Source organism: Scaptodrosophila lebanonensis, unplaced genomic scaffold, assembly GCF_003285725.1.
Source record: "Scaptodrosophila lebanonensis strain 11010-0011.00,11010-0021.00 unplaced genomic scaffold, SlebRS2 tig00001410-arrow-pilon, whole genome shotgun sequence".
Classification (NCBI taxonomy): Eukaryota; Metazoa; Arthropoda; class Insecta; order Diptera; family Drosophilidae; genus Scaptodrosophila; species Scaptodrosophila lebanonensis.
Window position 1 is genome coordinate 1800013 of NW_022060738.1, and position 68638 is coordinate 1868650.

Sequence of the window (68638 nt, forward strand, 5' to 3'; positions counted from 1 at the left end):
GGAACGTAACCCCCGCCTTAAGCGAGGGCTAGGTGTATTTTGGTATTTCCCTCTCTCCCCCCTCTTCCCAGCAATTAGTAATTTTCCATAATTGCCAAGTTTCATAATGATAGGTCAATTCTGAAGAAGTTATAGCCATAAATAAAATCGCTGCTCATGCGCTGCCTGCAGTTCTGCCGGCAGCGCTGCCCGCAGCTGTTGTTGTTGTTGCTGCTTTGGGTCAACTTTGTGCTGCGTACATACACGCATATAAACACGCATAGGCACGTGATGTAAAAGTATGCTGTTAAAACTGAACATAAACATGTCTTATAATTTAATTTAATTAATTAATTCCATTTTTTTTAATAAATTAATTTTTTTTTTAATTTTAATTTTTTGTGGAGAGTACAGGCTATTTTACTGTCGGGCTTCCTCGACTGTAGCATTCTCTCTTGTTTACACAGGTGTGTAAACTATGTGTGTACACAGTACGAGTTTATTTCATTATTTTAATGCTAATGATATCAATTGTTGCTGCATTGACTAGAGTATTTCAGACAGAGTATTTCACTACTCCACTTATGTAGTGGCGATTAACAGAACTGAACAATTTGAAACTCTTAGCTTGCCACATAAGCGGATTATTCATGACATTGATAAGTGTAGAATGTTAGGCAATAAAATTAATGAACAAAACTATCAATTATGTTAACGCTGGATTCTTAGCTTTAGTTATTTATTGAAGCTAAGGTTTCGATTTAGTGCTTTACAGAATGTTGTGCGGTCACCAACAAAAAAGAAAGGATCGGAAAATGTTCATAAAATTAAGTCTTTGGATGTTATACATAGTCGGTCGTTTATTATTCATTATCGATATCGAATATGACGCGACTACAGAACGTTTTCAAGAGATCAATAAACGCGGGATTAACAAACGTGCATCAAAATATATAAAAGTGTTGGTACTTCTTTGTTCAATTTTTTCGGTAATGTTTCTAATATATATTATTTATTGTGCGAAGAAAATGAGAGTTTTCATATTTCCTCCAACATTTTTGTCGACCCAGTTAAATGTTATTTATGAGATCTGCGGTTGTATTCAAATACCCCTAAAAATGTTGGACTGTCGCTTCCAGAAACAGGTGTTAAGTGTCATTAATAAATTTCTTGACATACATGACTCTTTTTCCGAGGAATTCCATGTTAGATATGGCTGTAACAAATTATTCTTAATGGCGCTCATGTTGAATATATACTTGATTGGACAACAAATATATACAGATGTCAGTAGCAACAACTTTTTTTTCCTCGTTTTTTACATTGGTATTCTGGAATACTTTTATTTGGCCTATGTTACTTGTCAAATAGTCTTGACCTCCTGGTACAAGAACTTTGTTGATATCCTCGACATATTCATTGCCAAAAGCAACAAATTTGAACGCATTAGGCGAGTGGATCATGAAAAATTAAAGTTTTACTTCCATTTGAGTGAAGCTGTGGAGAAAACCAATGATTGTGTCTGTAAGCTGTGGCAGCCGTTGGCAGCGCGAGTTTCTAATTTATGTAATCAATCCATTCTGGCCGGTTTTCTTATAATATATTGCATAATTTTTGATAACCATACAATTGGAGAAAAAGTTCTGCTCGTGAGGAACTCGGATGTTAGGGAAGCTCTGTTGCCTCCATTAAAAATATTACTATTGGGTTATCTGACTGACAAACGAAGAACTCTACAAAAATATCTGCGCTATAAACTCATACACATAAATGCGCTCTATCTTCAGAATAAAGCTCAAGTTCGATTTCTCAAGGAATTTCGATATTTGGTAAGGCATATGCATACATACATATAAGTATGTATGATCTATACTTGTAACTAATTTTTTTTTTTTTCAGTCCCTGTCAATGGAAATGCATGAGCTTTATCAATGCACTTCTACTCCCAACACCCACAATTGCAGTCAATTCGATAGACACTATGCTATGATTTTTGCAATACAAATCCTTAACTCGATATGGGTGATGATGGAATTAGCAGTTGGCGATGAAAGGAGCGGCATTTGTTATAATATGAACAAAATACGTTAATAAAAATATTATTGTTTCGACGCGAATGAGTATATGACATCTCATCAACGCGACGCAAAAAGGCATTCAATAAAATAATATACATACATACAGTGGGCGCAGTTCGCTTAGACGAATGTTATTTATTGTTTATTTTCGATATCTTTTGTATAACAGTTCTTTAGCCGAATAAGAAAACAAGGAAGGAATGCTAAATTCGAGCGAGCTTAACTCTTAAATACCCTGTACTTACCACCAAAAAAGAAAAACAACAACAACAGCGGCGGGCAGAGCATGGACAGCGATTTTATTAATGGCTATACATTTCTTCAGAACTTACCTATCATGATGGGCACGGACACATAAGCACTAACTGGAAGTAACTACTAAAATTGATTTCAAAATTCCAAGAATTACGGAAGTTATAAGAAAAAACACGAATTGCGGGGGAGTGGGGGGGGGCTTGTATCAAAATAATAAAAAAAAAAACAAACCTGGATACCAAGTTTGGTAATTCTAACTCTTGTACCTTCTGAGATCCTTGCGCTCATACAGACGGATGGACAGACGGACGGACGGACATGGCTATATCGACTCGGCTTGTCACCCTAATACTTTGTGGGGTCTGCCACGCCTCCTTCTGTGTGTTACATAAAAAACTAGTATATCCTTTCACCCTTTGGGTACAGTTTATAAAAACAAACTTAACCTGCCTAGGGCACCTGGATACCAAGTTTGGTAATTCTAGCTCTTATACCTTCTGAGATCCTTGCGCTTGTCCAGGCAAGACGGACAGGCGGACATGGTTATTTCGACACCGCTATATACGCTTTGTGGGGTCTACCACGCCTCCTTATGCCTGTTACATACATTCTCATAAAACTAGTATACCCTTTCACCCTTTGCGTACAGGGTATAAAAAGTGTGGTAAATAAAATTGTGCCTGCAATTAACAGTAAGTATTGGACTTGTTAATTGAATAGCGCTATTTGGAAGGTTTTTGGCTTTTATATAATTAACAAGTAAAAAAGCTAAAGTCGGGTGTCCCGACTTTGAAATACTCTGTACATATGTTTACAATAATTATAGAAAATAAAAAAATTAAAAAAAAATTTTTTGATCGATTTGACCTTTCTCGGTATTCGAACTCACGTAAAGGGTGTATAATTGCACATTTACATAGCAATTGCGTCTGTGTGAGTGTATCTATGCGCATCTTTTCGTGTCTGTGTTAACATGTGTGCAGTTAACCAAAGCACCAGCATCATCAACAGCCGCGGGCAGCGCTTGAGCGGACAGACGGACAGACAGACAGACAGGGCTAAATCGACTCGTCTTGTCACGCTGATCAAGAATATATATACTTTGTGGGGTCTGCCACGCCTCCTTCTGCCTGTTACATTTTTCAGCTCCCTCAAACCTAATATACTTCTGTACATTTCATGTACAGAGTATAAACAGTTTGTCATGACTGACTGACTGATTGGTAAAATCTAGGAAGCTGAAAGTATCCTTTCATAGTGTAGGTGCCCACTAAGAAGATTTTGGAAAATTCGAGCTCCAATGGGGGAAAACAGGCTCCAACGTTTCAATGAAAAATCTACAATTTTCATCTGATCAACTTCAAACTTAGCTTGTATACTCTCAGAAAAATTCCAAGAAACTCTGCATACTTTGTTGGAAATTGGAAATTTGTCTTGGGGCCTGAAATGTGGAAGTTTTGCTGTAAAAACAATGTTGGGGCACCGCGCGAACAGCCCACAGCCCAAACAGTAAAAGCTAGAAAGCTGACATCTGGGCTCACGTATCCTATTATAGCGAAGGTGTGCACTAAAAAGGGACTTTTGAAAAGGCTCGAAAATTACTATATGTGTCTGTATGCCAAGTTTTATCATGATAGGTCAATTCTGAAGCAAGTTATAGCCATAAATAAATAAATGCTTGTAGCTCTTCCCGCAGCGCTGCCCGCAGCTGTTGTTGTTGTTGCTACTTTGGTTCAACTTTGTGCTGCATAGATACACGCATATAAACACGCAGAGACACGATTCTGATGTAAATGTATGCTGTTGTAACTGTACATGAACATATCTCCACTATCGTATATACATATGTATGTATGGAATAATGTAATTTAATTAAATAATTAGAAAAATATACTTTTTTTAATTAATTAAAAAAATTCACTTTTTTCTTTTTTGTGGGAGGTACAGGTTATTTAAAAGTTGAGCTCGCTTGACTTTAGCATTCCTTTGAATAGCATTTTTTTGCCAGGTCATATGGAAAGGGAGCTGTTGATGGGGTCGGAGAAGTTATTAAAAGGGAAATCTAGGAGAAATACATTCAATACTTGTCAACTTAAAAGCATTACTAAGCCCTTTTCATATATATTTTTTTTTTGCTTTAGAAAATGTAAAAAAAAAAAAAAAAAATTGGGTAGAATGAAAACCATTTTGAAGCACATCAATTGTACATTGGGCCAGGCGGCCGATTTTTTTGGCATAAATTCGAAACATGAAGTTAGAGACTTGAAATTTGGTACAGGTGCTTGTAATGACATGTACCGCCCATATTAGTATTATACTAAATAACACTTATATTTATGATGAATTGTTCTTTAACTTACAAATAATTCAACAAATTGAAGGAAAACCAACCATTGCAAAACTCATGCCAAACTTTAAGTATTGCCATTTCTCATAAATTATTTTGTGCTCGCCCCACAGATAGGTCACAATTAATATGATTTTGTATTTGTCAAAACGATAGAGATCATGTGTAAGAAGCAGTATGATTTAACACAAAACATTTTCAAAATCATCTAGGAGTTTTAGGGTTATTATAGTTATTAATTTGGCATTATTACTTTTTCGCACAAAGTTGCAGAAAGTATGTTTTCAATCTACAATAGACGGGCACTTTGTTTAAGTTTTATGCAAATATGAACAACACAAAAAACAAATAGGAAAAAATTTTGTTTCTATATACGTTTTATACATACATACCCAGGCCTTTCATTTACATTATTAACATTTACTTATTTTTCAAAATTAAGAAATTAATAAGAAAAGAAAACTTCGCACCATTTTTACCAAAACGCCTTGCAGATCGAACAACTGACTTTGAAGGGTTATCAATATTACAGTGTTGCATAAAGATCAAAAATATTTATGTTTTTGTTGTAGTTAGGGTATGCGTTTTAAGAAAGTAATATCAAAATAATAATTTGTTTCCATGAAATGTTTGAATTTATGCCAAAAAATCGGCCGTCTGCCCCAATGTGCAATGTGTGTTTAACTTGAGCTCCATTCTAAAGATAGAGCGCATTTATGTGTATGAGTTTATGGCGCAGATATTTTTGTAGGGTTCTTCGTTTGTTAGTCAGATAACCTAAGAGTAATATTTTTAATGGAGGCAACAGAGCTTTCATAACGACCGATATCCTCACGAAAAGAACCTTCTCTCCAAGTGTATGGTTATCAAAAATAATGCAAGAATAGATTGCATATTTAGTTTGAAAAAGTTCTGGTACCAGAAGGTCAAGACTATTTGACAAGTAACATAGGCCAAATAAAAGTATTCCAGAATACCAATGTAAAAAACGAGGAAAAAAAGTTGTTGCTACTGACATCTGTATATATTTGTTGTCCAATCAAGTATATATTCCACATGAGCGCCATTAAGAATACTTTGTTACAGCAATATCTAATATGGAATTCCTCGGAAAAAGAGTCATGTATGTCAAGAAATTTATTAATGACACCTAACAACTGTTTCTGGAAGCGACCGTCCAGCATTTTCAGAAGTATTTGAATACAATCGTATATCTTAAAAATAAAATTGAACTGGGTCAACAAAAATGCAGGGTGAAATATGAACATTCTCTTATTTTTCACAATATAAACAATATATACTAGGATAATTACCGAAAAAAATATACAAATAAGTAATAACACTTTTAAATGTTTCGATGCCTGTTTGTTAATCCCGCGTATGTTGATCTCTTGGAAACGTTCTGTAGCTGCATCATATTCGATATCGTGAATGAATAATAAACGACCGATTATGTATAACTCAACTTTTGAACATTTTTCGATCCTTTCCTTTTTGTTGCTGTCCTCTCAACTTTCTGCAAAGCACTGAATCACAATTATTAGCCTCCACAAACAACCAAAGTTGAGAATCAAGCGTTAACAATTTTGATAAATTTGTTCATTAGCTTTATTGCCTAACATATTCCCTTTAGTCATGTCATGAATAATCCGCTTGTAAGTATAATAAGCTAATAAAGAAAAATTTCAAAATGTTTAATAAATAAATGAAAATGATAGATAAATAAATAAAACGAATAAAATTTTATTTAAGTAATATTAATTTTATTATTTTATATTTTTTTGGGCTTAGGCTTTAAATTTTAGATATTCGAGATCCTTTTTCATAATTTCTGAAACACGAAAATTGGTTTTAGTCAATATAAAAAATGAAATTCAATAAACACTAAAAACTATTTACTTAAAAAGAAATACTTTATTTTTCAAACATCAAATGCTTGAAAATCCGTATACGATCCTTAAACGTTTTAAAATAAAGCAAAATATTTTATACCGATGAATGATTATTAAATGATGATCTAATTTGAATGTTAATAATAGAAACACGATTATCTCAAAGAAAGCATCATAAAACCAAACTTCGGCAAACCAAAAATTCGAATGTTTTCAAACCGATTTGCCATTTGTATAACATCTTTAATGATTTTAATGATGATGATGCTCTTTAAAAGTAAGCTTTATTCTGAGGATCAGAATTTGCCGAATTATCTTAACTAGTGGACCAATGATGCAAGCACTAACCATTAAGAAAACGGGATTGTATATAGCTTCTTATTAATATTTAATTGTACTTTAACAGCGTTGCAGCTGTCTACAATTTTAAATAAAGTGACCACAAAATAAAATGGAACAGGTAGCTTATTAAGCGGAGGGGATAAATATGTTGCTTTAGATGTGTTAATAGTAAGTTGTAATCTATGCACACGTGATTTGCAAACATAATTTATGCTCAAAGGATAGGCCGACAGAGGGAATACGCATTCATAATTTGCACAGAACTCTAAGTCTAAATGTAAATTAAGCTTAAATATTAAACGCTCTCCATATAGACTTCTTCCTCGGCAGCAAAGTCATCGTCACCGCAAACCTCCTCCTCGCAGCCCACTTCCATGTCACAAAAGTCGTCTGGCATATCGAAATACATATCGCTATTATCCACCAGTTCATCGGGATTAGCTTTAACATTAGTAATTAATTCGTCATCGATATCTATCCCATTTTCTGCCTCAACATTGTTCGGTTGCTCTTCTTCGTCATCCTCATCCTCCTCAATCTCTTCATCTTCTCCCGCAGAATCTATGGCCGGCGGTCGCTGCATTATCGGCAACTGCTGTGAATTCATTTGCTGCATCACCAGCTGCATCCGTTGCATATAGGCTTGCTGTTGTGCCTGCCGTTCCGCAGCGCTGCATTTGCCAACTGGGGCTAGAGCTGGCGGCATTGAGACCTGCTTCATGTTGTCCAAAAGCGCTGAATGGTCTCGGGTTACATGAAGCGCCAGATCTGTAGCATCGGCATGTAAAGAACCGCAGACAATGCACACTAGCGTCTCCTTGGGGGGTGATGTTGGCGGCGGTGTGGGGAGAAATGGAACTAGAGTTGGTGATGTGATAGCCTCCACCGTCGTATGGGCCTGTATATGCTTGTTGAGATAAGCCTGTTGACTGTAGGCCTTGCCGCAGATGTGGCACGGAAATGGTTTCTCGCCCGCATGTATTTTCATGTGCACACTCAGACTGGACGCCTGAGTAAAACATTTGTCGCAAAGCTTGCACTGAAATGGTTTTTCGCCGGTGTGGATGCGCATGTGTATATTAAGACTGCCGGACTGGGTAAAGGAACGATCGCAGAGGGAGCAGGTGAAGGGTTTCTCGCCCATGTGGCACTTCATGTGTTGCACCAACTCAGAACTAGCGCGGAAAGCCTCCCGACAGATGGCACACTGATATACCAGCTCCTGGGTATGCATACGCATATGTTCGTCTAGCAAGGCCTCCGCCTTGAATTCCCTCTCGCACTCCGGACACGCAAAACTCTCCACTGGCGTCGAGTGCGTCTTCTGATGCAGCAACAACGAACTGTAGTTGATGAATCCCTTGTCGCATTGTGTGCATTGGTGGGGCTTTCGCACCGCATGCGATCGCATGTGGACCATCAGACTGCTAGACTGGGTGAAGGCCTTCGGGCAGAGTTCACAGGTGTAAGGCTTTTCTCCGCTGTGGATACGTATGTGCGTGTTCAGGCTGCCGATGTGTGTAAAAGTTTTCTGGCAAATGGAACATTGAAAGGGTTTATTCGTGATGTGGGAGCGAACGTGCTTCGACAGATCTCCAGCATTGGGAAATGACGCTTCGCAGTGCGTGCACTGAAAACACTTTTGTCCATTCACATTGAGCTGAGCATTTAGCTGTCCCTCTCCAGTGACGTTGGCCTTGCTGCGACGACCACGCCGGCGTTTAATGGGCGTTGACTCCAATGAAATCATCGATGGCTGTAGCAGAATAATTGATGTAGACTCATGAGGATCTGCCGTTTGTAGCTGAAATTCATTAGGTCTCGGACCAATGCGTAGACCGCGCATTGGATGGGTTGATTCCACCTCCACATAGGCGCCGTTATCCATGTGATCCAATCCAATGTTTTGGCTCTCTTGCGTATTCGAATTGGTGGTGGTGGGCATGGTAGTTGTGCTGCTACTGCTGCTGCTACTGGAGCTTGAGCTGCTGCTATCATCGTCGCTATCGTCGTCGTTATTATCATCATCGTCGTCGGAATTTCCACTGGATTCGCTCTCATCACTATCATCGCTGACTACATCCCTCTGGCTTAGTTCCATATCCGCAGCAACCTCCAGCTCGCAAACCGGCTCAAATATCCAGCTGTAGTCCTTTTCGTCATCTTCATCAAGTTCGTCCTTTGCCTGTTGCTGTCCCGACGCGCCATCTGCATGCTTCTCATTCATGTGCTGATACAACGCCACCGGATGCACGAAGAACTCGGCACAGCAATTGCAATGAAACGTCAAGTCCGGTGGCTGGGGCTTCGGCGGCACTGGCTTGGGTGCTGGTACCAGGAGCGACTGACACATAATCGGCGTAATGGTGAGAGGTAAATGGTGGTAAGAATTATTCAGCTGCACTGCCATATTAATGAACCTTTTAAGCTAAACAACAACAAAAAACAGTTAGGAGCGCGCAAAAATTGATTTTTTGCAATTAGCTTACCTTTGCTCTATTTGCTGATATTTTGTTTTAGCAATTGCAATACTTTTTCTATTACAACTTTTTATAGACTATAGACATTTGATTATTTAACACTTGCATTGTTGCATAGAGTTCAATTCAAGACTCATTAACAATTTCGCGATGTTTAAAAAAACACTTGCACTAATAACAATTAAAAAGTGCGGCAACGGTGGCGTTTCAGCTTATAATTAGTTAATACTTCATTTTAGATTATCTATAAGTCGTTCTCTCCTTTTCCATTTCGTTTGATATTCACATATTTGGCGACGCACATTGTATAAAACAAAAGGGGCTCATTACAATAGTAGCGTCCTTTTTATACTATAGCTGAACATTCTAGTTCACTTCAATGAATTAGTTCAATGTTCATTTTTACCTTGTGAACTACATCAGCAGTATAGTTCATTTGTTCCTTTGCTGATTTTGCTCATAAATATTTTTATAATTTTGTTCAACTTTCTGAATGAAGCACCTTTAAGAAAATGTATACATTAATTTATAACGTATTGTAAAAATTCGCTTGCCAATAAAAAGTCTTAAATATTGAGCCCTTACATACTAAAGAACGTGTGCCAGGTGCAACTAAATACATATGTATATCAATATCATTTGCATAAAATTATTGAATGAACAAACAAATTTAAATGGTAGAATTTACTAGTTTTATAACGTACATCCCACTATAGCAAAGGGCAGCTCAACGACCCGCAGCTTAAATGAAGAAACAGGTTCTGCTTACAAACAATAAACAATGGAGAAAATCAGTTGCAGAATTACAATTACCCACAAGGGTAAATTTTTGGAAGATAAAACTCATCTACAATCAATTTTACAGTGATTTGTACAACATTGGCATAAAAATCTACCTTTTCAAAACTAAATTCGCTTGAAAGTGACATGGCTCACATTTACCCACCTGGAAAAAGTTTTATTAATATTTTTGGTGCAATAATAATGTGTTTTGCAGCTTTATGTATTAGTTAATACTAATTGTTGTTGAAATAAGTGAATTTCAATTAATCAGTAAAATTATCTTTGCTAATAAACATTTATAATATTAATAACTGTATACGAAATCAATTTCAGATGCACCTGACGTCGCAACGGAAATTTGTCAAAAATATAACTTTTTAAGCTAAGAAATTGTAGCGAATTGAAGACAGGCCGGCGATTTTAATAAAGGCCAACGTTCAAATGTTTAGAGGACAGTGCCCCTACCTAATGTAAAAAGGACCGGTTTCTACTAAAAAAAAATAAGAATTTGGAAAATAAAGGATATTGAATAGTTTGCTGGAACAATTTAAGTTCGATACGCAAACATTCACGGAACTATCGGTACATTGTTAGTCATCGATTACGCAGTATCTATTGCAGCGCTACGTGCCGGCATTTCGCGCGTGTATTTATGACAGCTGAAAAAGTAAAAGTATAAAATACAATTATTAAGATAACAGTTAGTCAAATGCATACAATGGCCGATAGCCCATTCCAAAGAAGACGCAGCGGTTTACTACGTGGACCTCTCCACTCCACCGTCAACACTGGATCGCTGTCGGTCACTTTGCTGCCCGAAGAACTAAGCATTAGCGAAAATACGATGATTTGTGACGATGATCTGGATCGGGGTATGGGAAAGACGGACGCGCTCTTCGCACAATTTCTGGAGGTGCTTCACTCACACAATAATGATACTGAGGTTTTTGACGTGGTAGAGGAACTATCACAGTCTTGCCGTGCCGTTGTCGAGCAGCTGGAAATTGAGATTGACCGCGGCGTGGGCGGCGCTCACGGCACCAAGCAACGGGAGTTGAACATTGGATGGCTGAAGCAGGAGATCAACACTTGGCGGCTGCTGCACTCGCTCTATCACGATCGTGTGCTGCAGGGAGACACAGCAGCTGATGACGAAATGCAGGGACCCACACCAGGTGGTAGCGAAAAGGAGGTGATCGTGCAGTTGTATGCCATAAATTCCACATTACGGGAGTATCAAGTAGTCGTTGACTGGTTGGAGATGTGCTATGAGCCGAAGGAGACTGCCATTGCAGCACACTGTCACGATCGCATGATGGCATGGGAGAATACGCTCTTCGAGCTCGAGAAACCAGAGGGGGCTGCCTTTGGACGTGGGCATGAAATTGTTAGACAATTAGACCCTGATGCGCCAGTGCGCGAGAAAAAGCCGTTGCATGCCGATGATGAGGAAGACAACAAGCGTTTAGGACGTGGCATTTTTTCATTCATACGCAAGGGCCGCGTCGATGATGCACTGAAGCTATGTAAGCACTATGGTCAGACTTGGCGCGCTTCTATTCTAGAGGGTTGGCGGTTGCATGAGGATCCCAATTATGATAACCAAGGCATGGCGCCCGAAAAGATGCCCATTTTGGGTAATCCCAGGCGGGATGTTTGGAAGAGATGTGCTTGGATGATGGCCGACTCAAAGAAATATGATGAATATACTCGCGCCACAATGGGCGTATTCAGTGGCCATCTTGGCTCACTTAAGGCGCTGCTCCAGAGTTCCTGGCATGATTTGCTCTGGGCCTATATTAAGGTGCAGATCGACATACGTGTAGAGAGCGAAATTCGTGGTTGCTGCATGAAACGGTATCATCAGCTGCCCGATGAATACTGGAATGGGAAAATGACGCTGGAGCAAATTTTTGATGAGCTCGAAGTGGCCAAGAATGCTGCTGTTCGAGACTATGCACAAAGCCAAATGGGTGTAATACAAAAACATTTAATTCTGGACACCTGTGGAGAATTGCTGCAATACATGTGCCGTTGGGTGGACGTAGGCAAGGACTCAACATTGCCGCCACATCAGTTGCGTTTTATGGCACACATAGTGCTATTTATGCGCCAGATCGGACGTGTGGAGCAGGAACAGTATGCAGAGCGCATTCTTGCTGCCTACGTGGAGGCGCTTATCCAACGCAAGGAGCCACAATTGATTTCGTACTATGCAGCGACGTTGTCCAATAAGCTGCAAGTGCGTTTGTATGCCAAGTTTTTGGAGCAGTTGGATGAGACACGAGCGCGACAGGAGGCTCTGGAGGCAGCTTTGCAAATGGGCTTGGATGTGGAACAGATCACACAATGTGCCGTGGAGAGCATACGTCTAAGCAACAGTCCAGAGAGCGCTGTTCCGCACGCTGGTGAAATTTCAGTAGCGGACAGACGTAAGATTCAGTCACTTGAGTTGCTGACACACCTGGTTGAGCAGCGTGGAGAACTGATATGGCAGGCCAATGCCATGATGCGTCATTTTTTGTCTGCCTCAAAGATCGAGTGCATGCGCGAAATTACCAATATGATGCCCTCCGATGTGATTGGCTCTTTGACAGCCGCCTTTGGGTCACCGGAGAATCTACCGCTGCGTGAGGACTGCAGCTTAAAAGAGTATTTGTGCTATTCGGTGTACCTGACTGCTGTAGACAGATTTAATGAGTGGACACGTCTGCAGCAATGCCGCCCAAAGCCCCCACAATCAGAAAAATCCAATAATTTCACCGAACGCATAGCCACGGAGCACAAAGAGTTGAATTATCAGAGCGATTTGACGCGCTGGGAGCACAAAGTCAAGGAGCTTTCAAAAGGTTAATTTATAAATAGAAGTCTTACTCCACACAAGAGAATAGCGCTTAGGACCTAGACTAGCTACATAAATATTAAACTATATTTAAGCTATTTTCAGTTATTCATCATTTTTAGGTCAATAACATAGTTTGGTCTAATGTAAAATTTAAGTTTGAAGGTTTAAATTTCTGCTTCATTTAAAACTGAAACCTTTTTATTTTACAGTAACCGTCGATGCGCTCTACAACGTGCTGCTTTTTCCCCGCAAAGGCTGGCTAATCGATCCCTCCATCGGCAGTGAACACGACAATTCCGCCGAATTGAATTGGGAAAATCGGCAGCTGCAAATGGAAAAATTACGTTCCATTTGCCTGCCCGAAATTGCACTGCTTCTCCACGAGGTAATGTACAAGTCCGGCGACTACACAGGCTGTGTGCGACTGGCCGATGAGATTGCGGACGAGCGTCGTCAACTGTACAAAGTATATACGCAGCACAAATTGGCCGAGTTGCTCTCGAAGATTGCAGACGCCTCGCTTAAATTGTTGAATGATAAATTGGATGCGTGGGGCTATCCGTTTACAGCGTAACTTGCGGCAAAAATATAGCAAGGATTAAACTGCATTTAGTTTTTAATTTTCATACGATTATTTTTTTTATTGTAAATAGGTGTTTGGGGATTGCTTTATTAGCATTTACATTATGTATTCTTACTTTCCACTTACGACTACGGACTATGTTTGTGTGTGTGCAACTTTTGTTGCATCTTAAAAAGGGGGCCTGCATATGTTTGGCTAATTGCTGGGGGCTTCGTTGGCCACGGGCTCTTCGCACCCATTGCTGTGCTTCAGCAAATATGAAGCCAAAAATTGGATGGGGTCTGTGGGGCGCTCCCGAGCCAATGCTTGCAGACCATGCAGGAGAACAGGAGCCACCGTCTGGTCCAAATATTGCCGCGTAGGCAGAGCGCTGGGATCGGCGCGCGTTGTCGGTGTTGCATTCGGCTTTTTGGCCAGTTGTTGTAGCTGTTGTTGGGTAGCTGCATTTGACGCTGTCCCAGAGCCAGTGGCATTATTGACATTGCAAGCCTGCGTTGAATTGTTAGTTGCTGATGCAGTGGAAGGCGCTGCAGCTGTTGTGCTTGTCGGTTGACTATTGGTAGTGTTGCTGCTGGTTTCTTTTGCACCTTCTGCAGCAGCAGGTGGGGGGAGATTGGGAGGAGCTGTAGTGGCTGGCGCTGCCGCTGACGGTGCTGGTGAAACAGGTGCGTCTACTTTTGTGTCCATTACTGATTGGTTTAATTAATGACGAAAATTTTAGGCGGTCGCGAGCGCAACTTTCGCGCAATCTGTTGTAGTTCATGAAGTAATGAACTAAATCTGCTGCTGAACGATATCGATTTATTTGCCCAGCTGTTGGTTCACAAATTTGTGACTAGCACCAGCAGACCAGTTCCAAAACTGTTCGATATCGATTTATTTGTCAGCTGTCCACTTTAAAAGTTCCAATTCATGCAGTTCCATATTCTGTCACTTTGACAGGCACTCGTAATTGGGCCAAAAAGTGAAAAAATTAATTGCATTTTTTTTTTTAATAAATTGAATTAAGTGACTGAAACTCTGGCCGTTCCGCTGCGCTAAAAATATGACTGAGTTGCTCATTGATCCCGACATACGCGTTTGGGTATTTCTGCCCATCGTGCTCATCACCTTCTTGGTGGGAATTGTTCGTCATTATGTATCCATTCTGATATCGACTCAAAAAAAGGCTGAAATAACCCAAATTCAGGACAGGTAAGTGGCGCAAGGTATAAAGTTTTAACATTTTTATCATCTCGACATTCTTAACAGCCAGGCGATGATTCGTGCACGTCTGTTGCGCGAAAACGGCAAATATCTGAGTGCCCAGTCATTCTCAATGAGGAAGAACTTCTTTAACAACGAGGAGACGGGCTATTTCAAGACGCAGAAGCGTGCGCCGGTTTCGCAGAACTCATCCGCCATGTTAACGGACATGGTAAAGGGAAACTTTATTAACGTATTGCCCATGGTTGTCATTGGCGGCTGGATTAATTGGATGTTCTCGGGTTTTGTGACCACCAAAGTGCCATTTCCACTTACGCTGCGCTTCAAGCCGATGCTGCAACGTGGCGTGGAGCTTGCTTCACTTGATGCCGCGTGGGTTTCCTCTGCTTCGTGGTATTTCCTGAACGTGTTTGGCTTGCGTTCCATCTACACACTGGTTCTGGGCGAGAACAATCATGCGGATCAGACTCAAGCACAAGCTGATGCCATGACTGGCGCTGCAATGACAATGCCCCAGGATCCAAAGGCAGCTTTCAAGGCTGAATGGGAAGCTCTTGAAATTACCGAATATCACAACGCATTGAAAAACATCGATGCGGATATGCTGAACATAGCGGCCGGCTCGGAATCTGGATCATCTAATTTGCAGAACAGCGTACGCTCATCGTAGGGCGATGTCATTCATTGGTTTATTAGAAAATTTAGTAAGCACTAATTTGATATGTATAGAGCTAACTCTTAATTTCGAGTCAGGTAATAAGCTATGTATGTATGTATGTAATTTACTTTGGAAACGAGTAAAGTTTAATTTGCTTTCATGATCCCACATACAAGTATTAAAGATAGTCGCATGTGTTTCGACGGGTTGCTTCCAGAACGGGTACTAAGTACTTTATTTTTATGTATGTTGTGACTTAAAATTTTAGGTTTCGCCTCTTTGTGTTCCACATACACACACACACCCATGCATGAACTAATTTGAATTAACATATTAACAAGATTTAACTGGAAAACTCGAAATATTAATAATAATATTGTTCCTCGGTGGCCTCCGTTTGTGTGGGCGGTTCCTCGACAGGTGGCACTATCTCGGATGATGCCTCCACTGGGGGCGAGGGTGCTTTCATTTCAGATACAGACGGAGGTGCTGGTTTCTCCATTTCCGCTTCTACAGTCTCCATAATGACTTCCGGCTCCGTCTGTTTCACCTCCTCGTGGCGAGTGCTTAACGGTGACGGAGGACGGGCTGTGGCCGACTTCTTGTACTGTTTCTGTGGTTGTTTGAGATCTTTGGGCTTGCCCAACAGACGATAATCATGGGGCAGTTCGGCTTCCGTGTAGAGCTTGTCGGTGAAATAGATGCGTCGAATGCGTACATTAGCATGAACCTGTAAGGTTACAGTCTCTAAATAATTTGAACCGTAGGCGCGACGCGTAAAGTCGGCCAAATTGAATTGTATTTGGTTCCAGCCGGGCGACATGCCCATTGGCATGGCTGTGCAAAATGGCTTAACCGAGGTTTTGCTTTGGAAATTGGACACACGAAAGCGTCGCATAAAACGCTGATCATCCTGGACCTGCCAAATGGATTTTCAGTCTTAGCACAAATCGGTTGCAATGTACTTACCTTGACCTCGAAGCAGAAATACTTATGCATATTCTTGATGAGCAGCACCAGGAAGGGCAACTTAATGCCCAGCTCCATTTTGCAATCACTGGGACAATGTATAAATGTTGTGGACACATTCGATCCCATTACCTCCAGTACCAACGATTTGATGTCCTCGTCGTATATGCGTTTGATGTACCCATTTTTGGTCTATTGGGTAAAGATTTAAGGCTATTGGTGGGAGCTGTGAGAGCCCACAATACTTACATATGTGGACCAGCGCTCCAATGGATGACTGCCCACGCTATATAGTACTGATAGGAAGCCCTTCTGATAGGCTGAGCGATACATGTTTGTTTAAAGTCTTTAGTGTTGTTGTCGTCCTCGCGCTTTTGATATTAAATAAATGGCTCTTTTGTAGAACCGTGTGATTGATTTTACTTATTATATGTGCTAAACAATCTGACATTGAATTATAATGGCTTGTACGCTGACAGTTATAACACTAAGTACTTGTTTAAATTAATTATAGAATGGATTGTAGGTCACCCAATGCGCACGTTCCTGCTCCTTGTTGGTTTTATGGGATGTAAACAGCGACTTATAGACATCGGTGGCTTTCGGATCTTTTGCCACGCTGAAATCTGTCTTTAGACGCTTCAGTTCCGGATCTTGCATAGCATTTGTGGCGCCCAGGCGCTTCGGATTAGCCACAGCTTTCAATTTCGTTCCGTTGTTGTTGCTGGTTGAAGGTTTAGGTGCCGTGTCTGCTTTACTGCTGCTGCTTGGTTCCTCTGTAGATGCTTCCTTTCCGGCAGTTGACGTTATTTCTGTCTTCAATTCTTTTTTATCTTTCTTTGATGACTTGCGTTTGGCCGTGCGCATTTCTAGCTTCACCTTCATTAGCTCTAGATCCTCATCGTTGCCATTGAGCACAATCACGTCCTCCACGCTGTACGGCAGCTGACACAACGGACAAGTGTTCGCTGTGTTGCCTTTGATTTGTTTCAGCGCTCGCTCGGACATAACACAGCCGCAGGTCCAAAGTGCCACAAAGCGAAATTTACCGGCCATCTCGAGACCAATTAGCTTGCAGATGTAGGGCGCATGTCTGGTGTCCAGCAGGCCCTCCGTCTTGTCCTCATCAGTATAGGCAGGGTTTGGCGTCAACTTCAACGTTTTAATATCCTTCATGCTGCGTACATGCGCCGATGTTTCGGGCATTTTCTCCTTTTCCAACAAACGTTCGATGATACTCTGTTTGGAGTATAGACGACCCATGGCGCACATGGCAATCGGCTCCTGCAGACGTTGCTGTGTCAAGGCACAGTGCAGCCAGCGGAACTCCCGCTCTGCGTCCTTGTCTTTCTGCGTGGGACAAAGTAAAAGTATGAGTCAGTAGCAGCGATGATATCTGGTTTATGGACTTACCTGTTCGGGCTTTTGTTTCACACGCACGAGCTCATCACGCCTGGGTATAGTACCACCATCGCAACCCATTTCGGATCAAAAAATGTCAGTTTGTTGGTAAATGATGTGATAAATTTGTCCCTTCCTTTAATTCTGATGCTGCATCTGTCGATAACTTTATACTATTGAACTATTGTGAATGCTAGCTGAAAAACATTGCTTAGGGCTGCCAACTTGTCAGCGGGACCGCCGCTACAACGGTTACTTAAATATTAAGAAGACTTTGCCATGTTGGTTTTAATTCGTCAGATTTTTGTACTCTATTACATATTAACATAGACTTAATTATATAATTAATGAAAATGTTATGAATCTAAAATAGTTATTATGTAACATCCGTAAACGGACAATGCTTTGCATAGGGCACATCAATGCATACGCAGCCACGCGCGCTGTAATAGAATTTATGAATTGTGAGACTTAAATTGTTAGAAGATTGACTGACACATACTTATCGGGCGCATCGTTGCCAATGTGATATTCGCGCAGAAGAGAAACGAATTCAAATGGATTTATTTTGCCACTGACGGGCAGGCGTTTGGGTCCCGACAGATTTACACACCCATTGGGACAAGGAACGCCCAGAAATTTTTTATTCTTAAAGGTTGCATTGGCCAAATAACAGATGCTTAAGAAATGCGAGCATCGAGATCGTCCTGAAAATTAAATTCTACTTTATTAATTGTTATTAAGATACTTTTTTTTGATGAATGCCGAACTAAAGTAAGTATGGAATTGTTGTTTAATAGAAATTCCGAGATCGGGACGCTTATACTCGTAGATAATGTTTTTTTTCTCACTTATGGGGTTGCCTTTGCAGTAGGGTTGAACACGTCCTCCGTTAACGCAATAGTTCATATGTCCTGTATTATCTTCCTGCCCTAAAAAGCCTGCATTTGTGTGCAGCACTTGAATAACGCTGGCATCATCATGCGATAAACGGAAGCGGTTGCTCTTCATTCGTTCAATAAGTGGACGCGCCGGATCCAGACCTGTATACAGTTTGTTTATTTCGATTTTCGTTTAACGATTTCGCACCCATTTTCACTTGCCTATGATGCGATATTGTTTCTTAGACAAGTGATTGCTAATCATGCCGCAAATATGGGCGCCCAGCGAGTGGCCCACGCAGGTGATCTTCTCACGTGAAGCGCCATAGTGTGTCAGAAAGGAGTAAATTTGTGCCGTGCACTGCGCCGTCAGTCGTGTGTTGATTAGCGAATGTACATAGCAGGGATATCGGGTCAAGGGACGCCAATCGACAGTGATCACATTAAAGTCGCGCGACAAATAGGCTGCAAAAATCGGGGGGATTAGGGAAACTCCCATTCTTAGCTGCTTCAACGCCTGCCAAGTCTTGTGTACTCACTAACCATCCCTCAGAAACTGCAAGTGCCGATCGATGGCGGTCCCATTAAAGCCGTGCACTATGAACACCGTCTCGCGCTGTTTGCTGAAACCGCCTTGATACAAAGTCAGAGGGTTCTTTATATTCAGGGGCATGCCACGGCGAGAGGCGTTGCTGCAAAGAAGCATAAAGTAGTTTAAAAACACTTCATAGGATGGACGTAAGAGCAATGAAATACCAAATTTTGTATCCATGGATTATATATTTTCCAATATGGAGACGTACATACGTATTGAGACAAATTTAAATAATAATCAAGGCATCAAGCAATGACGTTTACATTTATCTGTACTGTGACTGTCCGATGGACTGATCAGTAACTGAACTATTGACTGATTAGAGAACATTCATTTTGTGGTTTTTACAATTTCAAAGTTTAGAAAAGTATTTCCATTTACAGCAGAGGTTATTTGGAATAAATGCAAGACTCTAACTCTGTGATCTTACAATTCATTGTTTGACAGGGCGATGTATTAACCGATGTAGTGCATTATGTAAGCATACCGATGGGAATCAATAAATATTTGATTTCAATATAGTATGCCGCACGGTCTCAAATTGTAAACCTAACTATTTGTAACTCAGCAACATAAAGTGTGTATCGGGTATTTCCCGAGGTAGTTCAAAACTAAAACAGAGTGTTCCTATACCCTTAAGTTAAAAAAAAAAATAGTTTTTGATTTTTAGGCAAAAAGTACCATTATGTCTTATCATTATGATACATTGAAGATAGGAAAAAATTTGAGCTTTCTTAGTAATACTAACGGTACTTTTACAAACTTATCTAAAATAAGGAATAACCTAGATGTACCTACATTATTCGTATATTTCTCCAAATTCAAACGACAAAAGCGTGGCGAGGGTTGAAAGTAAAATTTTTGAGGTGCCTTATAATTATGTTAAGCACCTTATTTGTAACTCAGCAACATAAAGTGTGTATGGGGTATTTCCCGAGGTAGTTCAAAACAGAGTGTTCATTTAGCGCTCTTATTTAATAAATACTATCTTGAAAGAAGAGAAGAGTTTTCAATATACGCCAGCCGAGCTAGTCCATATATTTGATAAGCAGTAAAGCTATAAATACTGCAAACCGGATTTAGATTTGTCAGTATAGCGGCATGGCGAGTACGGTGAAGCGCGTTCCCTGCTTTTGCGACATATTTTGGTTTTTTTGTTACAGCGCAGGCAGATGGACGCCCCGAGAATTTCATCCGATTAGCGCAGAAGTGCTAGTGGTTATCCACGGAACAGGTGTGTATGTTTATGGGACCAGCCACAGTCTCGCCTTTAATTGTGATTTTTTTAGGTAAATTGGTTTGCCGCGCAGCGTAAATGTGGGGCTTTCGATGCCGATTTAATGCTGCTTGAAAATCAACAAGAACATGAAATACTAGACAGATTTGTTAAAAAGGAAATTGGACAGCAATTTGAGGTGTGGGCTGGAGTCAATATGGTTGGAACTTTGCTATATTTTGTGGCTGCAAAGAATGGCGCTCCAATGCCGTTTTCGAAAAAAGTAAAATAGCCTGTACTCTCCACAGAAAAGGAATATTTAAATTTAAAAAAAGTTAAATTATTAAAAAAAAATTGAATTAATTAATTAAATTAATAAATACAATTTATTTAATACATACATAGAAGACATGTTTATGTACAGTTTTAGCAGCATGCATTTACATCATCGTGTCTATGCGTGTATGTATGCAGCACAAAGTTGAACCAAAGCAACAACAACAACAACAGCTGCGGGCAGAGCCATAAGCAGAGAAGGGGAGTGATTTTATTTATGGCTATAACTTTCTTCATATGGCATACGGACACATGAGCACTAACTGGATGTAACTATAAAAATTGATTTCAAAATTTGAAAAATTACGGAAGTTATAAAAAAACACAAATAGTGAGGGAGTGGGGGGTGTATCAGAATAAAAAAAAAACTTGACTTATGGCTTATGGGCACCTGGATAACAAGTTTGGTAACTCTAGCTCATGTACCTTCTGAGATCCTTGCGCTCATACAGACAGACGGACGGACGGAGAGACGGACATGGCTATATCGACTTGTCTTGTCATCCTGATCAATAATATATATACTTTGTGGGGTTTGCCACGCCTCCTTCTGTGTCTTACATACATTCGCACAAAACAAGTATAGCCTTTCACCCTTTGGGTACAGGCTATTAAAATCTGGAGGGGAAGCCTGAGACTGTTTATCTTTTAAACAAAACGGTTGCTACAACGACGCAAATTGTGCTTTGTTCTTGCGATTTTTGTGCGAAGCCAGAGAGCCAAAGCCTTGTATGTATTCCTTGGATGTACATTGGGGATACTGAATTATTTATTGAATATATCCGACTGGCTGCCAAATGTTTGGCCAAAATTGATCACGTTAGTTGTACTAAGTTGAGTAGAAGGGGCAATTATGTAAATGAACCAAATAATCATTATTTATTCCATGTATTAAAATGCCATATTCTGATACGTGTATATATGCCGTTATATTCTAATAAGTATATTGTTTTTATACCCTGTACCCAAAAGGGTACAAGGGTATATTAGTTTTGTGCGAGTGCACATGGAACACACAGAAGGAGGCTTGGTAGACCCCACAAAGTATATATATTCTTGATCAGCATGACAAGCCGAGTCGATATAGCCATGTCCGTCTGTCCGTCTGTCTGTCCGTCTGTCTGTCCGTCTGTCCGTCTGTCCGTCTGTCTGTCTGTATGAACGCAAGGATCTCCGAAAGTATAAGAGCTAGAATAACCAAACTTGGTATACAGATTCTCCTGAGACCGAGAAAGGACGAGTTTGTTCATTTTTTCTGATCCACCCCCCCACTCCCCCCCTATTAACGATTTTCTATAACTTCCGTAATTCTTGGAATTTTGAACTAAAATTTGGTAGTCACATTAGGTTAGTTATTATATAACCGTATACCAAGTCTCATTATGATAGAATGATCGGAAAGAAAGTTATAGCCATATAACCAGGCCCAATGCACACATACATACATATGTACAAGTACGCATAAGGCACGATTCTGATGTAAATGTAAATGTATGTATGCATGCATGGAATATTTTATATTTAATTTAGTTAATTAATTAAATTAATTTAGTTAATTAATTAAATTTAATTAATTAATTAATTTAATTACTTTTTTGTGGGGTGGTACAGGGTATTTAAGAGTTGAGCCTGCTCGACTTTAGCATTCCTTTCTTGTTTTTTAATTGGTTGCTTACAATTAAAAAAATATTTTTGATATTATAATCTTATTGAATAAAAGAGATTTTTGTCTACAGACCAGCAAATCTTAAGATTCTCAAGATAAGCAGCATCGGATTAAAGTTCTGCCAAGAAGGTTCTATGCCTTATGATACACCTAATTCTGTTTTACACGCAAAATCAGCAAAAACCGTGTAAAAAAACGTGTAAAAAAAGACATTGATCTTATGCAAAAATACAAGTAGGTGTACTGTACTTTCTCTTGCTTTTTTTAATAGTGAAGTCTGTTATGAGCCGTTGTTGGCCAACTGTTGCTACCATTTGTATTATTCTTTGTAACCACCGATACGAGGATGGTTTCGACTTATCTGTTTGTGAGCTGTATGTGTTTTCATTTATTTGTGCTGTGTTATTTTGAATTGTGCTAAATGGAATAAAATTGTGTAACACAATTTAAAATTTTTTATTTTCAAATCGTGTTAAATCAAAACAAGAATCAGAATTACAGGTTCACCTCCTGTCATTTCTGAGGGTGTTTTTGATTCAGGCGCATTGTGACTACGGATGCCGATACTGCGGCCAAATCAGCTAGAGCTAGAAATATGACATAAAATATAGTATGTTCGATTAAATACTGCTCACAAATCAACACGTCATTCAGCATAATGCTGAACAGTATACAATTATTTGCTCATAAGTTCATTAGAACTGAGTGTATGACACTTTTCTGTTCGGTTATCCTATTAATGTTATCAGTTGGGAAAATATTAATACATTAAAAACAACATTTTAAAAAGCAATTGAAATTGTTGCTGGTTTGTTCTCCTGTTTCTGCATCTGGGTTGTAGAAATGTAGGTTCTAGGAAACCATTTAATTTTAATTTAATTTAGAAATGGTATTATTTTTATACGGAATGGGCAAGTGTCTAGGTTTCTCTAGGGTATTTCATTTTATGGTGAATATGTCCAGGTGAATTGGTATACTGCGCAGCGCAAGTGAGGGGCTTTCGATGGACATTTAGTGGTGTTGGAAAATCAGCGAGAGCTTGAAATATTGGACACATATTTTAAGAAATAAGGGGAGAAATATGTGGTGTGGGCTGGTATCAATGCTTTGGGAAATATTTATACTCTGTACATAAAATGTACAAGAGTATATTAGGTTTGCGGGAGCTGATAATGTAACAGACAGAAGGAGGCGTGGCAGACCCCACAAAGTATATATATTACTAGCAGGTCTTGCCCGTCTTTGCTGGGCTAAGTAAAATGTGCTTACAATTGTAAGTTTATTTACTATATGATAGTCTTCTTTCGACGCTCTCTAAAGTTTTTTAAAGAGTTCATTTTCCAAATAGCAAATATAGTACAATAAGTACTACATACATACATATGTACATATCTTCGTTACGCACCGGGCGGACTGCCAGTCCTGACTTAACTGTGTGCTTCCTCAGCACGTTGTACGCACGGTCGAGTTATCCCCGAAAAGTCCGACGCGGGACATTCAATTTTGATTTATAAATCGGGACGTCCCGCCAAAATTGGAGCGTTAGGCAACGCTGATATGTACATACATTCATGCAGGCGTTATCCGCCTATATACATACATACATATAAGTATGTATTACATTTTTTAATTCAACACTAATTTGTGTTTTCAATTCCAAATATGATTGTTGTGAAAGTAAAAGATGGGTTTCTGCTTTTGTAAATCGCATGAATACACTCACAAAATAAATGACACTTAGATTTGTTCAGAATACATTTGTAGTGTTGTTAGCTAACACTAAAACGGTAAGTCGCTGTAAATATGCGATCAGCTGAGGTGAGAGATGGGCATGTGTCGGATGCACTATGTGCTAGAGCACAAAAACTATCGATAGTTGAATCCGTCGATACAATCAATAGTTCCATCGAAGTTTGAATGCAATTAACAGAAAATTTAAATATTAACATCTTATAATTTATTGAGATCAATTAGAACAAATCATATACAAAAATACATATGTACATATGTACATCTGCCCGCAACGCGAAGCAGAATATGCGTAGGTCCGCTTTCGGTTTCTGCTTTACTATCGTTTACGCAGTCGTTGCCTAGCGACGGTAACTGTAAACTTTTGGCATTTTGCCTTTGAAATTAACAGGAGTAAATGATCAAAACGAAAGAAAAAGCGCGAGCCAATGACTTTCAGTTGTTGTTGTTTTTCGTTTTAAAAATTTGAATTAAAACCATAGAACATTATTTATTACAATCAAACAACAGTGCTCGATTGTCCAATGTATACATACATACATACATACGTATGTACGTAGAGAACCGCACACATAGACACGAACTGTTGCTTGTTCTGTGTGTGAGTGTGTGTTTATGATGTCCCCAACTATTTGATATTTGCGTTCTTTGTAATTTGTTGTTGCTGCATAAAGTTACTAATGAAAACCGTAATGCCAAATGTACTAAACAAAGAAAAAATTACTTTTAAAAATGTTAAATAATTTTTAATTAATTAACATTTGTTGCTCTGTCAGTGCAAGACGAATGAACATACATACATAGATGTGTATATGTACATAGATGTGTACAAATGTATGTATGTGCGTACATTCACACATTAGTGTCTCACATTTTGCTTTGGCTATTTCAATCGTTTGCACGCAACTACACGAACAGCGGGTTGTATGTGTGTGCGTGTGTGTGTATGTATACTTAGTTGTCCCCAACTCTTTGATATTTTGTATTGTTTGTTCTGCCTGCATTTGTAGAATGCATATTTTGAAAATCCTTGAACACAAAGTTGTAGATTTAGTTACGTAGATTACAGTCCCCAAATTTGATCGATCGAAAAAAATGTACAACACAAACTTTTCATTTGAAAAGGTGAACAAATATTAAAACGCCAATAATTCAAGCTCCACCACAAATTTCGAAAATCCGAGTATGCAGTTTTGATTGTATTCTTTTATAGATTATAAAGTTGATCGGTGTAGAAATGCAGAATTTTCAAACAAACTTTGGAGCTCGTTTCCCCCCTTTGGAGCTTGAATTTTCCAAAATCCCTTCACATTTTTTATTATATTATCCTTGAGCCCAAATTTTTGCTTCATAGCTCTTGCCGTTTGGGCTGTGGGCTGTTGACGCGGTTTCCTTTTGTGCCCCATTTTTTTTACAGGAAAACTTCCATATTTCAGTCCCAAAAAAAAATTCAAAAAACCAAGTATACAGTTTTTCTTGGAATTTTTCAGAAAGTATACAAACTAATTTTAAAGTTAAACAGATGAAAATTGTATTGATTTTTCATACAAACTTTGGAGCTCGATTTCCCCCCTTTGGAGCTCGAATTTAGCAAAATCCCGTCTTAGTGGGCACCTACACTATGAAAGGATACTTAAGTACAAATTTCCACTTCCACCCTATGGGGGTTTTATCGATTTTTCATTCGTATAATCGCCTATATCTCGGAGACTATAAGACCTACGGACACCAAAGATGCCTTATGTGAATACGCAGAAAATGTGTATTTTGGAATTTCCATCCCTCCCCCCGCTCCCATGCAAATTGCGAATTACCCCTCCATAGTAATTATGTATCCGTATGCCAAGTTTCATCATGATAGACCGATTTAACAAGAAGTTATAGCCATAAATATATTTGCTCCGCAAGCGCTACTCATGCACTGGCCGCGGCTGTTGTTGATGCTGTTGCTTTGGTTGCCTGCGAACATGCTTACACAGACACGAATAGACGCGCATAAACATACATACACTCACATAGACGCAATTGCTTTGAATATGTGCAATTATACACCCTTGTTGAGTTCGAATACCAAAAGAGATAAAATCGATCAACTTTTTTTTTAATTCTCTTACTTTTTGGAATTTTTATAATTATTCTAAACATATGTACAGAGTATTTCAAAGTCGGGACACACGACTTTAGCTTTTTTACTTGTTTGACGGCTAAGAATGGGGCACCAATACTCTACTCGAAATGGTGCCCCGGCGAACCAAATAATATACGTGGGGAGGAGAGCCCCGAGGACTGTATATCTTTGTATATGTGCTGTTTGAATTTACGAAATTAGCCGATGTAAATTACACAGCAAATCTTAAACCACTTAAGATGTCAAAATACTAAAAATGGCATTTTAAAATTATATCAATATTTTTTTATATGTGTAATAACTTTCAATATTTTTTTTATGCTTCCTACTGCTTACCAAAAAATGTAACAGGCATAAGGATGCGTGGCAGACCCCACAAAGTATACATATGTATATATTCTTGATGAGCATGACAAGACGAGTCGATCTAGCCCTGTGTGTCTGTCCGTATGAACACCTGGATCTCAGACAATAAGACAAGTTTAATAATGATAGGCCGTTTTTTCAGGATATTATAGCCATATATAGGTTCTCTCTGCTCAAGCGCTGCCCGCAGCTGCTGTTGTTGCCGTGCATAGGCACACGAGACACACACAAACACGCATAGACATGCATAATTATTCTACACATATGTAGAGAGTATTTCAAAGTCGGGACACTCGATTTAAGCTTCTCCACTTGTTGTATTGTTTCTGGCGTGATTCATTACAAAGGTTTTTTAAAGAATTCCCTATGGGTGCAAAGAGAAGCCTGCTGTTTTCTAAGATACACGTATCTTAATGTCAAGTTAAGAGTATTCTCTTATGAAACAAATATGATTCTATAAACAAATAGCTAAAGTTCATCTACGCCCAAAAAAAAGAGCGGGCTTATCTCCCTTAAAATACAACAACTTGTTTTTTTATAAAATATACTTAAAATTTGATTGTTAAGTCAGGAATAGGTAGGAAAAGGTAATTATAAATAGAAAATGTGCATAATCTCTTCTGATTTCAGAACTCTTTACTATAATATAATAACTAGAATGTTTATACATATTACTTGATCATCTGTACAGCTATAAATACTGTCAAACTGATCAATTTTTTTTTAGTATAGAGTCATGGCGAGTGCGGTGACGAGTGTTCTCTGCCTTTGTGGCATATTTTGGGTTTGTGTTAGAGCGCAGGCAGATGAATGTCCTGAGAATTTTACACGATTGGGGCAGAAGTGTTACTTCTTGTCATCCGAGAAGGTGAGTCTTGGCCTTGGTCAGGGATATGCCGTTTTATAAATATATTTTTTAAGGTGAATTGGTATGCTGCGCAGCGCAGATGTGGGGCTCTCAATGCCGATTTAGTAGTGCTGGACAATCAGCGAGAACTGGAAATATTAGACACATATATAAAGAAGAGCGCAGAGAAATATGAGGTGTGGGTTGGCGTTAACGCGTTGGGAACTTCGCGGAACTTTGTGTTGGCCAACAATGGAGGACAGATACCCTACTCGAAATGGTGCCCCGGTGAGCCCAATAATCATCCGGATAACAGGGAGGAGGACTGTGTATGCATGAGGGATTGTGGCGGCTATAATGACAACAATTGTGTTTCCCTACTGCAATATGTGTGCGTAGCCAGAGAATCGACGCCAGTGGACTGTGTGTGTGTACACGAAATAAATCGATGCAGTGCTGTTTGTAAAAATACGTATGTGAACAATTAAATCTTGACTATGTATACTACATATACAGGTAAAATGTCTGGTTTATGTAATGCCAGTGAGTGGCATGTATTACCGCAACAATTGGTTATTGGTTAGGCCGTTAAGGCCATAAGCGACTTTGTTCTGTGGCTTTGGCATTGGACTTGAACAGACGATGCAACGGCAGGTTCAACGACTTGGTGATGATCGAAACGTTTTATTTGTTAATGCAATTGATGTCATCGGGAAGCAGTTTTTATTGGCCTACAGCCAGGGGCTAGCGGGCGGCTGTTGGCAGTTAACAGTTGGCGTTGGCAGTCGCCAATGTGGCACAACAGGCTTATTTTTAGTGGGTCAGGCCGGTTTACGTAAAAAAGGCGAACACACACTCCATTTCGGAGCAGAGCAAAACGAGTTACCCGCCTATAAAATACATTTTTCGATTGCATTTGCGCGCATCTACTCGTATATTCATGAAGATATCCTGATGGTTGCACAAGTTTTTCGGAAGCCTGACACACTGACCAACAAATAATGGAAGCACCCAATTTTATTTGATTTCCAATCACACTTTCTTCAAAAATAACTACATGTACATACACTTTACGTTACTCAAATAGCTCCCTCTTATATAAATTGTATACATTTTTTTATCAGTAATTTCATCAGAAATAATTTAATCATTTTCTACTTGTAATTTGAGTGGGATTTGCCCATGTGTGTTTAAGAAAGAGAACAAAGACACCGAATTCTCAGAGTAAGATTTTGTATTACTCTTAATAAATGCTATGCTTAGTTAGTAAACAATTATACTGAATTCTCTGAGTAAGACTTCGTATGTCTCTTAATAATTTCCAAGCGCGCTTTTCTGTGAATGAGTTTCTAAGTATATCAAGAGAACACGCATACACTCTGCAATTTGCGTATAGGTTCTTAATCAAACAAACTTGAATAAATAGAATAATTATAAAAGAGCTGTCTCCCGTTTTGGAACTACAATAATCTATTGGAAACTTTTTATATTGTATTCACAATTCGAGGTAATTGAAGAATGTGCTTTCATTTTGGTTGATAGAGCAGAAGAAAATGTAAATGGCAAGTGTAGAAAGTTAGGCTAAAGACGCAGAACATTGTAGGTGTATTTCAAATAACTTTAGCATCTTTTTGCTTTGAAGAAGTTGAAAGTGTCATGGGAGAAAGGAAAACAGCTTTAGCTTTTACGGACACCCACGAGGAAAATAAAATGATGAGAAAAGCTGTTCTCAGCCCGTTTTCTTTCATTCTCATGTGCTGCTGTTGGCATTAATTGAAGAAAAATGTTAGCTATCATAAGTAAAAGCCTATCATACAAGTAGAGTTCTAATCAGGATTACAACTGCCGGCTGGCCGCCGAGTTGAACTTACGGTGCATAGAGCCGATGCTCGATGTACGGACTGGGACAAAAGTTTTTGTTGCGCAGAAAACAACGCATGACGTTCAAGTCCAGTGCTCCGCTGGCTAGTAAATTTTTCCAATCCATTTGGTTAAGCAGAGTTTCTGCATCTGCAATACGGAGGAGAGGAGGCCAAAGGTGAGTCGTACTGTCCATAAATATCGTGTGACATCTCCACAACTCTTATACCTTTGGTTACAAATGCGAAGGTGAGGCAAAGCATGATTAAATGTTTCATTGTTGTTGAGTTTACACGAAATTGCTGAATATATTTAGTTTTTCAAGCATGCATGTACAGTACGTGTCATAGAACAGATTTAAAAATATATGTTTTGCAACAATTATTATCTTTTAGCACAGTCGCCATAATTTTCATTGCAGCTCTCAACACATTTATATATATATATTTTTTTTTTTTAAAATTTTTTTTTATTGAAATATATTTCTATTTAGGCATTGCCATTTATTACATGTCTATGCTATTGGTATATTTTGTTATTTATTTGTATTATTTTTTATTATATTCTATAGTAATATCAATATTGATATTAATTTAAAAGGAGAGAGACATTGTACATTTTCCATCACATATTTCTAGGTGGTATGTACTATACATAATTTGCTTTTTATTTCTTGCATTTTCTGTTTCTGCTTACGCATTTCTTTTGATCAGATTTTAAACATTGGTAATAATGCTAATTTATATTTGTTTTATTCTTGCTTTTCAGTTGTTATGTATTACGTATTTAATCGTTTTATTTTGTTTGATTTGAAAATTGGGTTATAATTTTGTAATATATGTATGTTTGGTTTGTTGTTTGAAGGAATAATTATTTTTTATATATTATTCTTATATTTTAAATTAATTTTGTTGCTTAATCGTTCTTGCGAAGATTTGGGAAATTATTTTAATACATCTTCTATTTTTCGTATTTTATTATATTATATAATTATTTTTGCTGTTAAGTTTCGTTCCTTTCGTTCCTTGTTCTTAATTAATTCATGATGTATTTCAAATTTTAAATGTTTTATTATGTTTTGATAATTTTCTTTACTCAGAGTGATAGTGATATTACACTTTTAATAATGCTTTCACCTTTTGATTTATTCATAAATTTTTTTCAAGTTTCCCAGACTGCAGCAAAAGTCATGGGTAAGTTTTAAAAAATAGTCTTTATACTCTGTACATGAAATGTTCAAGAGTATATTATGTGTGTGGGAGCTGAAAAATGTAACAGGCAGAATGAGGCGTGGCAGACCCCACAAAGTATATATATTCTTGATCAGCATGACGAGACGAGTCGATCTAGCCCTGTCTGTCTGTCCGTGTGTCCGTTCGTATGAAAACCTGGATCTCAGAGACTATAAGAGATTTGCACAAAGATGCCTTAGATGTGTACGCTATACGAGTTTGTTTTATTTTTTTGATTTCCCCCCCACTTCCCCGCTATGGGGGTTTTCCCGATTTTTCATTCGTATAATCGCCTATATCTCGGAGACTATAAGACCTAGGGACACCAAATTTTATTATGTGAATACGCAGAAAATGTGTATTTTGGAATTTCCCTCCTTCCCCCCTCTCCCTCGCAATCCATACCTCCCTTAATTCTTCGAATTTTTCATTGAGATTCGGCAAATACAGGAAGTTATAGCCACATATGTTGTTGTTACTGCTTTGCACAGGCACACAGATACACACAAACACACACATACACGCATAGATACGCATAATCATACTGCACATATGTACAGAGTATTTCAAAGTCGGGATACCCGACTTTAGCTTCTCTACTTGTTTAGAAAGTCTTTGCTGCATTTAATTAACTTTTTTCAGATCACTTCAATTGAAAAATTTCACTTAGGTAGACGTTTTTTTAAAACTTATAATCCACATTTCACTCGACCACATGTCGCATTAAATTTTGACGCGGCTATTTAGATCCTTTCCGGCCGAAAGCGCGAAAGCCACTGCAAAAGCCGACGAAGACGTCTTTCACATTTGCGCGACGCGGTTGAAATGCGCGCTGCGCGAAAAACTCGACCGCCACGGCTGGTGCAGAGCAGTAAAAAAAAAAAAAAAAACAAAAAAAAAAGAAATGCAGGCAGAGTTGTTAACCAAAGAATTTCGCTGCCTCTGCTGGCAACAGTTGCCTTGAATTTTCAACGCCAACGTCGACGTGAATGACTTTTAGTTGGTAAGGAAAATTCATAAGAAAATGCCGCACACACGCAATGGCCGCATCGCACGCTGCACTGATTTTGTTTTTGATTTGAATTTTGATTGTTGTTTATATTTTGTTATTTGCAGCATTTGTATTTGTATTTGTATTTCGGTTTCGGTTTTCATTTTCTTTGACTTGGCATTCAATGTCGTTGCCGTCAATCGTTGTGAGATACCTTTTAGCTATTATTTTGCGGTTTTTCTTGTTTTTTTATTTGTTTGCTTTGCTTGGAAGTTCGGGTTATGTAAACATTACAGTGTTACAGTTTTGATCCTCTACGGGTTTAGCATTCACCACAATTCGCATTTACATCATGTTGCCCAGAGGTGAATTGTTATATTTGGATTTTCAATAAAGATCGTGGACAATTCATCTATGTATAGTTAACTTGATTAATAAAAGGGGGCAGATCCAAACTTGTCGGAACATCTACATGTCCGTACGTTTGTATAAACTCTATTATATACTATAATTGCTCATAAAGCTATGATGAGAATGAAAAACCAGCCTTTAGTATATGATTCCATTCGTATTTACTTGTATAGAATCAACTAAACTATACATTTATACATTTAGAGGGATTATAAAGATCTCTTCAATGTTGGATTGAAGTTCATAGGGCGGAAATATTTCTTGATGAAAGGGAGAGCCAAATATATAAAAATGCAGTCATTTACAAATCAATCTAACAACGTTCATTTGAGTTTAAATTTTAAACATGTCTTTTTCACTTTTTACATTTATTTGACAAGAGGTAGAGAAAACACAAATGTACATCAAAGTAAAGAAGACTTTATATATAATATTATAAGTAATGTTTCCCACTACACCAAAACTTACAAAAAATGTAAATAATAAATCATTTACGTACTATCCCATCTGTTTGCTACACTAATTATACCTATTACCCAAAGTTGAGATTTTTTTTTTGAAATGTAATTGCCAAAAACTAAAACTTTTATTATTTAAAACCAGCTTGTTGTCTAAGTCATTCGTTTCAAACCCACCAAAGGTAATTAATTGATTGCTTTGACTTTGTTTCTGCTTATTTAGTAGCTGTTATTTTTAAACTGATTTTGTTTGTGTCGTAATGTTACACTTTATTTGCAAACCTTGCCCGCACCCTTGGTTAAAGCGATTTTAAAACGTTTTGCACTTTAATGGGATTTGCGCAGCACTTTGCTTGCAGAATCTTATCGGCAGTCCCCTGGCAAGATCTCAGCCCCGAAGTTTCAGTTATACTATAGTTTCAGTTTCTGCTTGGTACCTCTTTCATGCTCACAGCGGAATAAATTGCTGTCAGTCTTTACATTGGCCTCATTGTTGGTCCAATGATTTATTCATAGCGAGGACGCGACGGAATAGTGAAAATTCAGTATCTTGCGACAAATTTGTACAAATCTAACGATAGCGCTGTAAAGTAAGCTAAAAAGGAATGTTGCCTAGCTGCTGTTGTTGGTAGGAAATCTAGGCTAGACAACAACAAAAATGTTTAGTGAATGTGGGTCCGAAACTCGATTTGAAATGAGTATTCAAGTATGAAAAGACAAGATGGCGCTACACAGATTTACATGAATGCTTGTATATATGTATATATAAAGGCAAGCCTCAGCTGAAATAAAAATAGATAAAAAAGAAAAACCTACTGAGTATTTACATTTAAGCAACATTTCAATTTTGGCAACAATTCACGAAAATTATGTGTATTTTTATTAGTGTTGTAACATTTATAAATGTTATTATAAGGTTATGGGATGGAAACAATCAACACGTATCTAACAATTGTTTTTCTATTGCTCAAGTGAAAATGGAGGGTCATTGGTTGAACTAATTTGTTCAAAATGTAAAAAAATCGTTAAGCAACCAATTTAATTGGGCGAAAAGGAAAGTACTATTTGAGTATGCCAAAGAGGGAACAACATGGGTTCTTTATTGTCATCAGTGTACATTCTGGCCATAAACATTTCAAAAGCTATCTGATAACTAACTAAACTAAAAATTTCTTTCTTAGAAAGAAGTCAATAGCTGAAATGTACTTTTTATGAAAACAATTATTGCTCAGCAGGGCAGTGAATTGTGAAATTTAATTAACACTTTCGATTCCCACGCTTTATCGATTAAAAATTTGAACACAATTTCACAAAGATTCTGATCACGCACGCGAATATCTTCGCTTACCTGGTAAACAGCTCGAAGTGTATGTAGTTTCGAGGGCACGTATCCAACAGCAATAAATGACAGTTTAATGGGTTTAAATTAAAGTTGCCGTTGCGCACAAAGAATTGCAACGTTTCTAAGTGAACATTGGCTGCAATACAAAGCACAACATACATAAATGAGCAACAATCTGCAATGAGCCACACATTTGCCAGTCGTACAACCTTTCGCTTGCTGACCCAGCGAAAGTAAGCTCCATAAGATCAGAGCTACAGCGCCGTCTGAATATTTGGACATTTTGCACAGCTCACAATTGGTTTTGCATTTGAAAGCGAAACTGGCGCGCATGCGCGATAAGACACAGCCACCGTATGGAACGCACCTAATTGAATGAATGCACAGGTTGTGGAGTTGTGGCGCAGTAAGTAGCTGACTTAGACAACTACTTCGAACCAACGACAACTAGGCGCTCACGAATGGTCTGGGTGACATTGCTTTAGCAGTTTTCCTCAATGTCTCAGTCTGCGTCTGACTGTGCCTCTGTGTGCGCTGCGTGTAACCGAAACCTCATTTCGTGCCGGCTGCCGAGATTGCCACAAGTTTGCCAAAAATTTAACATATGGCTTTGTATTGGTGTTTGGATATTGCAACATGCGGCAAGCCAGAATGGACACCTGGTGGCGCATCAGCTATATGAACTGTCAGCATACATAGTTTAAAAGCATTTTCATATAAATACACAATAAATTAACCCGTTGACGCATCCATTGAGAGTTTGCAATCTGTACGCAAAAACTTTCACAATGGAGTGAGAAACTGGTCAATGGAATGGTAAAATTATTTTAAGGCATCAGCAACATGCATTTAAAGAAAGTTTGAAATAAATGGCAATAAAATTAATATGTTGTTGCTAAGCAGGATATCAAATTTTATGTCATAGTTCATAGCTTTACTTATTTTTACTAATAATTGGAATATCCAAATTCATTTTCTGTAGTCCTGTAGTTTTTTAATTTTAAATTTAGTATGAATCCCATGCCACAAATTTTCACAAATTGCTATTAATAAGTAACAATGCTCAAAGCGTGTAATATGAAGTACATAATAAATTTTATATAAATTATACTTTAATCATAAATAAACTGAAATTGAAAATTATTGCAAATGCTCTAAAATGTTCTGAACAACTTATAAAATATGGTGTGGTTTGGCTCTTCGGCTTTATTTCAGGCCTAAAACTTGGATCACTCTAAATAATTACTCAGTAATAATTACTTGACAGAAAATCAGGAACATAGATATTCCGTGATACAATTCTTTCGTGGGTTAATAAACCGCACTAAAGTTCGCCAGCAGCAGTGATGACTGCATTCAGAGAAAGCAATTTTTCGGCACCCCAGCCCGTGGCTCAAGCCACCTGCTGCTTGAGCTGAAGACCTTAAGCAAAGGTCTACATTGCCATTTTATTGTGTTTGGGTTGTTTTCGGCTTGAAGCTAACACGGTAGCAATTAATTTGGACGTAGAAAAAATATACCTTATACACCCTTTAGCCAAACTGAGTTGACATAAAAATTGTTTTTCATTGCCTGTAGACAGGCAAGCGTTTTTCTACTTGTTACACATTGCCGTAAAATTTTCCAAGTACAAAGTAAACATCATGCTCAATATGGCTCTGAATTGAATGTAATAAGCACAACTTTATGGCCCATAACTAACACAAACACACCTCAAAACAACAATACGAGGCTATGTCAGAGTGGCTGTGGTTTGGTAAAATACTCATGCTTATATGGTAGTTTGATTTAAAATTAGGTAGTAAAAACGAACGGCCAGTTGAATGTTATATGCTCTTGCGGTAAACTGTACGAGACAGGTGTTGAACATTTTTGGATGATCTTGTTGTAAATAAGATATACGCTTAAACATTGAAATGCAATTTTTAATTTGGGAAGAAAATAAGTAATAAATTGATTTCAAAATAAAATATTTGTGGTATTCTTTTTATTTTTCTTTTAAGCTACTAATAAAGAAATTTAACAAGTTGTTAAATTATCTGTTTTTTTTGTTGGACATAATATATATAATATTGAAGGGTGTATCTTTTGAAATATAAATATATGTGAGAACATCTTGATACTTAAAAGGGACGATATATCCAAAAACCAATATGGAAATATGTATGTATAGTATATGAGAAGAGTATAAAACGGCATTAATAGTATGAGGCACAAGAAATGGAAATGAAATTGTTGTAAATAGCAAAACGACACTGAGGCACATCTTGTAGTTTATTTGTTGTTTTTGCGGCACAATTCAGCCAATCTGTTGCACATTTCCACTTGGCTGGCGTTGTCGTTGTTGCATTTGTTATTGTTTGTTTGCATTGTGCACTCATCTGATGCAAGTCGCTGATTATAGTGTTTCACTTGCGCTCTCTTTTCAATTACATAAGTTTTTTCCAACAACATGTGTAAATAATATGGTAATGATATTGAACTAGATTGTCCAGTTAAATGAGATGGGAGGACGAGGCAGTGGTATTAAGACTTTGGTGCATTGGTTTAAATGGAGCGCAATGCAACCAATGCCCATGAAATTAGCACTTGTTTGGTCTCGCCATTGAAACCGTTAAGTGTTTAACAAATGCGACTTAATTGGGCAATAGTCTGCACGATCTTCTGCCTTAGCCGTTTAGATTAAAATGAAGTCAGGTACTGATTTATAAAGCACAAAGAATACTATATGTTATACTTTTTAAATGGAACGAAGAGAACTCCGTCGATTTAAAGCAAATGCATTAAACAAGTCTTGTCTGTGTATTATAACTATTTACACATACATATCATAGCTAATTGCACACTTGAAAATTAATAAACCGTGAAGTCTGTATTTTTTTGCATCTTTTGCTACGGCTGTATGCATATTTTTATCGTTTATATGCGTTTTGTTGATTTTCATACAAAGTAAAAGTAGCAGAGCCTTGCGCTGTAAAAAAGTTATTAATGTAGGCAATAGAGGGCGCTTTGTAATTTATAATTGCGTTCAATAATATGCACTTAGTTCCTTTAGTTCTTTTATTAAACATATATATTACAACAAATATGGTAACACGTAGTTTCCACGCATGCCAGCCAGGCAGAATTAAAGATACTCCGTAGCCTACATTCGTAGTAACGGCTAGCATCGTTAGTGACATCGGTCTGTAGTTCCAGCGATGCCCGATAGGTGCGCGAGTGGGTCACTACAATTACATCAACTGTTAATGTAATGTTGGTTAACAGAAAGCTTCTGGTAAACCTTCTGTTAACCTCTATTTTAGTTGTTCTGCTTAAAATATAATTAAATATGTCTTTATAATACACAGTCAATTTACATGAAATATGTTATGTAGCATTCAACAATTTTCTCAATTCTTCTTCATGAAAATAAAGCATTTAAAACATTTTACTAGTTTGTATGAAAAATCTACAATTTACATCTGATTAACTTCACACTTAGTTTGTATACTCCCAGGATTTTGGAAAATTCAAGCTCCAAAGGGGAGAAAACGAGCTCCAAAGTTTGTTTGAAAAATCTTCAGATTACCACCAATCAACTTTAAATTTGATTTTCATAATATACAAAAGAATACAAACAAAACTGCATACTCGGATTTTCGAAAATTCGTGGTGGAGCTTGAATTATTGGGGGTTTTAATATTTATTCACCTTTTCAAATGAAAAGTTTGTGTTATAAATTTTTTCCGATCGATTTCAAATTTGGGGACTGTAATCTACGTAACTAAATCTACAACTTTGCGTTCAAGGATTTTCAAAATATGCATTTTAAAAATGCAGGCAGAACAAACAATACAAATATCAAACAGTTGAGGACAACTAATTATACATACACACACACACACACACCCACACACACACACATACAAGCCGCTGTTCATGTAGTTGCGTGCAAACGATTGAAATAGCCAAAGCAAAATGTGAGACACTAATGTGTGAATGTACACACATACATTTGTACACATCTATGTACATGTACACATCTATGCATGTATGTAAATTCGTCTTCGTCTTTGTATGTATGTATGTATGTATGCACGTATAACCATACATACAAGTAGTACTTATTGTACTATATTTCCTTTTCGGAAAATGAACTCTTTAAAAAATTTTAGACAGCGTCGAAAGAAGAATATCATATAGTAAATAAACTTTTAATTATAAGCACATTTTACTTAGCCCAGCAAAGACGGGCAAGACCTGCTAGTTTATGTATATATATATATATATATATATATATATATATATATATATATATATATATATATATATATATATATATATATATATATACATCATCTAAATTGCTGGAAATCTAAGGTTCATCCCTCTTCTGCACAATTGTGTTTCTGTTTTATTTTTATAATATTCGTTGAAATTTTTAGCCACTTATGTATATATTATATTCATATATATATATTCTTGTTCTACTCGATGGCAAGTTACCTTTTCAGAAAACGATGGCTTCCCAACACATCTACTTTTTGCCAAAATTGCTTTTAAAAAAATGTTTCCGTTCGAGTAGCACAATCAACTTTAGTTGCAAAGAATATTTAAAAGGAATTTTCGAGTTAGATCAACAACTGAATGATTGTAATACATACATATGTACATAGTTGAAGGGCTTGCAAGCTCATGCTAATGTCATTACTTATGCAATATCCAATAAATTTTATATATCCTTTGTAGAACTTGCGCAACCAGTAAAAGTCAGAAGCTCGATTATTTTCTGTTGATTTTCACTTATGCTGCAAAAACTTGCAATACTTCTCAACTCTAATCAAAACGAGCCATAAATTCCAAAGCGAAGAAATGTGCAGTGCACTGCCAACTTTACTAATTAATTGTGCACTTGAGAATTTTAGAGCTCGCACACACAAAGCAAACTTCAAAGTTGCCAAGCTAGGCAGAAATGAAAAAAAGGAACAAAAACAAACTCACAGTAAAAGGAGTAAACAGTGGGGTGTTGGTGTTGCGACTGGCAAAGTTGATGAGTAAATAAACTAACAATTTTTCCTACTTAATTAACAAAATTGTTTTAATGCGCTTGCTGTGCGGCGCACACAAAAATGCCAAGTGACGCGTTTAGCAGCGACAACTTCGTCAACATTGACAGAATGACAAGCTGACTAACTAAATGACTGAGCAAACAAGTTGAAGCGCAAGGGGCTTGCAAAATTAAAGTATAGAAGAACCGAGGACAGAGGCGGAACAGAATAATTAAACTTGTCGACAAGAGTGGGGTGTGTTCAAACTTTTATTACCTCGGGTGGGCCAAAAGGTAGCTTCGGAAATTCTCTTACATTTATGAGGAATGCTAACCTACATTTCAAACATTTCATTTCCAATGACAAATTCTCATTAACATATAAAATAGTTTGTCATCAACTTAGAAGCAATATTTTGCCCCACCGCAGCTACAATACTATGTGCGCAAAGCAGTAATGTTGTTCTCGACTATGCTCACATTATGATACACTAACATTTCTGACAGCGCAACGAACCAAAGCTTCACTACACAAAATGATAATTATAATTACTTAAGCTAACTGAATCAATTAATTTCTATAATTTGATACTAGTTTATGTGTTATACTATATTTTTCCATCGATGTAGATTGTACTGCTAATAAATCGAAGCGTAGCTAAAATATATACATACAAGTACATAGATTAACATTTTATGAAATATTAATAAGAATAACAGTTTTCCAAAAGTCTCTCTTGTAAATCGTTACTCGGTATTACGCTTGCACATTAGCTTGCAATTGCTTTATCCTTATAAGAGGGTTGTATTATTAAAGTATCATTAGATTTTGTTCGCAAAAACGAATAATGCACTAGATCTGTAATATGGCACATGGATTCCTTTCGTACTTTCCTAATTAAAATGCGCTGAACCGACTACCAACAATACTGCTTTATTCGAATCGCAGCTTACCACTGAAATTAAAAATACAATGCTTTTTAAATAAAACAGTTTTCCGCATTAACCTAAAATCCTTTAATACCTTCCTTTAATACATTTAATACAATTTCTTGATTTATTATGTTCTAGAACTGAATGATAACCACATGCTACTTGTACTATGTTTCTTAAAGGGTCTGACAAGAAAAACTTTGCGCAACACTGTGCGCCCATTGCAGTCATTTATTTGTCGCGCATTGACAACCCTGCGCACAATAAATTGCAACGCTGCATTGCTTGCATTTTCGCTTATGAATTGCATTACCAAGTCGCATAAATTTCGTGCAAAGTATGCGTAACAAATCGTTCGGCATTCAACGCATTTATCATCAAAAGGCATTTGCTGCCAGCGACGACGACACAGACGCATGGAAAATGCAATCGAAATCTAACCACGGGAGTTATGAGCTTCGGGCTTGACAAATATCACCTGCTTACTTAGAGACAATTACTTTGCTAATCATCGACTAATTATAGTATTTTAAAAAACTGTTACTGGGCCTAAGGGGTTCAAATATTTTCCGTTTTACTTTCTTATATGAAAATATGGGTTCTGACACCACAAAATATAAGAAACTCGACACTCTTTATTTAAATTTGTTTTTTTGAACCAAAATTAATTAAAATAGAGATCAAGTTCGAATAAATTAAATAAATTGTGCGCATTATTGGACGGAGTTGAGGTTTGATGTTTGACTTTTATATTATTTGATTTAACTTGAAAGTGAAAAAATTGTGCCCAATTCAATACATATACCGATAAAATACAAAAAATTACAGCTTTAAGAATCGTTAAATATAAATTTATTTCTGGTTTCCCCACGCACTGAACATTTTATTACATTCTTATCCACTCATCATTTTATCAAACAAAATACAATTGAGTCTATCAGCTGCTGATTTATACAAGTTAATTAACACGTTCGTTGCCCAAAATCATAGACAGCACAGGCACAGGCTCTACCTATATCAACAGACAAACAAAAAGGACAATTAAACCCTTTTGAAAATGTGGTAGACAAAAGCGCCAGCAACCAGGCAAAACAAACAAGCCCATGCCAAAAGGACAAAAAAGCTGTGAAGGTCAAGCCACAAGCCCTTACATCCCAGACTAGCCAAAGATTTATTGGATATTGTCGCATGGATTCTTGCAAAATGTTATCACCAGACGCAATAGATGGAATGCAATAAACAATTGTTGGTCTAAGCGAACAGAAACAAGAGAAAACATTGGCAATAAAGTTGAGAGAGTTTGATGGTGGGCTGACAAAACATATTTAGACATTTCTTAAGTAAATTATTGCAAAAATCGACAACGCAAAGTGCAGACGACGGAAGCTCAAATGGGCGCAAAATGTCATTAAAATGCCAGTACCGAGTCAGCCGGGCCTTGCCTGCCAAGGTAAGGGGATCAAACAATCAGACTGTTTGGAGAACGGGCAAGTTGTTGTTTCCGTTTCCGTCATGTTGAGGTCCTTTTGAAATGTAGACGGTGGCGATGTGGATGATGATGTTGGTTGCCAGGCAGCGTGCAGTCTCAAACTACATACCTAGGGGATTTGTATCCTGCACAGTGGATCGAAAATACGTTAAATACTTTGCCACCAAAACCTTGTAAATTTACTAAAAATAACTAAAGTCTTAAGCTTAATATTCTTTAGATGTCATTGTCACCAAGACCGAAATGCTTATAATATGGGGAGACAATACATTCTGCTCTGAATGCCAGATTTATCTATAAAGGATGCAAAATGTTGAAAATAGTAAGTATTTCAGTGCTTTGTCCCACTGTCTTTTGATGTTGCTGTCACAACAAATATTTGCTTAGCTACTTTGAGTGCAGCCCCTGCATTTTGTCACCGTTGGTTTTGGGTATTTGTTTGCTTTCATTAGACTTTGTTCGCAGTGATATGGGAGTTTAAGTTTTGGGGCTAAAGCGTCAGTTGGCAAGTCTATAATTGTTAGTTCTAATCGAGGCAAAATTTCATTGTAGGAAATGTTTCTCTATACCCTCCTCGTATTACCTTTACTGCTATCATCACGAGCTTACGCTGCCGATGCCAATGAGACTGTCGCGATCAAGGAGCTGGTGACACAGGTTACACTGAACAACATAAATGAAACACTGCTTGGTCATCAGGTGGTCTTTCTCAATTTTTATGCGGACTGGTGTCGTTTCAGCGCCTTGCTGGAGCCGCTCTTTGCAAGTGCTGCGGCCCAACTGGCCAAGGAGTTCCCTCAGAAAGTGAAGCTGGGACGCGTGGATTGTGTGCGGGAAGTGGAGCTGGCGAGTCGCTATAAGATCAAAAAGTTTCCGACACTCAAGCTGTTCCATCAAGGCGCCCCATTGCGTAAGGAATACCGCGGACAACGTACCACACCCGCTCTAGTGGCGTTTGTGCGGAAGCAACTGAAATCTGCTATAAAAAGGTTTAATAATATGGAACAATTGAACGGCATCGATCCGAAGCGTCGCGCCATTATTGGCTTCTTTGAGTCGCCTCGTGATTCCAGTTTACCAGTCTATCGTCAGCTGGCGGAGCGCTTCAAAAACGATTGTGATTTCTATTTGAATTTGCAAGCCGAACCGGATCAGGTGAAAAATACAAATAAACTACCGGCTATTGTGTTTCGACCTGATATGGAGCGTCGACATGGCAATGAGGAGCTCTATCCGGGCGCCATACACGATAAGCAGCGATTAGAGGACTGGCTGCTGCAAAATTGTGTGCCCCTGGTTCGCGAAGTGGACTTCGATAATGTGGAGGAGCTCATCGAGGAGGGACTACCGCTGCTTCTGCTCTTTCATCACAGCAGCGACATCAGCACTGTAAAGGACTTCAAGTCCATTGTGGAAATGCAGCTGATGGAGCTCCGGGGTCAGTTCAGTTTTGTAACTGTCGACGGCATTAAGTTTGAACATTCGGTGCGACATATGAACAAAACCGCCAATGACTTGCCGCTAATTGCCATCGATTCGCTAAAGTATATGCATCCATTTAGCCACTACAGGGACATGTATGTGCCGGGAAAACTAAAACAGTTTCTACAGGATTTCAGTAAACTTAATTTAGGCAACAAGCCTCATGGAAATTTTGGCCATAGGCCAACTATACCGATGCATCTAGTCAATGCCCCGAAGTCAACATTCCAAAAATTGGGACCGTCCAGGCATCGCTACACACTTCTGAATCACGATGAGCTTTGAGTCGGATCCAAACAGCTGGTCTGAATGGCAGCAGAGAGCCAATTCTCAAGATAATACTGCTATTTCATGCATTTTAGAAGGCCTGCTTAATAAATGTGCTTTGCTGTTGTACTTATGCTCTGTAGTTTATTATAAAAGCGCGGTGAGCGTATGAAAAACAAATTGCCTGCATCTAAGCACAATGGTTAAACAGACACCTGCTCAAGGCTCTGCAAAATCACTTGAGCTGTTGCTGCGGCATTATCAGCCACTGGCAGCAGTAGAGGCGGCATCAGCATCACAAGAAGCCATTTCCGCACACAGCCTTCCAGGCGTGACTGTCAAGCCAACAGCCACACAACCAAGAAACCAATCAGTGTTGCCAACTTTTGATCATTCGGCAGCAAGTTTAGGGACTTTACGTATTCATTACAGCATAATTATTTTCAATAGGTAATAATTATATCGAATAAATCATATTAATTCCACATTAATTTTATGTAGGCGGTTGTAGACTGATTATTTAAGATTATTTATTTATTATTTATGAAAATGTCAAATGTGATTTTAAATTATTGTAGCCATTTTTATTTGCACTTACAAATATTAGTATTAGTATATTAGTATATATATATATTTTTTTTAAATGTAGTCAATACATTTTACAAAAGCTATAATACAATAACTAATATACAATAACGTCTATAAATGCCTCAAACAATTTAGGGGAATTTTTTTTGTCATTTGGTCAGCTTTGCCCCGATTCTCAGCCATATGTGGTCAGAGACATAATAGACCTAACAAACTAAACAAAAATAGAAAGAAGAGAATGAAAATTAAGCATAAAGAGAAATAGAAAAAGGAAAAGCTCCAACCCATTGGGTGAAAATTTAATTGAGAGTCCAGCAAGATATATCACTTCAGTAAGTAGTCATAGATTTCCCCGAAAATAAGTATAAAGGGCAGCTTTGATAGAATTAATAAGGATCATTATAGTATAAAGAATTATAGAACCGTAATCAGTTGTACATCTAAACAAGATAAATGGAAAATTATTCCTTGTTGGTCTACAAAGAATTGAAAAGTTAAGGAGGAGTCTTCCTTTTTGATAATTTATTTATTTGTACTAAATAATTTTGTTATGTTCTCCATATGCGGCCAAAACGAAAAGTCCAGATTAAATGCATGTTTTTCATTTCATTATAAATATTTCATTCCTATTCTACGAATATTATGGAGATGTTTGGCCATTAATGTAAGAAAGTTTCGGAAAGTAGGAACACAGGCCCGATAATGATTTTTGGTGTTATTTTTTGTTAAAACTAGTTAAATAGTTTTTTATGCTAGAATGTATTTGTAGGCAACACTGCCAAAACTCCCGCCCACCTCAGTCGACCTAATGCCACCCCGACATTTTGTTCACCCGCCGCGTCTGCCCTTCTTCTGGCACTCTACATAATTTGCTGTGGTTTTGCATTTACTTTGCATCTCAAGCATGCTTGAGGCTTTGGCTGCTGCTGCATCAGCGCCAGAGTGAACGAGACCCGGCAGCATTAGCTGCACTTCGCCCGACCGGCTATGCCACTTGCTACTTGACTGAACTTGAGCGCCTTGTCTTGCACAGTTTTGCCTGGGACTTCCGTTTCCGGCTTCAGCCCACCAACCACCGACCGCTCCATTTGCATTGCACGCCGCCTTGTTCGTTGGTTTTAGTTTCACGCGCTGTATTTTACACTGTTTGCAATCACTCGGGCTCCCTGGTCGTTCTTGTGGTGGTGCCGGTGGTGCTGCTTTAACTGCAGCTTTCCCAACCTCTCCTATTTTTTTCTTGCTTTATCTTTGTTTTTGTTGTCTTGTTTTTCAAGTTGTTTGGAATTTGCACAAACATATGCGCATATTTAATTTTCAATTGTTTTTCGTGGCTTCAGCTTTGCATGTTTTACTTACACTGCTCGAAAAAGTTACTCGACTTTATTTATAGGCTTTGCACTTGAATGAAATAAATGTGAAAGTAAGTGCCTTTGGGATGAAAAATAGTAAGCGCTCAATATTTACATTTTTAAAGTAATAAATATCAATTTTGGATTTTTGTACATAATTTTTCTCATCATTCAAAACTAAAACTTATATAATGTGCTCATTAAACGCCTAAGCAATTACATATGTAAGCAAAAAAGAAAAAATATTATCAGACAAAAATAAAAATGATTATAGAAATTGTGCCATTGTGAAATTAGCACTCTATGTATTACCTATTTGGCACATAGCTAAACAACCATCTATTCGCAAAAAAAATTTAAATTAAGCATACATGCATAAGCCAAATTATAATAAATACATTTATTTAAATAAGCAAAATAATAAAAAACATGTTGAATTAAATAATTAGCTTGCCATTTTGAAATAGCAATGTCGACATAGTATTATTAATTATATATATTTTCCTATACCTATTTTCCTATTTTTCTTTCTGCCAATGCTGATGACCTAGTTACAAATATGTGTTTATTTTTTAAGAGAAAGATAATGGGAAAAGCTTCCTAGTAAATGAATTAAAATAAGACTTGAAGATAACCTTGCTTTACGATCAAAAGTTTCGACATTAAGCTGTATATACAAGTATATTTATGGAAGTTAATATATGTGCCACTCCATCATTTTTTCCAGTGCAATGGCATGTACAAGTAAGTAATCTGCAACTGCTTGCATCATTCCCTTTTGTTGCTTTAATGCGTGCTATTTGTACAACAAATTTCAGCTCATTTACAAAAGGAGAAAAGCTCGCATGCAACAGAAGAGGATGCACTCGCAACTGCTTGTGTCCTGACTTCTGACTCCACGCTACCTTCTTGTCTGCTGCCCTGCCTTTAACTTACTTTTGTGCCAAGTGCAAAACTATTTTCTCAGCTTTTTAATTTAATTAGCTCTCAATTTGTTCCGTGAGCATATGGGTGCCCGTGTGTGCATGAGCAGTTTTAACCCATTATGCGTGCAGTTGATGCCAAAGAAATTTTCAGCTGGAGTAAACTTTATAATATTTTTAATTAAAAGCATTAAAACATTTGCAGCAAGGCATATGGGGCATTCCTTTTATTTGTTATTATTAATGAGCTGGAGCGTTGGCACAATTCATTTTCATTAATTTAACGCAATTCATTAGCATTCTGGATGAAGACATTAATTTTTGTCAGCCTGCGCTTGGGCTAATTCTGCAGAGCATAAAGCCTTCATATGACCCGCTGGTCACTTTATTCTCTCGGGAAGTAGATTTATCAGGACTGCGAATGCATTTAGCATTTAGATTAGAATCGGCCAGGCCCAGGCAAACGAACTCCTGAAACGGACACAATAAAGAAGTCATGTGGCGCTCCATATGATTGATTGCTTACATAAATGACGGACGAACTAGCGAAGGAGGTGCTCCTTTGTCGTACATGTATGTCAACGAAATTGCAAGCCAGTCCCACGGGGTACTGTCTGTGTACTTGTATATTGGTTTCATTTGACTGCTGACTGACACAGGTGTTAGCTGGTTTTAATTGTAATTGGTCAGAGCATGGCCATTCTGCAAAATGAATTCTGCATTACGTTGACAAAATAAATCACACGAATACTTTTCAACTCAGATGAGATGACTTGCAAGCCTTCCAAATTACCAGGATCGTTGCCTACAGTTACATACTTGTACGGGAAAATTTCATTTAACAACAATTGCCTTTGTTGTTAGGGAACAGCCAAGAGCTTTGCGAAATTTTGCAACTTTTATATTTTCTTTAGATATACTTATATATTTTTTGCTAACTTTTGCCATTGTTGCATTTTAACAAAACGCTCTTTGAAAAGTTTCTTTGGAATTTGTTCTCATTATTAAATGCAACTTTTGTTTGCATTTCTTTTTTAAATTAGACTTTAGCAACATGTCAACAGTTGTACAAAAGAGTTTTTATACCCTGATTGTTAGTGTCGAAGGGGCATATTCGAGAATATGAATCACATTTATAATGTATAATGAACATTTTATTAAATATGGATATGAACCAGAAAAATAATTAATTTAAAATCTCAAATAAATGGAGCACAAAAATGTTTACAAAAACGAGGTATCTATATCTAATGCTAAATATAATTGGGAGCCAACAACTCAGAAGGCTCTAAAAATTAGATATCGCATTAAACTTTGGCTTGATGGTATTGAAATGCCATAGAAGTGAAATGAAAATATTGCAACAGTTTTGTTTAAATTTATCCTTTTGCATTAGTTATTTTCGAATATAATATAATTAAATGCCAATAAATTGTGACAAAATTGTTCATGATTTGGTTCTTTCAATATACGGAAAATACTTGCTACTGCGCAGCTGACTCATTTGCCAATTTTAAATAATTAACCTTACCTACAATCGCACTTTAAAAACTTTAATCCAGCCTGTGCCATTTGAATGCACTTCCGAGTTCACAAATAACGGAGAACTTCGAGAAGTGAACGAACGTTGCAAGGCAAAAGCAACAAAAACTACCAGCCAATGCACAAATAATTGTGTTATTAAACCAAACAACGTTCATTGACTTATAAAGTAGTGAAATGGTAGTACGTACATACGTGTGTCTATGTTTAAAATGGAAGTTGTAGTAAAGTTGGCACGATTTTAGCATACAGACCGCATTATGGCCACAGCCAATGAGCGTAGAATGGTGGCGAAGGCACGGTCTGCAAGCTGAAATCAATAAAATACCAATTAAAATACAACATGCAGCATAGTTACAGCTACGCAACCTCGACTACGAAATACACTTTACCAAGTCGGTGTGTAACATACAGCTTATATTTCGCACTATTATTTAACAAAGTGTTTGGAGGACAGCTTTTTGCTACATTATCGAAAAAGGCACAGAAAAAAGGCATATACTATAAATTTAGTATTATTTCGGCACATCAGCAATTATTTTCGTTTTATATTACTGAACTATAAGTTTTTATTTATTTATTTAGTCGACAGTTTCTTATTGAATAAATACGGTGACATCATATCTTTAGACTGCCTTTTAATATTTGTTGCATACAATTTAATCAAATGGGCATTTACTCCTCCTCTTAGTAGGGCATTATGGATAAACTCAACAAGAACAAGTGGAGTCGTAAGCATGGAGTGCTTATGTTGCGGCTGGTCAGGGACTTCAGCTGATTTAATTGGCTCGCAATGTGGGCAGATTGCTCCTCGAAAACAATAGCAACAACGAGAACAACTCGAAGGGTCTGGCAGCAAAAACAACATTCCTTGGTGTCCTTTATTATCGCTGGGGATATCACAAGTGGCAATCGAACTCAAGTACTGCCTTGCAAATTATAAATAGAATTCCATTTTAGCTTCATAAAAATTTAGCTCATTATGCTGTTAAGTATAACTTTATTGTATGTGTGACGTTCAGTTGCCATTATGCTTTAAGTAGCCGACCTTAGAGTTGCTTTATAGCCTGTGGATGTCGTCGCAAGTGTGTGTTTCGTTTCTTATTTTGCTGCTGGTCAGTAACAACATGGCCTGTTTTTGAATGATAACAGGCTACAATGAAAAACGAATGAAGACGGCCGGCAATTAATTTTTACAATATAGCGTACAAGGCGAATGGAGTTCATAAATTTCAAGTCACGCTATACAAGCGTTTACAAGTGAATGAAACTTTAAATTAGAGTCAGAGCACATGAAGCCGAATGTAACAGAAGTGTGCTACATTGTGTGGCATATGAAGTTGAAACTGTAGCCTAGTTGTTAGAACTGCTAGGCCCTGGGAGACGTGCACGGGCTTGGCGGCAGTTGTAAGCCAAGAACTTTGCTTAAGTTTTTCACGCTGTGGGGCACTTATGGCTTATGTGCATGAACATAGTTACTTGTCCGTTTTGTTTGTTTTGCAGGCCCATCTAGCAAACAAAGTAAATTAGCCTCTCTCTCCTTGCCACGAGTTTGTTCTTAAATTGGAGCACATTCAGGAATTCTTTAGCTTTATTCAACTTTATAAAACTAAGTGTGCTCTTGATGGCAAACATAAGACAGAACCCAAACTAAAATAGTATGCTAGAACGAGCAAGCAATATATTTACAAGATATGATATTTGAAAATAATTCATTTAAATATAATGCTTTGAATTGTATAAGAGTTATTTATCATGTTTAAGCATAATGTCGATAAGTAAATTATACTTTTAAGTTCATTTCCATTAAGAAGATTCAATGTCTCAGCATTAACGACTTTTTAAAATCGAAGCAATTAAATCTTTTGCAGTTTTTAGGAACCCATAGCCGGTCTGGTCTCTTTTTTTTGAATAATGTTAATCTATGCTTATGACAATAACTATCATAAGTTTATTAACTATAGCCTTACTATTCGAAATTTCTTTCAAAGAAGTAGCAGGAATCCCACAATGTTCCCTGAGTAGGCACTCGGTTCGAATCACGCCGCAAACATCATGACAGAACCATGATTAAAAAATTGTGAAGGTTATTATAAAATTTAATAATTGGCTTAAATAAAGATAAAAGGTTTAAAAAGTTTCTTGAACCTTAATGTTTACTCATAATACCTACAGAATGAATTTACAATAGTTATGCATACATAAATATTGGAGTTATTTAAAATGATTATTATATGATATTTTAAATTACAAGTTAACTCTGTTTCTAAAGCTTTTCTTGATATTGAAAAGGACTTCTTTTCACTGAAAAAGAAATTAATGCACTCCATTTAGCCGGAGGTACGCATTGAGTGCCATAACAACAAAGAGCATTGTGCTATGAAATAAATAGTATATTTTTTGCCGTTTAATTTCACTGCCAAACCATAAAATCGATAATGTATTCTGGTAAGAAGCTGTTGCTTTAAATATGATTCGTTATTGCCACATTTTAAGTTGATAAATGTTATTTAATGAATGTGAAGCTGCTGCTTTTTTGTAGCTCTCAAAACTTGTACGCCCGCAATCTAATTCCTTGATATATTAGGGTAAAAGGCCAGCCCACCGTGCGTATGAGTAATAATGCGTCAATAGATTTATGGTAAATGGCAGTGCCGTAGCAGGCCGACGAACCGTTTGTTTGCGGTTACATCTGTATGAAAATTCATATAAATTTCACATTTTTGCAATTTATTATGCGCACAAAAGGCGAAGAAGACGACCTGCACGGGCATTCAGTCCTTCAGGAGTTCAGTCAGACAGTCCGAGAGACAGAAGACCGATTCACAGTTACCCTTTGGCAGCAAAGATCCTGAAAATTAGCTCATTTGTCTTTTTTATGCTGGCAACAAAGAAGCGCCGCCGTCAGCGCCACCAAACATATGAATGGGCTTAAAAATGCTAACGAGCGGCAGCTGAAGAAAGGCATCAAAAAGGCTTTCAAGAGGCATACCGGAAAGCTAACGATATGCCTAGCGAGAGTTTGTGTGGCGACCATAACAGGGCCATAATTTTATTTCTTCAGCTCATTCGAAATCCCTTTGAATAAATCAACAGGCGTTAAGGCTCACTCGTGCGGCGCACAAACAACACAAAAATATTTCGTATCTGCAGCAAATTTGTTTGAATGTGGGTTCGCATTTTACATATGTGGGTGGGAGTACTCAAATGCGTAGGTGCCTGAGTGCGTGTGTGTGTATAGTATGTGTGGGTCAGCAATGAGATGTTATGTGCGCCGCTTTTATTATAAAGGCACAACAATTCAAACGGCTTTCAAATCTAAACTGATAATTGGCCGGTCGCACAGACAGCTGTGCTTGGACATGGGCGGAATTTAAATGTTTGGTAAACAGTAGGAATTATGATGTGTGGCATGAGCAAAACCATTTTGACTCTTATTCGATTCCTTACATTTGATTTTCATGAAATGTTAAATAAAGTAATGTTATTTCGGCAACAAATTATATGTAACAGTTAAACAAAAGAAATATTAACTTTGAATTAAATTATGTAATAATAAAAACGATAAATCTCAATCATAAATCAAGCAGGTCTTCAAATTTTTATGACGCGTCTTTAGCCAAAACAGACCTCGAACATATTCCCAATCATTAAATCAATTTATGTCAAAGACTTTTGGAGTGACACATTATAGAATTTTTATAAAAACTACCTTGATGTTATAAAGACAGTTATAATGCAAAATTAATATTTACTCACCCACCTTTCGAAAGCATTGGGCTTGTGTGTAGCTCGCACTAACCAGCTTCTACCTAATAAAGTTCTCAAAATATGCGTCTGTTGTGCAAACAAGTGGAACTTTTCATCAGAAAGTCAAATTTTTTTCTGGCTAGTTGTAGTGTCCACAAGAAACTAACGTTTATCGTTGCACCCTCTCGAGGCGGCGCTCGGGAGTCTTGAAAGCAAATAGCATAAAAATGTCAAGGCGCAAACGTTAGGCCATGGCAACGACAAGTTTTTAAGTTTGTTGCTGCCACATCCGATGCCAGCAGTGTCGCCGACGTCGCCGTCGCCGTCGCCATTGCTGCCTCAGTCAAGAGCGTTGGAAATGTTTTGCAGCAGCAAACAACAAAATCAACGCACAGCTGTTGGCGATGCAGTTACCGCCGCCGCTGCCATTGCTGCCGTGTAGTTGACAAAGTCGTGTACATAGTTTTTAGCACTTTTTTAGCATTGCATACTTGTCGACTTCTTAACGCGCAGGATAAAGTTTGTTTTATGCTTTTTCCATTTTTTTGGACGGAAATATTTCAGCACGGAACTTGTTAATTTTCCGCTGCAAATCTGTCAAGTTTTTGTGAAGCGTAGAAAAATTCAACACACACATATGTACACATTTACATACTACATACTTACATATATTCAATAACAAGTGCAAACTTTGTTAACAACTTTCCAGATACCACGCCGCATACTTTTAGGCGCTGACTGCACTAATTAAAAGTCTAGACTTGAACTTTTATATTGTATGTGCCTGAGACTCGATTGTCAATTGTCAGCGCACGCTGATAAATGTGTATTTAAGCGCGCGAGTGTGTGTGTGAGAATATGTATGTGAGCTGGCCATTAACCGCAATTTCCAATTAATCAACTGGCCGCTGCGCAGCTGCGCGCATTATGCGCCAACAACATCGATAAGAATGGGCAGCAGGCAGGCAGGCAGGACAGAGTTTGAGCGGCACACGAGCCTGGGCCTTGCAAATGTTATAAAGTTAATTGCCAACAAAACATCGTGGCCATTTTACTGTCAATGACAGGCAACGAGAACTGAGGGTGGGCTGCCCCATGATGTGCATCAATAAAGGCTTCAATAGCTTGCGGGTGTGTGCGTATGTGGCAGCGCTGAATGCAAAGTTGAAATTGTATGAGCAACGGGCTGCATTGAGTGGATAAACATTTCTGTTAAAGGGTCCGGTATTTTTATAGAGACGGACACCAATGCGTTTAACACATACAGGGTGACAAGAATGAGCATATCAGATTATCAAATAAGATTATAGGCGGAGTAGTCGAAGGTAAAGTATATTACAAATATTTGAGGGAATTTCTTTAAGTTATAGAATTGGCCATATCTGAAAAAATTGAGCCATGAGAGCTAACCCCTTATAACGGAAGGAGGAGTTAATCCCTGAATTAGTTTGAATATCCATGTTGAATCGAAATGGTCTGAATTCGTGAATGATCCCACTAGCTTCAAGGACGAATAGCTCAATAGTTTTCCGAGAAAACGAAAACTATTTATAATAAAATTGTCAAAATATAAAAAAGGAGCCTTAAAATGCATGTGATATTTTAAGGAGTATACGCACTGTAAATGTATAGTATTACGTATATTTGGGTGACAAGAGAAGAACGCTTAGTAAAATAATGCATAACTCAAAAGAGTTCAAAAACTCTGCATACAAAACTAGGGACTACAAGTAGATTTTATCACCCTATATACTATAAATAGTACATATCACGTTTAGATAATGTTCTATGCCTTTACACAGCAGTGCCGCACTTTAGGCACTCACAATGAATGGGAATGCTATTGCAGGCAAGTAATATTGAAACTGTTAATGAAGTTAGCCGAGGTCCAGCAATGCTAATGACATGGCAACCGCAGCGGACAGCGCAGAATGATCAACGAGCGGCGATGAAAAACGAGCTCAATGAATGTATTTGGATGAAAGTAGCACAAACTTGGAAATGTTGCAAGCAATGCAAATGACGCTCCAGGATAGCCATCTCTCGAACTCGATTTGTGCACGGTAATTAAAATTTAATCATTGGACATTAGTGCTCACACCCATTCGCCACACACACTGATACACTTATACACCTATACAGTGAACTAAAATGTTCTGCCTGATGAGTGATGAGCTCGTGTTGCCGTTAACAACTTGGGCTTAGTTCTGGGGCTGGGACTGGGTCTTGGTTTGAGCTTAGCTGTTCTTTTTTCTGTGGCTGTCGTTTTGTCTGAGCAAATGAATGCGCAGGATAGCTGGTTGGGCAGGTTTAGTAACCAAGTAAATGAACGCATACGTGTATGCAGAGTCTGCTCGTTTGCAGTCAATGGCATGTTGTTGGTTGCATACTTTCAGGCGCAACGTTACAAATCTGTTTTTACCCTCAACCGGTCATGTGTGTGTATAGACGATATGTATATGTATGCTCTGATGAGGCTCAGAGGGCATGCATGTTTGGAGTCTCTTTTTTGTTTTGTTTTGCATTTCGTTGTTTCCAAGGTATTTAAACGGGCATTTTGGTTTGCTTTGGTTTTGCTCGCACCCTCCTTTTGGAATGAAAAATAACAATATTTAAGCAATGTTTCAATATTTCTTGAAAATATATGGAATTCAATTAATGCTGCGCTTGTTGAAAATGATTGACGCACTTTCATTTTGCATAAAACCAGATACGAGTACATACATTTCTTATATTTTTTAAAACTATATAAATTAAATGTTCAGTACAAACCATTTTAAAATTTGCCTTAGGTGTATTTTGAACAACATGTTGCTTTAAAACTAACTTTTACCGCACTGTCTTCCCCTTTTTTATGACATAAAGCTGCTTTCTCAGTTTGTTTAACATTGTTCTTCTTTACGCAACAAATATAAATAGAGCCTTTCACTTTTCACTGAAGGGTTGAAAAGGAATAAAGTTCAAAATGCTTATAGTTGCTAACTTACATTGAGATTTAGTGAAAAGGTAACGTGTGTATACTCACAATTTTGTATGCTCGAGCTCAAATAGATATTACGCTTACCTTAGCTTGTTAGTATTTAATCAACTATTTTAATGCAAAACAATGTGAATATTAAAATGTTGATTTCAAAAAAGCTTCATTTTCTAAACTTTTATTGGCTTCTTGGTGGTTTGGGCTTAAGTTCATGAGTTCAATGTACAATGTTATTAATTACCTCTTTTCTAAAATCAACAGTATTGAATCACAATCAACTGTTATCCAGAATTCTATCTACCTAATCCTTTATAATTTGTGTCATTGTAAGAATCTATTGTTGATAGTATATTTTAAGTTATTTTCACTTCATAGGTTTTTTGAGTTTCAAACAAAACTTCCGCATATCAGTGTGATTTGCTGACTAAAATAAATAACTAAATAAAAATAAGTTTTTCGCAATGATAAGAACCTTTAGCAATAGAAATATGTTGTAACTGCTTGAGAAATAAGAAGATGGAAAGTAAAACTAAATTACTTTTGCGTTTAAGAGAAAGTGTTGAAGGGTTTATTTAATACTTATGCCTAAATTATATATTTTAAGTGCTATACAGTGTCGTAGGTCTCGTCTGCCGCAATGTATTAAAAGCCTTCACTTAGTGTTAGATCAGTTGCTTCAAATAGCTTTCCGATTATAGCTTCTGAGGGCTTCTGTGGCTGCTGTTTTACACAATATTAACTTGGTTTATTTATTAAACACGTGCGCTTTTGCTTTCCAATAAACACACTGACACATGTGTGGATAGAACTATGTAATACTCGTACATACGTGTACGTACATGCCACATAAGAGCTGTACGTGTGCATACAAAATGGCCCTCTGGACTGGACAGCAAAATGCTCGGCTCAATGGCTGGCTGACTGAATGACTGACTGGATGGATGGGTGGGTGACTTGCTGGTCGGTTGTTTGTGGCCTCAATAAATCAACCGGAATTAAGCCATCAATAATGAAAGACATAAACCATGAGAGTGTGTTGCCGGCGTAATGTTCAACATGCTTAAGTAAAAATGGCAATAAAGATATGCAAATGACATTGAGCGTTTTAATAAATGAAATGTGCGAAAGAAAGTCAGTCACCAGGTGTTAGATGACATTTCAATGTGAAGGTGAAATACTTTTAACAAAAATTCTGGTCAAGCTTATTACAAATAAAAGGGACAACAAACAAAAGAAAACGGTTAATAATTTAACTGCAATTCTGTAACTGTTCTGACAGCTTTTTATACTCTGTACATGAACTATACAAGAGTATATTAGGTTTGCGCGAGCTGAAAAATGTAACAGGTTCTGCCTGGCGTGGCAGACCCTACAAAGTATATATATTCTTGATCAGCATGATAAGACGAGTCGATCTAGCCCTGTCTATCTGTCTGTCTGTCCGTCCGTCCGTCCTGGATCTCAGAGACTATAAGAGATAGAGATATCAAATTGTGCACAAAGATGCATTATGTGTGTACACTATACGAGTTTGTTTTATTTTTTTATTTTTTCCCTCACTTCCCCCCCTATGGGGGTTTTTCTGTAACGCCGTTCGTATAATCGCCTAGGGATATAAAATTTGAAGTCCAAGATGCCTTATGTGAATACGCACAAAATCTGTTTTTTGGAATTGCACAGGCACACGAGACATACACGAATAAAAATTGCTTAACAACTTAAAGTTAAAGTTGTGGAAGTTTTCCAGTGTTCGCCTTCTCTACATTTCCTTAAAAATATAAACAGACAGATAAATATATAGCTGGCATGGTGTCGAAACAACAGAAGCAACTGAAATGCAAATATCAAGCAGTGTGGCCTGAAAGCATAAGCAGCTCTTGTTTCTTAGACAGTATAAAATTTAAGAAACAAAAAACACAAACAACACTAGCACTGTTGTGCTTGTATTTCGGCAGAGAAAGAAGCAGCAGCTGTTGTGAAAATGGCATGTGCATAAGAAAATAGAAATTTCCCTTAAGGAAATCTGCTTACCAATGCATGTGGCTGTGTACGCTTTGCCTGCATGCTTGTCTCTGTCAGAGGCAGCTTCTACTTATGTATATGTTACAGTTTCTGGGCAAGGTCATTGTCTGCAAAAAACATTTGACTTCCGCTTCCGGTCTTCACTGACACTTGCATATTTAATATCGCAAAATACATTGAAATATTTAAAGCTAGAAAACAAAGTAAATAAATAAACAAATAAATATAAAATTTGATACTTTGCCCAAAAGACTTCATACCGCTTTTACTGTTTGTTTTATGGTGAAACTGCAAAACTGCTATATTTTTAGGATTATTCAAACCTTAAGTTGTAAGACAAATACTTGTAACATTCAAATTTTGAATTATGTGTAAACACAAATGGCTTAAATTTTATGGCAAAAATGATAAAATAGCATTTTTGTAATAACTCCTTGCTCTGAATAGAAGTATATTTTATATAAATAATGTATAGGTAAACAACATGAATTTAATGTTAAGTTTTTAACACCCTGTAATTAAAAAAATCTCGCATTGCCACCACCACATGCTTTGTAGCCATCTTCGCAGCTTCTTCCATTTGCTTCTGCAGAGCATAGAATTGAGCCACTTCCACAAACTAATTGGTTGACTATTTCAGTGCTTACTCCTTCCTTACATGCTAAGCAACAAAAGTCATCTTTATTCCTTGTAACACCTTCCAAAAGGATCAATTCATATGCTGGAATATAATAATAATTGCTTTGATTGCTTTCTCTTGGTTACTAGGGAACAAATTAATATTGATATTTGTTGGTAAAATAAAAGCAAAAATCATTGATTAATAATTTATTCACATACATAAATAAATAAGTAAAGCTAGTAATAAATGGTAAATAAATGTAAATTTTGTACTATGCCGCGTTAAGGCCACGAATCACTCGCGCTTTTAACTTATTCCCTTCTTGGTCTGCCTCCAAAGTTCGTTTTTTGTCCTTCTCCAGCACCTGCAGCATGCGCGCATAAAGCAAACGACGTACATCGATGGCCCAAAGAAAGTCCATATGATTGAAATCTTTCATGGGCACCAAATATTTGCCTGCGGGATTTCCCAAATCCTCGCACATGGATTCCACATCATGGGGATGGCAGAGTAAGTCATTTGAGGAGTAATAGACAAAGGTGGGAACGGTGACTAGACTGAGATTGTAGCGGGGAGGAACATGCTCTCGGTAGAGCAGCATATTCTTGCTGGCACTGTAGCTATAGGGAGCGAAGCGTCCATTCTTGATGATCTGAATAAAATGCTTGACTTGCTTGGCAGCAACGCCTGCAGGATAATGACCCAAGATGACGGGAAACATTTTCTGTTTGAAGGTTTGCACAACAACAGTTTAGTGAGATTTTATTTGAAACTCCGCCCACTTACCCTGTTAAATTCGTTCCAGTTTCGTCCCACAATGCCAAAGACGGCCTCAATGCAAAGACGTTCCGTTTCCTCAGTCATGCGGCACAGAAAACGAAACTCTCCATTGAACATTTCGCTTATTGAGCTGCCAACCAGAGTCTGGAGGAAATAAATCAAGTAACGTAAAGCATCTACAAATCATCGCAGTTTCTATAGCCCTCAGTCTAGGGGTAATGTAGGCTGTGAATGCGTTACCCGATGGCAATAATATTTGACTTACATTAAAATACAAGCTGATTGCCCGTATATACGGATGATCTTCGGTCTCTTTGGCGTAGACAGCCGGTGCCATGGCCTGCATCATGATGACCTTTTCATTGTAGGTCGGCCGCATGGAGCACATAACAAAAAAGGCGGTACAGCCCTGCGAATGACCCGCATAGTGCAGCTTCTTATAGCCGGTCGTCTTCAGAATATGATCGATCATGGCGGGCAGATCGTACATGCCGATTTCATGCCAACTGAAATCCCAAAACTTGGACTCGTCCGGATCGAGGGTGGTGTGATTGCGGGAATAACGATTCCCTCTGGCATTGCCCAGCCAGACGTCATAGTTGTGGTCGGCCAGCATATAGGCTGCCAAGAGAAATCAAAGCCACGTCCACGTTAATCACTTGCATTTGTAATTAATCACACAGAGTCGCAGACACAAAGGCGTTGGCCGACGACAATCGCTCTAGACGCTCACTCATCTACTCATCTACTCATCCACTTACCCAGACTAACGTTCGGTCCCATAATGACAAAGCCCGCTGAGCTATCGACCAGACCGTGCTGGAGAAGAAAGGGTTGGGCGCCATCTTTCCGTATGCGGTGCATTGTCAGTATGTAACCATCCTCTGTGGTCACACGATGCACTTCCGCCTGGTAGCCATATTTAGCAATTAATTTATCCTGTGTTGATGAAAAGTGTAAATAGTTGATGAGCGGCGACCATGACGAACAAGACGGCCATGACGACGAGACCACGACAACATGCAATTTATGCCAGGCCATTAATCTTGGCCAAGACAGCAGCAAGTACGCACCACAGTTAGGTTCGAGTCCTGTTTGATGTTTTTGCGCTGCAGCTTCTCCTCCAACGTCTCGTCTTCCACACTCTCTTCCTCTTCCTCCTCGTCCTCCTCTTCTTCGGGCTCGGCCTCGGCCTCGTCAGCTCCAATGAGCTGTGCCTGCGTCCGACTGATGAGCAAACATAACCCGAGCAGTAAGTAAAGCTTTAAGCGGCGGCGTTGCGGCAACATTTTCGAGGGCACGTATATCGAATAAAATTTACTACTGAAAGTGAAATTGTAAACTGAATTGTCTGTCCGTCGCGTCGGTCGGTGCTTCTTTCTTTATCGTTAATATTGTCAACCTAACCGCTGCGAGTTGCGGGCTCAACTGAAATTGTCAGTTTCCGTCGCATGCGATGGCATTGGCGGCGGCACCGATGTTCGAATTGTGTGAAGAATGCCGAAAACTTTCGATCACAACAACAACAGCAACAATTGTGACGTTTCTTGTATGTTGTATTGTTTACCTTTTGATTATGATTTTTCGTATTTTTGCTTTTATTTTGGGGCAACTACATGGGGGAGATACTGCTGCGGCATCTTAAAGAGAAACATTGCAACCAAAAGGGACCCCCAACTGACTGAAAACCGTGTTGACTGAAAACTGATTACCAACAGTGCTGATTGAGACACTTATTGGCCTTGCTCCCATTATATATCCATATATCTATATATTGCTTGTTGATGCGAACGAAAGAGAGAAATGGTTTGATAAAACGATAAAAAAAAATGAATGAAATTTTCGAGTTTCCAAATGCTTTTAGATATTCAAATTAATTTGAGGTGCGTTCATAAAAGCGAAGTGAATGCAAAACTACTCAAAATGACTTGCAGATTTTAAAAGTGGAGTTTACAAAAAAAAGGAGAAATGATATGTTGGGGCCGTTTGAGTTTCAGTTTAGAATAAGAAAATTAATTTCATTTAGTTTAAATAGTTTAAATACACAGTGGAAGAAAATTGTGGCTATACGGATTTGTAAAGTACATAAAAACAAATAATTTAAATGTTGTTATATATTTTTTTAGACTTTATATATTTTTGATATTTGTATTTTTATACCCTGTACCCAAAGGATGAAAGGGTATATTGGTTTTGTGAGAATGTATGTAACATGCAGAAGGAGGCGTGGCAGACCCCACAAAGTATATATATTCTTGATCAGGATGACAAGGCGAGTCGATATAGCCACGTCCGTCTGACCGTCCGTCTGAACGCAAGGATCTCAGAAAGTATACGAGCTATAACAACCAAACTTGGTATTCAGATTCTCCTAAGACCGAGAAAGTATGAGTTTAAGTTTTTTTTCCCGCAATTCGTTTTTTTTTTCCGTAATTTTTGGAATTTTGTGCTCAAATTTGGTAAATACCTCCAGTTAGTGAATATGAGTCCGTATGCCATCATGATAGGTGAATTCTAAGGAAAGTTATAGCCATAAATAAAATCGCTGCCTGCAACTCTGTCCGCAGCTGTTATTGTTCTTGTTGCTGCCTTTGTCCAACTTTGTGCTGCATACAAACACGCAGAGAGACGATTCTGATGTAAATATATTCTATTGAAATTGTACATAAACACTTATGTATGTATGCATGTGTTGAATATTTTACATTTAATTTAATTAATTAATTAAATTATTAAAAAAAATTTTAATAATTTTTTTTAATTTTCCTTTTTTGTGGAGAGTACAGGGTTTTTTACTGTCGGGCTTACTCGACTGTAGCGTTCTATCTTGCTTTTTAATGGACTTGTTTGTTTCGGAATATATTTCAATAAATTTATTATATATTTATAAAGCGGAATAATCAATAATAATTAGCCTGGTTGTTTTTCTTATTATACTCTGTACATGAAATGTACAAGAGTATATTAGGTTTGCGGGAGCTGAAAAATGTAACAGGCAGAAGGAGGCGTGGCAGACCCCACAAAGTATATATATTCTTGATCAGCATGACGAGACGAGTCGATCTAGCCCTGTCTGTCTGTCTGTCCGTCTGTCCGTCTGTCCGTCTGTCCGTCCGTATGAACACCTGGATCTCAGAGACTATAAGAGATAGAGACACCAAATTTTGCACAAAGATGCGTTATGTGTGTATTCTATACGAGTTTGTTTTATTTTTTTGATTTTCCCCCCCACTTCCCCCCTATGGGGGTTTTCCCGATTTTCCATTCGTATAATCGCCTATATCTCGGAGACTATAAGACCTAGGAACACCAAATTTTAGTCCCAGATGCCTTATGTGAATACGCAGAAAATGTATATTTTGGAATTTCCCTCCCTCCCCCCTCTACCCCGCAAATCGTAACTCCCGTAATTCTTGGAATTTCGAACTAAAATTTTGGAAATACCCCCAGTTGGTTATTATGTGTCCGTATGTCAAATTTCATTATGATAGACCGATTTAACAAGAAGTTATAGCCATAAATATATTTGCTGATGCAGCGCTGCTGCAGCGCTGCTCAAGCGCTGCCCGCGGCTGTTGTTGATGTTGCTGTTGTGTTGACTGCGAAAATGCTTACACAGACACGAATAGATGCGCATAGGCATACATACACTCACACAGACGCAATTGCTATGTAAATGTGCAACTATACACCCTTTACGTGAGTTCGAATACCGAGAGAGGTAAAATCGATCAAATTTTTTTTTTTATTTTCTTAATTTTTTTATTTTCTATAATTATTGTAAACATATGTACAGAGTATTTCAAAGTCGGGACACCCGACTTTAGCTTTTTTACTTGTTTAGAATAAGAAATGTTATTCTCTCCCCAAGTTTAATTATATATTTAAAAGCCATGTATTTTACTGCCGATTTATCAAAATTCAGGCAGTTTTTGGTAATTTTTGTTAAAGTGTAGACTTCAGTTAATTGTTTATGCACAAAAACGATTCAAATTCGTTTAATAAAAAACAAAAAATACAAAACATTTTCACAAAGTCAATATGCCTCCTCACAACTGTAGTGTACAGAAAATTTATGATCGAGCAAAGCCATCTGCTTGTAGGAAATATTTTTACGGAAATTACACCCAAAATTCAAAATGTAGCTCTGATTATTGGTCATTATTGGACATTAGCATGTTGGCAAGCATTTGCAAAAACGGCTTAGTAACCTCTTTTCTTTAAGCCTTTTGTTGAGTGGTAGGTATATATATATTTGTATATATAAACATATGTCTACAGTACAGTCGAAGCAGTGGCACAAAAGCAATACACAAATAATTTTTTGTATGCTTTGGAAAGGCAATCAAAAGAAAGTAAAAGTGGTAGTTGAGTGTCTGTTTTTTACGCTCTTCGCTTTTTGTATTTTCGGTTTTGTTTTGTTTATTTTTGTGGTTGAGACGCAGTGGCCGCCGATTACATAATTGTCCGCTCTTTGTTGGTTGCCAAGACAATTCAAGACAATTCCGCTGCTTTAATGATTCAATGAACGCCTTTGAAGTCGCACTTGACACCTCCTCCCTCTCCTCCGGCACCTCCTCACTCTATTATGTATGGCAGCTTGCCCTCGAGAAATTTTTCCATTAACTCAATTAACTTATCGTTAACCAAGTTTTTAACATCGTTGGCCAGCACAAAATCCAAATGATTGAACTTGTTGGCTGCAATGCGTCGCACACTGCGCACAGATTGTACCATCTTGGCATATATGCTGTGTACGCCCTCGGGCGTGGCAATAGCATCGGTCTCCCCAAAGTACAAGATCAGCGGCACCGTGACCTTGCTAAGATTATAGCCCGGCGCCTCCACACTATGATAGATCTGCAGATTGTCTATGTGTCCATAATCGTAGGCGATAAAGTCCCCCGACTTCCAGATTTGCTGCAAATGTTGTAGTTCACGTGCCGATCCGCCTTGTAGCAAGTACTCGAATTTAAAAGGTTCTAGTAGCTATGGTTTGTGAAAAGATCGTGTTAGAGACGGTTTTGGATTCATCGAGCTACTCACCTTGTTGTTGTTAAGCGCGCTGCCTATCAAATGTTTTGCGTAGTGCTCGCAAAGATCTTGTTTCTTAGCGCCACTCTGGAAACAATATTTGCGCAGCTCACCGACTGGAAAGAGTTCGTATTTGTTAGCTTTTTGACGTTGCTGGAAGATAAACAAAAATAATGTTGAATGTCATTATAAGTCTAAAAGCTCTATAATAACTATTAACTTGTATGAGATATTAATTGATATCATTGCTAAGACTTTATTGTGGAGAGACTATCCCCGTCTAAAATGTTTATGTTATTTTCATACCCTCTACACGTAGGGTAAAGAGGGTAAGAGGTTTGTGCAAAGAATGTAACAGGAAACAGAAATCATCTCCGACCCGATTAAGTATATATATTCTTGATCAGCATGACGAGAGAAATCGATCTAGACATGTCCGTCCGCCTGTCCGTCTGTCCAAATGAACGCCAGGATTTTGGAAAAGGTTGATCGCACAAGCAAACTTGGTAAATACAAGCTCCTGGTCCGTAAGCTATACGATTATATTTTATTTTTATGTTTGTCAACACTGTTCACATTTCAAAAGCGACATAAACCAAACTTTGCACACGTAGTTTATAGTATATACTGTTATCTACTTTTGTTGTAAAAGTTATTATTATTATTGCCCACAAGTTTCAGCATCAAGTTCGCTCTTCTTTTTGCTTCTGCTATAGGCGCATATAACATATAAGGCGGAAGTTTGTCTGGGTACAGGGTATTTCACTGTCGGGCTTGCTCGACTGTAGCGGTTTCTCTTCTTCACTTCTCAGACTGCTAGGACCTATATCTATTTACTATTTATTAAGGTCCAAGAGCTTTTCAGAACTGTATTTGTTATTTTTGCTCAGATCTGCTTTAAAAATTGCTTTATTATGTACCTTGTGCCCAAGCTTGAATATCCTTGGTGTGCCATATTAGTGATATATTTATCTTTGGTGCCCTCCACCCGAATGCCAGTGGATATCCATTTTGTATCTATCTTACAAAGAGAAGAATCCCATGAATAGGAAAGCTAAGTGTCGAAAAGAGCTTTCTCCGCTCTTTAAATTGTTTTGTTTAATATTCGTCCCCATTGGGTACGTTTTATAATATTATTTAAAGTGCCTTTAAGAACCCGTCCATGGATTCTACATCGCTTTTAAAAGAGCGTTTATGAGGTGGCGGAAAAAGAGAAAAAGCTTAGCACCACTACTTTTCAAAATCTTCCAAGCTAGCCACTAGCTGGAACTACCAAATGAAAATTGAAAGCTTTCTGGATTAGTGTCTATTATTATTAATTTGAAAAATCAGCTGTTCTGTTTTTTGAAAGAGCGTCGCTTATCAATTCGCTGCCGGCTCTGAGAATAATCGTGGGGGGTTATCAGCAGCAGTTCGTCTATTTATAATACGATTTAGTGCAGCATGTGGTATTTAGCAACAAGCGAGGCAATGCATGTTTGTTGTCTGCTTGCGGTTTGCTTTCACTTTGTTTATGAGCGGGGATGTCAGCAAAAGTCAAATGCTTATCACTCGATGCTCAGCAGAGGCGGAAGAGATAAAGACACAGCTCAGACTCAGTGTTAGATTTAATTTCAGAATTGTCTTTCAGTTGTGTTGAGACCAGCGTCACGATCATGTTTAATTTAAGCTGTAAACTGCACAGAAGCGGTGCTACTCGACTAGGCTTCTGCATATGGCGTGAAGCGTCCACGGGAAGAGCGGAGGGAGAACGTACAGCCCTTTACGACTTTCATGTGAAGAACCGTGGAAAAATTGTCAACTTCGGTGGCTATGCTCTGCCCGTACAGTACACAGATCAGAGCATCACGGCCTCCCATTTGTATACCCGTCGCATTGGCTCCATTTTCGATGTGTCACACATGCTGCAGACTTATGTGCACGGCAAGGATGCGGCAGCATGCCTCGAATCCATATGCACGGCGGACATTTCTGGCCTGCTGTCGGGCAGTGGCACACTGACCGTTTTCACAAATGAGGCCGGTGGCATACTGGATGACCTTATTGTCAACAAGGTGAGCGAAAAGGAGCTCTATGTGGTATCCAATGCGGCCATGAAGCAGCAGGATATGGGCATTATGGAGTCCGCTGTGGTAAGTAATTGAATGTGTGTTAAGAGTGTATTTCGATTAAAGGTGATTCATTCCTTTTTCGGGATCAGTCCAACTTTAAATCGCAAGGCAAAGATGTGACCATTGAGTTTCTGGCGCCCAGCGAGCAATCACTTTTAGCCGTGCAAGGTCCCCAAGTTGCCACTGAGCTGGCCCAATTGCTGCCTAAGCCTGAACTGCTGCGGCAGCTTTACTTTATGCAAACTCTGAGCACACCTCTGGCCGATTTGCCCAATGTACGCATAACTCGCTGTGGCTACACAGGTGAGGATGGTGTCGAAATATCTGTGCCCTCGAATCGAGTAGAACAATTGACGGAAGCACTTCTGGAAAGCGGAAAACTGAAATTGGCTGGACTGGGAGCGCGTGACTCGCTGCGTTTAGAGGCCGGCCTGTGCCTCTATGGCAGTGATATTGATGAGCACACAACTCCTGTGGAGGCAGCACTTTCGTGGCTTGTGGCCAAGCGAAGACGTACGGCCCTCGATTTTCCGGGAGCCGCAGCTATTGTTCGTCAATTGAAGGTGGGTGTGCAGCGACGTCGTGTGGGTCTGCAAACATTGGAGGGCGCCAAGTCCCCGCCAGCGCGTGCTAGTGTTGACATCTATCGGGAAGGCAAGCTGGTGGGTCAAGTGACCAGCGGGTGTCCCAGTCCTAGCACGGGACGGAATATTGCCATGGGCTACATAGCTGAGACATGGAAAGCCCCCGGCACACGAGTTGAACTTAAAATACGCGATAAATTCTACGAAGCGGAAGTGACGAAAATGCCATTCACAAAAGCCAACTACTATAACAAGCCAAAGCAATAAACGAAGAATTTAAACATGAATTCAATTCATAACTAATTTCTATTACAAAATACTAAGGAGCCTCTAAAAGTAGGCAAAGTAACTATCGCAAAAGCTAAAAAGGGTCATAAAAAGCTTCGATCGAATCGATGAACAAGCTTTTAGAGCTGAACTCAAGTGAAATGTGAGTTTCAAATCTGTTAGCCAAAGGAACATCCTTCTTTCTGACTTACACTAACTATGAGAAGGGATAGATTTGGGGAGATACTTCGATCTTGACTCTTTTCGAATGTTCACAAATTGTGAGTACTACAATCCCCAGTAAGACAACATCTTTGAAATGGTAATTACCTTAATGAACTTCATCACGCGTAGCACCTGGCTGTTATCGAAGCGGGCGTAGTGACGCAAACGTGCTAATGGGGCTAATGCCTGCATCAGCAATATGCGTTGATTATAGCGGGGCTGCAACGCACACAGCACCAGAAACGCATTGAAGGCCTGTGGTGGGCAGAAAGAAGGCAATGATTGTTGCATAGGTTAGCAAATGATGTTAGTGCTCACTTGTGAGTGTCCAATTAGCACTACTGGAGGTGGCTCTCGTTTCGGTTGGAGCTGTTGGTGCTGTTGTTTCTGTGGGTGCCCATGATGATGTCCCTGTTGGTGTCTGCGCTTTTGCTTTTGCAATCGCTGCCTTGCCCTCTGATTCGGCTTCTGTAGTTGGTGCTGATGTTGCTTTGCGACTAATAAAGAGTGCTCCTCTTGCCTCTGCCTTAACTCATCGTATTCTCTTAAATCCGGTTCTTCCTTTGGCAGATCTTCTTCATTGCTTTTGTTCTGCTCGAGCTCATCTGGTTCTTCCTGGGCATTTTCCTTTTCATCAGTTTTTTCCCGTTGTTCACCGTCTTTGTTACGTTTTTCTGTCACTTCCTTGCTTGTTTTGTCTGAGTCTGGATGCTTTGGTTCTTGTTCTCTTTGATCGTGTTGATCGTTTTGATCTGCTTCCTCTCCGCTTTTGGAGTCCTTGCCTTGTTCCGTTTCTTCTTGTTCTTCCTGGTCATTTGCATCAACTTCTTCTCGTTCTTCTTCCCCGACTTTTCCATCCTCGTTGGTAGGAATCTCTGGTTCCTCCTCGCTTTTATTGCCTAAGTCCGGTTGTTGTGGTTTTTCTTCATTTTTCTCTTCTTCCTCTTCGCTTTTGGTACCCTTCTCTTGTTCTGATCCTTCTTGCTTTTTCTGGTCATTTTCATCCGTATTTCCTTCTTCCTCTTTCCCTTCCTGTTCATCAAGTTCATTTTCTGCTTCCTCTTGGTCCATTTCTTTGTTGTCCTTCTCATCTGGTTCATTTTGTTCGATCTCATCCGGCCCCAATTCCGCATCTTCATCTATTTCCTCGCGCTCTGTTCCAGGCTGGGCTGCTTTTTCAGGTCTCTCCCCTACTTCATGATTGGGGGCTGCTGTTACCTTTCCAATATGGTCAATTATAGCTGCCAAATCGTATGCACCATGCTCGTGAAAGCTGTAACGCCAAAACTCAGACATGACATCGGTGAACTCCACGTGACGTCGGGCATAGGGTGTAGAGCCCCTCAGATTCGCCAACCACACATCGTATTGTCGCTGGTGCAGCTGGAAGGCTGACCAACGGAAGTGTAGCAACATTGCACTAAATGGCTTTGGCGTTTTAATGAGCGCAGCTTACCTAAACTCTTGTCCGGACCCAGGCACACCCAGGCCAGTGAGGAGGAGAGCAGTCCATGCAACAACAGCACCGGCTGTGCCCCGTGACGGGGCAGACGTTGCAGCTGCAGCTGATAGCCGTCGCTGGTGGTGACATTGTGGCGTTCGTAGCTGTAATTGTGGTGCTCCAGCCAATCGTTCTATTTGCAGGCACTGGGCAGAAGTCAGTTTCAATTCGAACAATATTTTCCCAACTTACCGTCGTCCATTTGTGGCGTTCGTTCAGTGCAACACTTGGTTGAGTATTCTTATTGTTTCGGCGAAATATAGGCGCGACATTGGGTGGGCGTGGCGAACAAGCCAAGACTGTTTGGCTGATTACAAGGGCAAAGACGATGATACAGTGTGTGAATTTTTCTCTACCTACAGCGCTCATTTTTCAACATTAACTGAGCTGCTCTGATGCTTGACTTCGCAATGGGCCGTTTAATTGCCATGCAAAATGTTGATAATCTTTCGCCCATTCACATTTCACGCTTCGCTGCTAGTGTTTTAATGTACAGAGTCAAATTTTATGAAATATACTTAAATGGAATGGAATTTGTGAATATAAAAGTATTTATGAACTTTACGCATTTAAAAGAACTAGTCAGTATCATGTATTTGGATGATTGAATTAAAATTAAAGAATGTAATCTGTTTTACGTTTTCTAAGTAGATATTGTAAATTAAATATGGAGCTACTCTTGAAACGATTATTTTTGTGGAAGCTAGTCTCCTGCCATAAATGCTCATATCCATTTCGGTTTACGGTTATAGCAACAATATCTGTAGGCCCTTTTATTGATCAAATTTAAATCGCTCTTGTGAGAAGTCAAGCTACTATATTTTTTTGAATTGAGTGACATATGGAGGCACGAACATGAATAGATTACAACAGCTTCTTAGTTTTTGACGCAGTTTATGAAAAAGTTACTTACTTTGAGTTACTTACTAAATATAAATGGACAAATTAATGAAACAGTACAAATGTAGAGTTGGCTCTTATTGTAGGAATTAGTTAAGTTGTTGAAGATAAAGTTGAAGTTTTGTGCAGCAGCGATAGGTTCAGGGTTAGGAGTTCAGAATTGAATGGAACGTAGTCCTTAAATTGTTGTCAAATGATCCTTAAGCTAATGAAATGACTAATACAATTTTTATAAATAAAGGTTAAGAATGGGTTAATATTTCTTTACACCGGAATGAAAGAATAGCCTATTAAAAACTGTCTTAAAAAAGTTCATAAATAGTTCGGGGCATATGTAAATATGCAAATGTATTTTAGGGTTAGTCAA

The 68638-nt window shown here is 38.3% G+C and overlaps 11 protein-coding genes and 1 pseudogene across 13 annotated transcripts; 5 read left to right on the top strand and 7 right to left on the bottom strand.

Annotated features, from left to right (window-relative positions):
* The first annotated feature begins 1097 nt into the window (after positions 1-1097).
* Positions 1098-2085, top strand: LOC115630734. Its single transcript, XM_030527389.1, has 3 exons — positions 1098-1197; positions 1351-1808; positions 1879-2085. The coding sequence occupies exons 1-3, from the start codon at positions 1098-1100 to the stop codon at positions 2068-2070; spliced, it is 750 nt and encodes a 249-aa protein (XP_030383249.1). The 3' UTR covers positions 2071-2085.
* Positions 2086-6996: 4911 nt separating this feature from the next.
* Positions 6997-9621, bottom strand: LOC115630515 (zinc finger protein 354A). The gene is made up of 2 exons (XM_030527117.1): positions 9383-9621; positions 6997-9321 (listed from the first exon to the last, which is right to left on the bottom strand). Exon 2 carries the CDS (start codon positions 9301-9303, stop codon positions 7189-7191), a length of 2115 nt encoding a protein of 704 aa, XP_030382977.1. The 5' UTR covers positions 9304-9321; positions 9383-9621; the 3' UTR covers positions 6997-7188.
* Positions 9622-10809: 1188 nt separating this feature from the next.
* LOC115630693 (nuclear pore complex protein Nup107) lies at positions 10810-13627 on the top strand. Its single transcript, XM_030527344.1, has 2 exons — positions 10810-13005; positions 13211-13627. Exons 1-2 carry the CDS (start codon positions 10866-10868, stop codon positions 13573-13575), a joined length of 2505 nt encoding a protein of 834 aa, XP_030383204.1. The 5' UTR covers positions 10810-10865; the 3' UTR covers positions 13576-13627.
* Positions 13621-14333, bottom strand: LOC115630694 (protein dpy-30 homolog). The gene has a single exon (XM_030527346.1). The coding sequence runs from the start codon at positions 14269-14271 to the stop codon at positions 13780-13782; it is 492 nt and encodes a 163-aa protein (XP_030383206.1). The 5' UTR covers positions 14272-14333; the 3' UTR covers positions 13621-13779.
* Positions 14334-14542: 209 nt separating this feature from the next.
* LOC115630654 (ER membrane protein complex subunit 3) lies at positions 14543-15618 on the top strand. The gene is made up of 2 exons (XM_030527296.1): positions 14543-14778; positions 14836-15618. The coding sequence occupies exons 1-2, from the start codon at positions 14630-14632 to the stop codon at positions 15458-15460; spliced, it is 774 nt and encodes a 257-aa protein (XP_030383156.1). The 5' UTR covers positions 14543-14629; the 3' UTR covers positions 15461-15618.
* A 27-nt stretch (positions 15619-15645) lies between these two features.
* Positions 15646-16884, bottom strand: LOC115630407 (cilia- and flagella-associated protein 20). The gene is made up of 3 exons (XM_030526938.1): positions 16667-16884; positions 16418-16609; positions 15646-16367 (listed from the first exon to the last, which is right to left on the bottom strand). The coding sequence occupies exons 1-3, from the start codon at positions 16748-16750 to the stop codon at positions 15813-15815; spliced, it is 831 nt and encodes a 276-aa protein (XP_030382798.1). The 5' UTR covers positions 16751-16884; the 3' UTR covers positions 15646-15812.
* On the bottom strand, positions 16813-17978 carry LOC115630406 (replication termination factor 2). Its single transcript, XM_030526937.1, has 2 exons — positions 17831-17978; positions 16813-17767 (listed from the first exon to the last, which is right to left on the bottom strand). Exons 1-2 carry the CDS (start codon positions 17897-17899, stop codon positions 16922-16924), a joined length of 915 nt encoding a protein of 304 aa, XP_030382797.1. The 5' UTR covers positions 17900-17978; the 3' UTR covers positions 16813-16921.
* A 146-nt stretch (positions 17979-18124) lies between these two features.
* Positions 18125-29740, bottom strand: LOC115630635 (lipase member H-A). Of its 3 annotated transcripts, XM_030527271.1 has the most exons (7): positions 29692-29740; positions 29474-29612; positions 19243-19391; positions 18922-19164; positions 18670-18861; positions 18321-18525; positions 18125-18261 (listed from the first exon to the last, which is right to left on the bottom strand). In XM_030527271.1, exons 1-7 carry the CDS (start codon positions 29738-29740, stop codon positions 18195-18197), a joined length of 1044 nt encoding a protein of 347 aa, XP_030383131.1. In that variant the 3' UTR covers positions 18125-18194. The 3 variants fall into 3 exon arrangements, with proteins under 3 accessions (XP_030383131.1, XP_030383132.1, XP_030383133.1); XM_030527272.1 differs by lacking the exons at positions 18125-18261; positions 29474-29612; positions 29692-29740 and adding an exon at positions 19456-19564 and having other exon boundaries at positions 18524-18861; XM_030527273.1 differs by lacking the exons at positions 18125-18261; positions 29474-29612; positions 29692-29740 and having other exon boundaries at positions 18524-18861; positions 19239-19287.
* A 12162-nt stretch (positions 29741-41902) lies between these two features.
* Positions 41903-43114, top strand: LOC115630735 (annotated as a pseudogene).
* A 14026-nt stretch (positions 43115-57140) lies between these two features.
* Positions 57141-58938, bottom strand: LOC115630736 (lipase 1). Its single transcript, XM_030527390.1, has 5 exons — positions 58723-58938; positions 58411-58588; positions 57915-58270; positions 57656-57793; positions 57141-57593 (listed from the first exon to the last, which is right to left on the bottom strand). The coding sequence occupies exons 1-5, from the start codon at positions 58936-58938 to the stop codon at positions 57141-57143; spliced, it is 1341 nt and encodes a 446-aa protein (XP_030383250.1).
* Positions 58939-62227: 3289 nt separating this feature from the next.
* Positions 62228-67740, bottom strand: LOC115630737 (lipase 1). The gene is made up of 7 exons (XM_030527391.1): positions 67564-67740; positions 67327-67504; positions 66991-67261; positions 66189-66759; positions 65976-66125; positions 62696-62836; positions 62228-62638 (listed from the first exon to the last, which is right to left on the bottom strand). The coding sequence occupies exons 1-7, from the start codon at positions 67738-67740 to the stop codon at positions 62228-62230; spliced, it is 1899 nt and encodes a 632-aa protein (XP_030383251.1).
* LOC115630543 (aminomethyltransferase, mitochondrial) lies at positions 64340-65665 on the top strand. Its single transcript, XM_030527153.1, has 2 exons — positions 64340-64815; positions 64884-65665. The coding sequence occupies exons 1-2, from the start codon at positions 64585-64587 to the stop codon at positions 65643-65645; spliced, it is 993 nt and encodes a 330-aa protein (XP_030383013.1). The 5' UTR covers positions 64340-64584; the 3' UTR covers positions 65646-65665.
* Positions 67741-68638: the final 898 nt, after the last annotated feature.

What these genes read in the sequence shown, in the direction of transcription:
- LOC115630406 (XM_030526937.1), bottom strand. Translation starts at nt 17,899, where the DNA reads ATGGGTTGCGATGGTGGTACTATACCCAGGCGTGATGAGCTCGTGCGT. An exon ending in TGAAACAAAAGCCCGAACAG is followed by an intron (nt 17,768 to 17,830) that starts GTAAGTCCATAA and finishes TGTCCCACGCAG; the next exon opens with AAAGACAAGGACGCAGAGCG.
- LOC115630737 (XM_030527391.1), bottom strand. Translation starts at nt 67,740, where the DNA reads ATGAGCGCTGTAGGTAGAGAAAAATTCACACACTGTATCATCGTCTTT. An exon ending in AACGCCACAAATGGACGACG is followed by an intron (nt 67,505 to 67,563) that starts GTAAGTTGGGAA and finishes GCCTGCAAATAG; the next exon opens with AACGATTGGCTGGAGCACCA. An exon ending in GCGTGATGAAGTTCATTAAG is followed by an intron (nt 62,837 to 65,975) that starts GTAATTACCATT and finishes TTTATCTTCCAG; the next exon opens with CAACGTCAAAAAGCTAACAA.
- LOC115630693 (XM_030527344.1), top strand. Translation starts at nt 10,866, where the DNA reads ATGCATACAATGGCCGATAGCCCATTCCAAAGAAGACGCAGCGGTTTA. An exon ending in AGTCAAGGAGCTTTCAAAAG is followed by an intron (nt 13,006 to 13,210) that starts GTTAATTTATAA and finishes TTTATTTTACAG; the next exon opens with TAACCGTCGATGCGCTCTAC.
- LOC115630515 (XM_030527117.1), bottom strand. Translation starts at nt 9,303, where the DNA reads ATGGCAGTGCAGCTGAATAATTCTTACCACCATTTACCTCTCACCATT.
- LOC115630635 (XM_030527271.1), bottom strand. Translation starts at nt 29,740, where the DNA reads ATGAAACATTTAATCATGCTTTGCCTCACCTTCGCATTTGTAACCAAA. An exon ending in CTTGCAGTTTCTGAGGGATG is followed by an intron (nt 19,165 to 19,242) that starts GTTAGTGAGTAC and finishes CGATTTTTGCAG; the next exon opens with CCTATTTGTCGCGCGACTTT. An exon ending in GAAACAATATCGCATCATAG is followed by an intron (nt 18,862 to 18,921) that starts GCAAGTGAAAAT and finishes AACTGTATACAG; the next exon opens with GTCTGGATCCGGCGCGTCCA.
- LOC115630736 (XM_030527390.1), bottom strand. Translation starts at nt 58,938, where the DNA reads ATGTTGCCGCAACGCCGCCGCTTAAAGCTTTACTTACTGCTCGGGTTA. An exon ending in CAATCAGCTTGTATTTTAAT is followed by an intron (nt 57,794 to 57,914) that starts GTAAGTCAAATA and finishes TATTTCCTCCAG; the next exon opens with ACTCTGGTTGGCAGCTCAAT. An exon ending in ACTGGAACGAATTTAACAGG is followed by an intron (nt 57,594 to 57,655) that starts GTAAGTGGGCGG and finishes ACCTTCAAACAG; the next exon opens with AAAATGTTTCCCGTCATCTT.
- LOC115630407 (XM_030526938.1), bottom strand. Translation starts at nt 16,750, where the DNA reads ATGTATCGCTCAGCCTATCAGAAGGGCTTCCTATCAGTACTATATAGC. An exon ending in TGGAGCGCTGGTCCACATAT is followed by an intron (nt 16,610 to 16,666) that starts GTAAGTATTGTG and finishes TTTACCCAATAG; the next exon opens with ACCAAAAATGGGTACATCAA. An exon ending in ATTTCTGCTTCGAGGTCAAG is followed by an intron (nt 16,368 to 16,417) that starts GTAAGTACATTG and finishes TCCATTTGGCAG; the next exon opens with GTCCAGGATGATCAGCGTTT.
- LOC115630694 (XM_030527346.1), bottom strand. Translation starts at nt 14,271, where the DNA reads ATGGACACAAAAGTAGACGCACCTGTTTCACCAGCACCGTCAGCGGCA.
- LOC115630734 (XM_030527389.1), top strand. Translation starts at nt 1,098, where the DNA reads ATGTTGGACTGTCGCTTCCAGAAACAGGTGTTAAGTGTCATTAATAAA. An exon ending in ATTCCATGTTAGATATGGCT is followed by an intron (nt 1,198 to 1,350) that starts GTAACAAATTAT and finishes CTTGTCAAATAG; the next exon opens with TCTTGACCTCCTGGTACAAG. An exon ending in TCAAGGAATTTCGATATTTG is followed by an intron (nt 1,809 to 1,878) that starts GTAAGGCATATG and finishes TTTTTTTTTCAG; the next exon opens with TCCCTGTCAATGGAAATGCA.
- LOC115630654 (XM_030527296.1), top strand. Translation starts at nt 14,630, where the DNA reads ATGACTGAGTTGCTCATTGATCCCGACATACGCGTTTGGGTATTTCTG. An exon ending in ATAACCCAAATTCAGGACAG is followed by an intron (nt 14,779 to 14,835) that starts GTAAGTGGCGCA and finishes CATTCTTAACAG; the next exon opens with CCAGGCGATGATTCGTGCAC.
- LOC115630543 (XM_030527153.1), top strand. Translation starts at nt 64,585, where the DNA reads ATGCTGCAGACTTATGTGCACGGCAAGGATGCGGCAGCATGCCTCGAA. An exon ending in GCATTATGGAGTCCGCTGTG is followed by an intron (nt 64,816 to 64,883) that starts GTAAGTAATTGA and finishes TTTCGGGATCAG; the next exon opens with TCCAACTTTAAATCGCAAGG.